This window comes from Saimiri boliviensis, chromosome 8 (genome assembly GCF_048565385.1).
Source record: "Saimiri boliviensis isolate mSaiBol1 chromosome 8, mSaiBol1.pri, whole genome shotgun sequence".
In the NCBI taxonomy this organism is placed as follows: domain Eukaryota; kingdom Metazoa; phylum Chordata; class Mammalia; order Primates; family Cebidae; genus Saimiri; species Saimiri boliviensis.
Window position 1 is genome coordinate 91945652 of NC_133456.1, and position 72089 is coordinate 92017740.

The window sequence follows — 72089 nt, forward strand, 5'->3', positions numbered from 1 at the left end:
GGCCTCAGTTTCTCCATCTGCAAAACAAGGGTATTGAATTGAATGGTCAATAAAGGTTCCTCCAACTTTTGTTTATCAATATGCCTTGATGAGACATATCAGGTTGGGGGCACCCATTTGGTGAGTGAGAAAAGCAGAACTCAATTTGTATGTCATTGTCAAGGGTGTGACTTACCCAGGGTTCACAATGATAGTTAAATACCTAGACATACTCATCCAAGAAGGACTCCCAATTGTTGGTTGAATTTTCCCCCCGCTGTCCCTAACTCCAATACCTCAGAATGTGACTATAATTAGAGACAGGGTTTATTTTAGGGAAGAATCAAGTTAAAATGAGGTCATTAGGGTGGACCCTAATACAATATGACTAGTGTCCATGTAAGAAGAGGAAATAGGGCCAGGTGCAGTGCCTCATGCATGTAATTCCAGCACTTTGGGAGGCTGAGGCAGGCGGATCACCTGAGGTCAGGAGTTTGAGACCAGCCTGGCCAACATGGTGAAACCCTGTCTCTACTAAAAATACAAAAATTAGCCAGGTGTGGTGGCGAGTGCCTGTAATCCCAGCTACTCGGGAGGCTGAGGCAGGAGAATCACTTGAACCTGGGAGATGGAGGTTGCAGTGAGCTGAGATCACACCATTGGACTGACTCCAGCCTAGGCAACAAGAGAGAAACTTTGTTTCCAAAAGAAAAAAAAAAGAGAGGAAATAGGACACAGACGCACAGAAGGAAGTTCATGTGAAGACATAAGGGGAAGACGTCCATATATAAGCCAAGAAGAACCTCAGAGGAGACTAACCCTGCCAACATTTTGCCTTGGACTTCTAGTCTCGAGGACTGTGAGGAAATTGATTCCTGTTGTTTAAGCCACTCCATCTGTAGTACTTTGTTATGGCAGCCCCAGCAAATAAATACAAGGACTGTGCTGTCTAAGGAAGAATATCAATGCTATTGTGGTGGGGAAGAATAGCCAGAAAAAAATTGGTAAGAGAAAAGTGTTTGCAAGGCTGCTCCCAAAATTTTGTTTCCTAAGTGCTCAGTCCTTGGGTCAGGAGTTGGACATACATTTACTCTTTATTTAGAAGTGGGGGAGAAAACAATTGAGAAGTTACCTGGGGCCAGGTACTGTCTTAGGCCCTTGGCATGCAGTAGTGAATAAGGCAAATGTCTTTTAGTGGTGAATAAAATCAGCAGCCATGACAGTTGCTAAGAACGAAATAACAGCCTGATATGAGAAGGTGTGACAGGCAAACCTAACTTAATCTGGGCTCTTTGAAGTCCTTGTCTAAGAAGCTCCAAGTAAAGAGTGAGGATTAAGCAGGGAAAAAAAGGGGGAGGCCTTTCAGTGAGAGGATCTGTGTGAATGTGAGAAGTTATGACCAAGGTTTTGAAAAGCAGCCTACTGGAAATGCAATACAGAGAACAAGAAGCAGGGACATGGATGTATAAGCCGGTAAGTTAGAAAAGACAAATAGCTTATACTTTTCATGGAGGTAGAGAAAAGACTAGGGTTGGAATGGAAATGTACAACCCGGATGTCTCTTTCCAGATTCCCTGGGGGACTGGCCAGGACAACTTAAAAAGAAAACTTTAGGATCCTCAGGGTCCAGACCTCTCTGCCTTCACTCTTCCACATCCAGCTTTGAGTTTTCTTCACTCCCCAGAATGGATGTTGCCTATAGAGAAGAGAACCCAAATGAGAGAAGTGTTAGGAGTAATTGCAGAAATTCTGAACAGCTTTGCTTAGAGAAAATGAAAAAGGAGAGGGAAAAGGAGAGACTCTTTCCTAAGAGGACAGTTTATAAAAGCTCTTCTTTCAGCAAACTTTGAGTTATACTTTGTCTGCTCCCACCAGGATCTCGTGTTCCAGAGCTTTTAGGGAGAGAGATTGATGTCTACCACTCTGCCTCTAAGTAGTATTTTCTGACTACACCATCTCCACTGTTTGACATTTCCACAGTGGCTGCATGGCTTTCTTTCCCTTCCTCTTCTGGTGTCCATTCCTCTTTCCCAAACTTTTCCCTAAACCTGACCTTTCGGAGTTGTACTACAAGAGGAAGATTGTATGTTAATTCCTCGTAATCATCTCAAGATTTGCTGGGATGGAAAAAGATGGCTGTACTCTTTTGAATAAGGCTTCTGGAATTTGAGGAACTGTGAAAGTGTACCCACTGATCTATAAAGAATAGGTACTCATCTGCATGGTTACCAAATCTGCTGAGAGTTGTTATGTGTCCAGAAAATATAAGCTGTTGTGTTGTGTGTTCAGAATAGTACCTTGTGGAGCTAAACATAAATCCAAACAATCCCAGATCATTACAAGTGGCTCAGCCCAGGCAAGATGTCCTGGGTTGTATGATTTCTACAAACTTGGAATGAAGTTAAGGGAAATTTTCCTAGGTCTCAATATGGAAGAAAAAAAGGAAAGCAAATTTAAGAAATGCAATCTGTTCCCCTGAATCAACCAAATGCCAGCTTGCTCTCAGCAACAGTCCAAAAGTCTATTACCAGACAAAACAAACTATAACCAGGGAGATGAATGCATTTTTTTAATAGCAAAAACGTATTATTCACTCCAAAGTCAAAGTCGTGAATGACTTCGTTCATTCAACAAACCTCTATTGACTTTTGGATTGTCCAGTGTTTTTCATTGTTTACAGAATACTCATAGTTTATGTAGTTAATGGGAAGCTAACTAAAACTTGTAATTCTGGGGAAATGAATTGAAATTAAGTTTTTTGTGAGATGGGCAATTATTTCTCCAGAGAGAGACCAATAATTCAGAGGAGGTGCTGATGGAATCTGCCTGGGGCAAATCTAATGATCAAAACAGTAAGAAGTATGGTGTCCACCCATATACTTGTTAAGAACACAATTGGGGAAAAGAACCTTCTCTATCAATCTCTTCTTGCTGTCAGGAATTTCTATGATCAGAAGTCAATCCAGTTAAAACCCCAAGGAAAATCCCATAGGAATAGAATCTAGATTCAGAAGTATTTTGCATTGTTATGCTACAATGTCTTTCACCTGTTTTACTTTTGGAAACAAAGGGAGGGGTGCAATTTGTGAGTTTGGGGGTACATGTTTCCAAGTACAGATTGTTCTTTATTACTATTTCTAGTCTAAGGCCTTGTTTGTTATACACACACACACACACACACACACACCCAAAAAAGATCAGAATTGTATCTAAGCAAGCGAACTAGAAATATTGTATTTAGTGGGCAGAGGACAAGCTGAACAGAGGATTCATTTGTGCTTTGAAACACCACATAATCAGTTTTAATTTTCCAAACAAGCACTTTCTATTTTCTTGACACCACAGACACCAAAGAAAACCTGTACTAAGTGCAGGCCACTGACTGGGATAGTCTTTAGCAATTAGGAGAATCTCACATGCTTGTGTCTTACATATTACCACAGCTGAGGTTCCACACTGAGGCCCCCAGGCTTGGAAGGTTTATCAAATCGCTCTTGCAAGCTTCTCTTATCTCACCAGGAAGGAACTCCCTGCAGTGATTATGTGAAATGGCTTAAAAAAATTAAACTGGGAATAAAGCTACATCTGGGGACCATCGACTCCTTATACAACCCAGCCTCTCCCCCTCACCTCTGCACAAAAACTTGCTATAGTTTTTCTCCTACTTTAGCTTCCAGTGTAGTTTCTCTGTATTTTTAGGAGCCCCTTCCCGTTTATCGGAAGGCCTCCAGAATCCCCAAGTCCTCCGAGAAGGCTTCTTCCACATCCTTAGAAAGCCTGTAATCACGGCAATTTATTCGCCGCCTAGGGTACCCTCCCTCTGGACTCCTGCTTGTGAAGCCTCAGCTCATCTTTTCATTCTGAGCTTAAGTAGTGAGATCTGAAGTTTGAGCTCCCCAATCCGACCAGAGCTCTTCTTCCCTATGCTGTCATGCCATTTCATATTCTCAGTGTAGTCATCATACTGGATGGTCCTTCATGGGGATGTCTATCTTCCTCTGTGACTACACCCTGGAGAGCAAGCAGGGCCAGGGTAAGCTCAGCTTTATGTCCCTGGTGCTTGACATGGAAGAAGCAAAATGCTTCCAAAAGCACTTATTCCATTACCGAATATCCATGTGATAGATGGTTATACAGCCTTAATACCATGCTTTCCAAGATAGTTTAATAATATAAAAATATGCTAACATTTTGCTGATAGAAAAGTGTACAAAGCCATATAAACCATGATTCTAATTCTATACTCATAAAGGTATGTATTTTTATAATTATACGTATATATACATATATATGAATGTATACACAGAAAAAAAGGACAAGAAGGAACTGTACCAAACTCTTATCTGGTTTTAAGTTGTAGAATTATAGGCTATTTTTAATAAATATTTTTCTCTAGATTCTCTATAGTAAACATACACTACTGTTAGAAGAAAAAATACAATTTTTAAATGAGTTGCAAACACAAACCATCTTATGATGACAGCGACACCTCTAAGCCAGTTAGAATAAAATTTGGTAAAATCAGGTGCTGCTGATGATAAGTGGGTGGTGCTCTGATAAGTGGGAAAATAAGACGAAAGCGTGTATTTTGGTTAATATTCACAGTGGCCTTCTTTTCATAGTTTCTTCAGTAGCACAGGAGATACTTAAACCAGTCTGTCTTTTAGAAGATTTTAAGTAATATATTTTTAAATTAAGGGCTATTGAGATTAGAAAGATATAGGATTAGACATAAAGCACGTGACTAACAGTTCTCCAGGGAGTTTTTTCCTCCTAGCACCCACAGCCCCCAGAATGATCTATAGGAAAGCTGAGATTACTTACAGTATTAGAATACATCTTTGCTCTAGATAATGTGGTATAGCTTTAAAAAGTAGACGAGATAAATGATTAAAATGGGAGACTAGCCTTAATAGTTAAAAAAGAAAAAGGGTAAGGTAGCATTTTCTTTCTTATCTAAGTCTGTGGCATTAAATGCCACATTAACAAACCTTCTGTGGGGACGTTCCTTGCCAGATGATGACACCTGCTCTTTTCTTTGTTTCCCATTCTCAGAAAGAACTAAATCCATTAGGGCAGTAAGATGGCCAGCTGGTACTCTTGAGTGCCTCTTCAGCCAGAAAATAGCTTTGTGGTTAGTCTTGGGCCTCGGAGTCTAACAGCCGAGGTTGCTTGGCTTCATCACTTATAGGTGATGAAGTGAGGCTCAGTTTCTCTATGTGAAAAATGGCGACATGAATACCTACTTTACAAAGTTATTGAGGATTCCACAAGGCATTATAGGCCAAGAGCTCAGCACAGCATCCAAAGCATAACAAGTGCTCAAAATATGGCCATATTTGGGACCTACCTTTATTCCCACCCACTCTTATTTTGACTTATTGCTTGACTAGTTGGTTTTTTTTGTTTTTTTTTTCTTTTGTGGCTTCAGTTTCTTCCAGTTCATTGTATGGATTTGTTGTCACAACCATGGAAAAGTTGTCCTTTACTTTTTCCTCTCTGGCTTGTGATTTCTGTATCCTGATCTCAGGTTTGAGTCTTAAATTAAACCCTCCCTTTACTCCTTAGTTCCTGATTCAAATGCCAAATATTTTGGGGTTATATGTTCTCTATTCCTGACCTAGATTTAGTCTGTGGGCCATTATACAGTTCGAAAACTACTGGTTTTAGTCATATAGTCCTGATTTGAGTCTTAGTTGTTTCTTACTGGCTGTGAGATTTCAGGCCAGTTGGTTGGCTCTCTGAGGCTGAAGATACACTATTCTCTAACATAGGGACGACATGTGCAGCTGCAGGTGTTCAATGTACGTAATCTACGTGAAGTTCCGAGCAGTGGGCTAGAGGCACAGTAAATGCTTCTCCCCACTTTTCCTTCTTTAAGTCACAGCTATAAAAATGGAGTCCTGTGTGCTCCAATTACATGGTTTTCCTTTTCCTCAAGACCACTGTCTTCTGTTTGTATGAATGAGACATGCTAATATGCAGACTGGTACATTAAAATGCTACCTTATTAATTCAGGATAAACCCCCCTTATTAGGAATTCATGATCATTCTGTCTACAGCCCAGGCTGAAATTTACTTTGTCAACTAATCTTACAGGAGGGAGACAGGGAGGCCAAGGTAGAAAGGAGAGGCATGATCTGACCCACTTTGTGAGTAGGACTACTTTATGAGGTGCATGATACTGGATTTGCTTCATATTTAATATGTAACTGACATAATGGGCTGTCAGGAGGGAAATTGCATATTGCCACTTTAATGTCTTATGGTGTCCATATAAACTTGAGAGGGGGACGAGATGATTTCCTAAACATATCCACAAACCCCGTAATTTGATAATTATCCAAGATCAATTGTGTCTGACTGTTTCCTGTGTTTTCAGGAATTTCAGATACCCTTACAAACTGCTCAGTTTATATGAACTTCACATTTCCCTATTTAAGCTCTGAAGCTAAACACTTGAGTTTGTCATTAATTTTATAAAAGCTTTCCATGGTTTCCTGCTAAGAAAAGAAAGCGTTTGGTGTTTTCTCCACAAAAATCTATACACTATACATTTAACAATTTTAGGAGTGTGTTAACAGAGAATAGTATGGAGGAGTTCAAGATTAAAATTAAAATTCAGCCTTATATAAGTATAGTTTTGGAATGTACTTCAGATTCCCAGTATATATGCTTTCTTAAAGAAGAAAAGATAAATATATTTGAAGACATAAAGCCTTCGATGTCATCTCCCGCCATCAAGTCTCATAGGAATTCTTTAATATGGGAAACTTATTTAGTTCTGTTTACCTGTTCTGGGCAATGTTGAACCAGCAGATATAAAAATCATTAGTTCCCTCAGCATCTCCTTATTTTTACTAAAGAAACTGGTATCAGTGCATATGGGGGAATCGGGGCAGGGGCAGGACAACTATCCACACTAGATTAGACTAAGTCCTGCAGAAATGCCAGGCCCAAATTATTCTAGACCTCCAGATGGTGATTCTGAATCACCAATCTTTAAAGAAACAATTTTTTCCCTCCAAGCTAATCCCTTTTGAATAATAATAATAAAAAAGACTATTTGCAAGCAAGGTGAGAGTGAAAGAACTGAGGTAAAGAAAGCATTTTCAGTTGTACTTAGAATACATCAGAAGTAGTTACATTTCCCTTTTCAATAAATAGGAAGGGAGAAAGTATGGTTTTTCCCAGCAAAGTGTTGGAGATATAAAATGCTTCCCCCCACCCCATCAATGGTAAAAACAGTAATAAACAAAAGAAAATGCCTTGGAAAATGAATACAGAGATAGAAAGCAAACACCAAGTAAAGGGTTGACTATGGTGTCTTAGCAAACAAATGAATGATTGAATAAATAGAAACCACATGAGAGAAAATATGCACTCTAATATTGTTTGCAAAAAAAAAGAAATGATTCCTTTTTGCTGAATGAGAAACACTGACAATTAAACATTGCATTTGTTTTTATATACATGGCATCAATTCAATTTTTCATTAATTAAATGAGCAAGTTAGGGAATGCCTGTTTTAAGAAACTGTTCCAAAAATAACCTTGAAAAATCAGGTTATAGATACACTATATGCCCTGAGGGCAGAAGAAAGCAAAAGGGAAAATAAGAAATTAGAAAGTGACCTATAATAACCACCTCACTGTTAAAGGTGATATCACATTCATTATCAGTCAGGACCTGGTTTGATATCTAATTTCACTGGCTGTCTAATTTATCAGATTAAATTAAATACAAATGAGAAAATACTTGGCCAAGGAAAAAAGTACTCTATCATTTTGCTTTCTGTCAGCTGAAAATCAACTCATTAGCACAGACATACTGGAAAAGTAAGCTCCAGTATTTTGCTGAAGAAACATGTAAAACGGATTCTTTTCCCCCAAATTGGGCTGGCAAAAGATATTGTTGATGAAAAATTTTGGATTTCCCGGTGCTTGCTTTATCTTCAGAATGGAGAAATGGCTGAGGTTTTCCCCATCATTTATTGCACCAGTATTTAAGTGCTCATTCTGTGTAAGTTCAAATATGTGCTTTATGGGTGGAATGAAGTCTCTCAGATTTGCAACTGCAGGCTCTTGAGGGTCTAATGCATCAGTGCCCTCCCTTTTCATGGTTCACAGATCAACAGGAAAGTTGTAACATGGTCCACTACTCTCTGCAGACATTTGAAGACAGTTCCTCAACGGGAAACACACCAAATTTGCATTCAGTGCAGCTCCAATTCTCTGTGTTTCCCATACATCCTTGGCACTACTAATAGAGACACCTTCTGATCTGCCCTGTGCTAAAATTTATCCTGAGTAAATGGGAACTTAAGGATGTACTGCGTTTTTGAAGCAGGGGCACCAGACGTTATTCAGAACTATAAAAGAGGGGCCCTGCACAGGAACTTAAAAGGCTGCTGGGCCTAGAACAATAGATGGAGTGCAGAGCGCTGAAGCAACAGGAGTCTGACCTGGGTAAGCTGCAAGACCTCCCTGGGCCCAGGTTTTTCTCACCAATAAATGAAGGCTTTGGCAAGGAATGCTTTGAGCTCAGGTACTTCTTACTGTTCTCTTGCAGCTCATTTATTTCAAGATCTGAAATTCTGTTTGCCAAGACCCCTTATGAGTGGGAAGAAAGTGACAATTTTTTTTTTAAAGTGATTCACAAAACCAGAATATTGCCAAAGGAAAAATATCCATCAGCCTACATTACCTGGATTTTCTTTCTGCCAACTTCTCTTTGCTTTTGCTTGTCTGGCACCTGACTGATGGAATGGTGTGTTTGAAAGAACCTTTCCTTATTTCTTTGACTTATCAATCTGAATTTTCAAATGGGTTCTTCTTTACCTATACTTTTAAATCCCATTCCTCTATCCTTTGTGGAACTGGTCTTCTACCTAAACCTAGTTCCATCTGCTCTAAATGTTACACACGTGTCCTCTGTAATCTTGAAACAATTCTCCAAAACTGTCTATACATATTTGGATGAAAAATGTCAACTGTTCAGAAGCTTTGTTTTCTATGAATCATTTACTCGTCTCAGCAGATATCGCCAAACAGATATAGACTAATATGGGTCGAAGCGTAGAGACAACTGTTAAAAAGAAACAACATGTAATACATTTTGGGACACTCCATAGATATTTTTGAACTTTGATGAAAAATGTGGATACTACAAAAGAAAATCAGGTTTTAACAAAACTCTTACAGAAAAGGAACTGTATACCCAATATAGTCATATATATATATATATATATATATATATATATATATATATACACGCGCACACACACACACACACACACACACACATTATGTGTATGTGACAGGTTGGGATGTGTGAGTATATATATTGGCAAATATATGTGTATATATATTGACCTTTACACATGTGATACAATATACTGTTTTTTCTTCATGTGAACTACCCTCCCACTGCCCAATAGGTGTTAGTCAGTACTATTTAAAATACAGAAATCCTGTTGATTAAAATATCTTAATTAAAATAGACATTTCTTACCTTAGAAAAAGAATTAAAACTTTTTAGGGCCTAGCTTTAAAAAGCAACATGCTACATCTGATTTATTTTGGTGGTGGTTTTTATGGATGTGAAAAATATTACCACTGCAACTGGCAAGAACTGTAAATGATACGTTATTGCAAGTGTTCTAAAAACCAGAATAAAACTAATTTATTATAGTTCTGTCTTCATTATACACCATGTGTTGGTGAGTTAAACACAACAAAATTGTCTTTTCTTTTAAAAGTGTCTACTAAAGATAAAAAGAATAAGATAACAATTAACATGTAGTTTGTTACATTAAAAAATCTGATATACATATTTCTATTGCCTGTTAGCTTGTTCTAAGCCTCTTTAACTATTACATAAAAAAGGAAAGAAAAAGGAAATTCATTGTTTAAAGGCAAACATTCAATTCAGTTGATACAACATTACAGTACAGTCAACTAACATCATTCAATGAAGGTAACAAGTCTAGCCTTAGCTTCTTGAGTTAAGAGTCTGTAGACCAGATTGCTACAAAAGTTTCAATGCTGCTTCAAAACTGTATGTTAGCTTTTTGGAGGACAAGGTACTTTCTACTGATGGCTTCAGAAGGGGTCATGCTACTGGTAAAAGCACAGGGGAACCCCAACCTGTCATTAATCATTTTATTGAGCACTGTAGTTAGAACAGCATTATTGAGTTTAGCACAACAACTAAAATAAAATAATAATATAATAATAATCATAATAATGATAAGAATAAAAACCAAACACCAACTGGAAGCCTAGAGTCGCTGCCAGCTGTGTCAAACCCTTGCGATACGCTATACTAAAAAAATTTGAAATATCCACCCGTCCTCTCCACTCTGCCACAAACTAGCAAAGTCAAAAATACAAAAGTCTTCAACTTGTTACTTTTGCAGAATAAAGCAAAAACGTCTTTGTGCTCCTTACTACCAGAAGCAAAATATCCTCTGAGTTACCACATGTAATAGCTTCTGGATGTGTCAACCTGGGTTGGCTTGGTGTCTGCAGAACCATCTTTGTCTTTCTCGCTGTCACCTTCCCAGAGGTTAATGAGTGGTGGGTACAGCTCATTTAGTGGGATTGAAGAGGTTTTTTGCATATACTTTTTTAATGAGTGGTGGTAGTTTTTTCTCTTAAATCTTTTGGCAAAGTACACAGCAATGGACGCAAGGCTAATGACAGCAAACATGGACCCCATAACTGCAGCAAGGGCTGTACTGGTTTCTTGATCAGAGATGTCCAGTGCGAAGGCGGCATTTTTGGTTGTGACATTTACGCATGACTTTTGAGTCTGCTGATGAATATTGGACACTGTGAGACATACTTCATAATCTGTGGAAGGCTGTAGATGTGTTAGGTTGTATTCATGAACATCTACTGGGACCCTGGCAGTATATGTTATATGGGGGTTATCAATCTTCATGGTGGCAGATGACCATTTTAAGTTTGACGTCATGACATTAGAATTAACTTTCCAGGAAACTAAGATGGAATGGGATTCTGTCTGCTTGACATATATTTTTAGCACCTGGGTACCATCCAGAAGGGTCCCATTAACCTTAATTGTTGCCACCCGAGTGTCTGCCCCTTGGACATTCTGGGCAACACAGGTGTATCTTCCTGAGTCTTCAATTTGTATGTTAGATATTTCCAAGGTGCCTTCGCTACTTAGCTTGTATTTATCTGAAAGGGTTTCCACAGTTATCTTATTTCCAATGGGAGTGACCCAGTAAATTTCAGGTTCTGGCTCAGCCATAGCCCGACAGTCTAGAAAAACCGTTGTGCCAATATCCATGTTTAAACGATTTGGGAAGGTGTCATGAGATATCATTGGGAGGCACTGTTCGCTCGAATCCTGGATTAAAACTTCCTTCACCTGATGCCCTTTATATTCGGGCGGCATGGCACAGAACATGGATAAGGGCTCCATGAAGCGGATGTTGGTTTTGTTGGAGTTAATCCAGTGGATCACACAGTCACACCTCAAGGGATTGCTGTGGATACTGATCTCACGCAGATTGGGGAGGGATTCAACTGTCTTTTGGTAAATGGCATTCAAGGCATTGTTGTTCAACATCAAGCTTTCCAGAGCAGGGACACTTCGGAAAGCCAAGCGGTGGATGTAAGAGAGTTTAGGGTTATTGGTGGCTTCCAGCTTTGTGAGTTCAGGCAAGTTATCCAGGGCATAGCGATCGACAGAAACAAGTTCTCCCATATTGTTGATTCCCAGTTCTTTTAACCGAAGCATATTTTTGAAGTCTCCTTCTTGGATTTTGTGAATGGGGTTTTTGTTGAGGTCTAAGAATTTCAAATTTGGAACTTTTTGCAGGGCAAGTTGAGGGACTTTTACCAGTTTGTTATCATAAAAAGATAGGCTCTCAAGGCTATCCAGGCCCACCAAAGCATTTCCAGGAATATCGGTGAGATACATTCCTGCCAAAACTAAGCTTCTCAAATTTGCAAGGGGTTTGAAGTTCATATCCAGAATTCCAATCACAGGATTTTCTCCAATCATGAGAATTTCCAGATTGGGTGTAGAATCAAACCAGCGACTATCAATAACTTTCAATTTGTTGGAGTTCAGGTGGAGCCTTAAAAGATTTTTTAAGCCTGCAAAAGCATTAGCAGAAATAGTGCTAATTTGGTTGTGGTTGATGTAGAGTTCTTGAAGGTTGCTGAGGTCTTGTAGACAGTAATCAGTCATCTCTGTAATCTGATTTTCCTCCAAATGCAGAGTTGTGAGCTGGGTTAGGTTTGCCAGCCCGACCTCCTTAATGTTAGTAAAGTTGTTTTGGGAAAAATCTAGCTCAGTCAAGTTGAAAAGCTGCTGCAGCTCATCCACAGTCTTTGCAATGTTATTGCTCTGTAAGAGAAGCACTTGTGTGTCACTAGAGAGGTTACTGGGAATCCTTGTTAAGCGGAGGTCATTGCAATCCACAGTGGTGGCTTCTCTGTAAGTTGACTGTGGGGTAAACCAGGGACGAATTTCACATACGCAAAGTTGTGGACACTCACTATTCTGTATGGAAGACACAGTTAATGAAGTCATTAGCAGGCCTAGCACCAATTGGCAAGCTGCTACAATAAAGCTCATCCTAGCCATGCTGGCTTGCTGAGCAAGCTCAACTCCTGACACCCCTAAGTTTTAACAAAATGTGAACACTATATTGTGATATGTAGGGCAGCGAGCAGAAAATGTAAACATTCAAGCAAAGTCTTGGTTGAGCTGTGTAGAATTCCAGTCCAAAGGGATGGTTTTGGGGAGATTTCAAAGGCAGAAAGCAATGTGGAGTCTTTTAACTATGTCTCTCAATTCCAGGCATGTGTACAGGGCTGTGGCATGAGTCACTTCAGCCAAATCGAAGTCTGGAGATGTGCCTGAAAATTAGATTAGGACAGATGTTATGCTTATTCCATAAACTTTCTACATTATAGCCTTTCTTTTGTTTACTAAAAAAGGCACAGTCACTCGCAAATCTAGGATCGGAAACATTCAAAATTCATTCAAAATAACTAAACAGGCATTTAAATTGTAGGACATTCTTACTACATCCCACTTATTATACTAAACCTAGTTTTAGAGCTCCTTCACTTTTACAATTAAATTGAGACTCCATGCATACTATTAGTCATATATGGCTGCATACATTTCTATGTATGCACACGTACAGTCACTAAACATGCACTCACACACACAAATTCACACACTCATACACACTTACTATGAATAGTAAGAGCCTACAGATGTCGTTTCTTTAAAAATAAAGATGTCTTTAGAAACTACATATATTTATAGCTCCAAAAACTTAAAAAGTTCATGCTTAGTAAACGCAAAACATGAAAGATATTTTAATACTCAAAGCTAATTTTTAGTTATTTACATTTTAGTTAATACCTCAATTGTCTCCAGGAATTCTTTCTTTTCTAAAAGTTACATTCTATAGATATATTCAGCCAATGCTTTTCTAACTCAATTATTCTTACTCAAAAAGTTAATTTAATATTCTACAAGGTGGATGAAAACATAAAAAACATGCTTGAAAGGTGCCAGTAATAAAAGATTACATATTATATTATTCCATATACAAAGTATCCAAAATAGAACAACCTGTAGCGACAAGAAGTAATTTAGTAGTTACCTACGGCCAAGGGGATGGGGGGCACAGTGGGAGGGGTGCTAAAGGCTACGAAGTACCTTTTTGGAATGATGAAAACGTCCTAAAGATTGTGGTGATGGTTGCACAATTCTGTGAATATTCTAAAAACTCTTGACTCAAACATTTTAATGAGGAAATTATGTGAATTATATTTTGATAAAGCTATTATTTTTAAAGTTAATTTAACATAACTAAAAAAGGAAAACATCACTTTTTCCTATAGTTGAATAGCCACATCAGATCTTGACTGAATAACAAAAGGACTTCATTCCGTCATACCACTAGTCTCCATTAAAAACACAAACATACACAATAGATGTATTTGTATCTCACATAGATGATTCCATTAATCTCATGAGAATGTCACTCATCGCGTAATAGCTGTTGACCATGAACCTGTTTATACAACCTCCTGAAGCCTCAAGTGTCTTCAGCTATACAATGGGATTGCTCATACAAGTAGAGTTCTCACAGGATTATTGAGAAAATAAAAGGAATCTAGGTAAATTTCTTAGTGTAGTAGCTAACTCACATTATATGCTCACAAAAATTAATATTTGTTATTCATCATCTTATGTCTCTAATCCATTTTAGTTTTATCTAAATAGTGGTTGTCAGAGGACAAGTGAAAGAAAGCAAGCTAAGGAAACCGGTTTTTATTAACCATCATCAATTGGTTTCAATAAAGTCCTCTGAGGTCAGATATGTACTACTCACCTGCTTATAAAGATAATATTAGTAGTTAATGGTTCTATTTTTCTACATTCCAATCAGGTGTAAAAAGCCATTATGGATCCAGTGTCTGTCTTGGTTTCCCAAACTCGGCCATTTACTTGCTGAAGTATTCAAAGCAGAGTTATGTGTTTCCTGGTATTTGTCTTGCTGTAGTGCACTTGAGTCTTGAGCACTGAAGGAACTTCAGTGACTAGTGTTTTCTTTAACTTTCTAAGATTACTATAAGGAGCTAATAAAATAGAGTGTATGTATTTAAACCCAGTGCTCAATACATAGCAAGCTCTGAATTCATGCTAGCTGCTATTGGTAACCCTTTCACTTTGTAAAACAGTTATCTTTGTGACTAAGAAGTATAAGAATATAAGTAGCCAGTACTATACATTTGGCATTCTTCCTCCTCCCCATCTCCAAGTCTGGTTACTTTATGATATATTATGTAGTCTTGTGCCACCACAGGGAAATTTTGGCCATTGGTGGGTCACATATACAATGGTAGTCCCATAAGATTATATTAACAGTACCATATTTTTACTATACTTTTATGTTTCAATTCACAAATACTTGTGTTATAATTACCTACTGACTTCAGGAAAGTAACATGCTATACAGGTTTCCAGCCTAGGAGCAATAATGTATATGATACAGGCTACCTATATCATATAGGATGCATACCACCTAAATTTATGTAAGTACACTCTATGACATTCACACAATGATTGAATCACCTAATGACACAGTTCCCAGATCATATCTCTATCATTAAGTGACATGCTTGTATTTGTAAAACTTTTCAATATTATAAAACTAGCTGACTCTGGCTTTTATCTGGAAATTCTATAAAATAAAAACATACTGGCCAGGCACAGTGGCTCATGCCTGAAATCCCAGCATTTTGGAAGGCAGAGGTGGGCAGATCACAAGGTGAGGAGTTCAAGACTAGCCTGACCAACATGGTGAAACCCTGTCTCTACGAAAAATACAAAAATTATCTGGGCATGGTGGCGCATGCCTGTAATCCCAGCTACTGAGGAGGCTGAGACAGAAAAATCTCTTGAACCCAGGAGACGGGGGTTGCAGTGAGCCAAGATCATGCCACTGTACTGCAGCCTGGGTGACAGAATGAGACTCGATCTCAAAAAAAAAAAAAAAAAAAAAAAAAGAAAGAAAGAAAGAAAGAAAGAAAGAAAGAAAACTTACCGCAGAGAATAACGTTTTTATTATTAACACCGCAAATTTATTTCACTCTTGTTTCTGTTTAGAGTAATCCTGAAACAGGTGCAATGGCCACAAATCAACTGTTAAGAAAACTTATGCCACAGGTTATTTCTCAATCATAACTCAAAGTAGAAAACTGAAAGAATAAACCTACCTTTCAAAACTAAGATAGAATTTCAACTAGTTTTTATGTTTTGATTGAATGTAAGGAAATGTACCAAGAAGTATCAAAGTTGTATGACAGACTTCCAAAACAATCTATTAGTATTACAAACTTGCCTTTATGGGGCTATAGTTTGAACATTATTATAGCTAATACCCACATTTTAGTTTAAATTATATGATTTGAGATAATTGTGTTGAAATGTTCAATTTTTTCTTTGACATATATACATACCTTTTCCAACCAACCAACCAACCAACCAACCACAGAAACCCAGAATGCTAGATAGCAGATCAAACACAGAGAAAAGACTTTTTTTTTCTCCTACATTCTGTAAGAATGTATGTATAAGAATTTCCTCTCCACATCCTACAAGACATTCCTTTGGCAGCAAGGAAGGAAACTTCTTTAGCACAAAAGGAGGTGTTTAAGATATTTCTATTTGTATTTAATTCTGAGTTCTCTTTAGCAAGTTTCACCAGACAAATTTTTGAACATTATACGCAAAACAACTTCATAGAGTCCTTAAACCAGTTTAAATGTTTACAATGTAGGGCATTTCCCAGGAGCTACTCACTAAGAGTGTTTAAAAGTAAATCTATTATCATAAGAAAATACAGACCATTATTACTAATGCATATTGATGCAAAACTTCCCAACAAAATGTAGCAAAACAAGCTCAAAAGTAAAGATAATATGTTATGAGCAAGTTGGATTTATACTGGAAATGCGAGGAAGGTTCCATATGTGAAAACCAATCAGTATAATATACTACATTAACAGAATGAAGAAGTAAAAACACATGATCATCTCAATTGATGCACAAAGCTATTTGAAAAAATTCAATACTTTCATGATAAAAACACTCAACAAATCAGGAATGGAAGGAAAATGCCTAAACGTAATAAAAGTCACATATCAAAAGCCCAGTTAAAATCATAATCAATAGTGTAAAACTGAAGTTTCTCCTCTAAGAATGGGAATGAGCAAAGAATGCCTATTCTTGCCATTTCTATTCAACATAGTACTGGAAGCCCTAGTGACAGCAATCAGACAAGAAAAATAAATAAAAGGCATTCAAATGGAATAGAAATAAAATTATGTGTTCCCAGATTACATAATCTTATATATAGAAAATCCTAAAGATTCCACCTAAAAAACTGCTAAATCTAATTAATGATGTCAGCAAATTTGCAGGATACAAAATTAACACACAAATGAGTTGTATTTCCATAAACTAAGAATAACTAATCTGAAAAGGAAATTAAGAAAACAATATTTACAAAAGTATCAGAAATAATGCACTGCTTAGGAATAAACTTAACTGAGAAGGCAAAAGACTTGTACAATGAAAATTATAGAAAATAACCAAAATAAATCAAGGATGATAGAAAAAAATGGTGAAACATCCCATGTTTATATACTGGAAAATTTAATGTTGTTATAATGTCTATAACATCCAAAACAATCTACAGAATGAATGCAATCTCTATTAAAATCTCAATGGTAATTTCTACAGGAAAAAAAATTCTAAAACTCATATGAAATCAAGGGATTTTAAATTGCCAAAGTCATCTTGAAAAAGATCATTAGATATTTGTATCCCATGTGAGTGCTCACCAATGGGTGACCTCAGCAGAGAATTTTATTAATCAAGTGGATAGGATAACCCATTCTGTGGTCATCACTCAGCTGCTTTCCCCAGCCATGATTCTGTCACTCAGTGGGCCCCATGAGCAAAGTGGCCATGGTGGCAGGAATGGAGGTTATGCATGGACTCAGCAACATGGACTTCTGCTCATCAAGGCTGACCTGGCTCCAGCACTGCTGAGTGCCCAATTTGCCAGCAGCAGAGACCAACACTGGGCCCTCGATAAGGCACCATTCCTTGGGATGATCAGCCAGCTATCTGGCGGCAGGTTGATTATATTGAAACTCTTCCATCATGGAAAGAGCAGAGGTTTGTCTTCACTGGAATAGACCCTTACTCTGGATATCAGTTTGCCTATCCTGCACTCAATGATTGTGCCAAGACTATTATCAGTGGACTCATGGAATGCCTTATCCACGTCATAGTATTCCATTCAGCATTGCCTCTGACCAAGGCACTCACTTTACAGCTAAGGAAGTGTGGCAGCGGGCCCATCCTTACCATGTTTCCCATCAACCTGAAGCAGTTGGATTGATAGAACAGTGGAATGGCCTTTTGAAGTCACAATTACAACACCAACTAGGTGACAATATTTTGGAGGGCTGGGGCAAAGTTCTCCAGAAGGCTGTGTATGCTCTGAATCAGCATCCAGTATATGGTACTGTTTCTTCCATAGCTAGGATTCACGGGTCTAGGAATTAAGGGGTAGAAGTGTCGCCACTCATCATCACCCCTAGTGATCCACTAGCAGTAATTTTGCTTCCTGTTCCCACATTACGTTCTGCTCTCCTAGAGGTCTTAGTTCCAGAGGGAGGAACGCTACCACCAGGATACACAACAACGATTCCATTAAGCTGGAAGTTAAGATTGCCACCTGGACACTTTGGGCTTTTACTGCCTTTAAGTCAACAGGCTAAGAAGGGAGTTACTGTGTTAGGTGGGTGACTGACCTGGGCTATCAAGATGAAGTCAGTCTACTACTACAGAATGTAGGTAAGGAGGAGTATGCATGGAACACAGGAGATCCATTGGGCATCTCTTCATATTACCATGCCCTGTGATTAAGGTCAGTGGGAAACTGTAACAGCCCAATCCATACAGGACTACAAATTGTCCAGACCCTCCAGAAATGAAGGTTTGAGTCACTCCAGGAAAAAGCAAACAAACAAACAAACCCACAACCTGCTGAGGTGCTTGCTAAAGGCAAAAGGAATACAGAATGTGTAATACAAGAAGATAGTCATCAATACCAGCTATGACCATGTGACCAGCTGCAGAAACAAGGACTGTAACTGTCATGAGAATTTCCTCCTTGGTAAAAACATGTTTGTGCATGCATACATTTAAACTAAGAAAATACCATTTTACTTCCTGTTCCTTATCATGTGACATAAGATTTATTGACTTCATATCAGCATTTAAGTATTATTAACTTTATGTAACAGTATTTGGCTTGGGGATTGGTATGTTTCCAGTTCTAGGAAGGATAGTTGTATGTTAGGTATAATTATGACCTCATCATTATCTTTATTTGAAGATAATATATAATCTCAGGAGATGTGTATGGGTTCAAGTTGGTAAGGGGTGGACTTGTGATGGTTAATCCTGAGTATCAACCTGATTGGATTGAGGGATACAAAGTATGTATCCCTGGGTGTGTCTGTGTAGGTGCTGCCAAAAGAGATTAACATTTGAGTCAGTGGGCTGGGGAAGGCAGACCCATTCTTAATCTGGTGGACACAATCTAATCAGCTTCCAGCAAATATAAAGTACGCAGAAAGGTGAAAAAGAGAGACAGGCCTAGCGTCCCAGCCTACATCTTTCTCCAGTGCTGGATGCTTCCTGCCCTCAAATATCAGACTTGCAAGTTCTTTAGTTTTGGGACTCGGATTGGCTGTCCTTGCTCCTTAGCTTGGAGACAGCCTATTGTGGGACCTTGTGATCATTAAGTTCTTAATAAACTCCCCTTTATATATATAATGGTCACATTTATTAATGGGATATGTATGTATATATGGTGTGTGTGATATATATATGTGTGTGTGTGTGTGTATATGTGTATCCTATTCTGTCCCTCTAAGAGAACCTGACTAATACACTGGAAAAACATCCAGCACATAGTGAGTCGTCAAATACTTATTTTTGAACCTCTTCAAACCTGTCATATTTGCTATTAAATTTTATGTTCATCTTGTTATTGGGAGTTAATGAATAATCTCTTTAAGGACCTTGAGCATGGAAGATGCTTGATAAAGAGTCATTATCATTATTATTTGTCATTTCCATTACATTTTCAACAAGTATCATTGGAATTAATAGTGTTAGAAATCCAGAGATCAAATATTGCATTAGCACTAAATTGAATCCCTATCCAGGCAAATTATAAAATACAATCTCCAACCTGGAAATTATCACCATCTCATAGATAGTATAGTCACAGCAAGGAACTAAAATTTCAATCCCCAAATGAAAAAAATGCCTTCTGAGGGCATGTGCTTTTATGTATCCTTTCTAGATTGGCCAAATTCATAACATGTAGATAATATTTTAAAAAAATCATTCTTTCAGCTCTTTCTCATGCTCCAAATAGATACAGGGCTAATGCAGCATTCAAATTTGCTTCTTTTCTTTTAGGAATGGTTTGAATAGTGGGGCAATGGGATTTTTGTTCAAGCAAGATTTCCTTCTGTCCCTACATGTTTAAAAAATAGATTGCCTCAACACAAACATTTCCTGTAGCTACTCCATGGGGCAAGGTGGACCCAAATGCCACTGTGTGGAATGACCTCACAGAAGGATCCTCCTGTCCCTGAAAGCCACTCTGCCTTCTACTACAAGTCCCAGAACAGATTGTGATACTTAACAACAACTTTCAGCTGTCTGAAACAAGAGTATAACTTAGAGTTAAGAATGTGGCTTCTGGAGAGACAGACTTGGTTTCAAATTCAGCTCTGTGACCTTGGGTAAGTTATTAAAACTTTCTAAGTCTCAGTTTCCTCTTTTAGAAAATGGAGAATATAAAACCTGCTTAGCAAGGGTTGTGAGAGAATTAGAGTAAAAGTTTAAATGTAAAGCCTTTGGCAGAGGGCCTGGCACATGGCAAGTCCCCAGTAGATGTTAGCTACTATTATTTACAGGATTGATGTCTCCTATTGAATCTGAGTCCTTTTCATAATATGAAAGTAAGATGTGGATAGCTCAAATCAGTAGAGGATGCCTTTTGTGGTGTGATCAAGTACAAGTTCTGTACCCTAAATAATGTAGATAGCCAAGACAGGTTGGGCCAAAGAGAGAAACTACTGTAAATTCTTTATTGAGGGTACATTTTATTCCTCTTGGGAAGGAAAGAGGGCCTTACACATACATTCTGAATGCTGAATCTGCACAGACTATTTTTAAAGACATTAATTTCTTAGACTTTTGTCTGGCCCCTGACCTGGACTCTTAGATTTCTTTCTCCAACTATTTTCCAAAATTATGTTCCTGGTTCACACATTATCCAAAGCCAAACACTCTGTAATATGTGTTAGTGATCACAGATGGAGGGTCCCTATGGAAGGAAGAGCTATAATAGTTTCCATACTGCATTAAGGAAACAATAAAGTATATCCCCTTGCAAGGACATAACAGAGCTTCCTGAGGCTCTTTTGCATAAGGAACTCTTCCTAAAAGCCCACATTATTCATCAGCAAGCAGTGTGACTGCACATCTCAGTGGGGCAGGCAACAGAACAAGGATGTCTGCCAGGAAAGGAATCCTTAATTTTGGCTTCACCACAAACTTTCTGGATGAGCTTGAACAGGTCATGTAACTTTGTATCCAATTTTATTTATCCTACCTTAAGTAGTCATAGCGTCCTAGGCCTAAGTGAACCTCAGGAAGTCATCAACCCATTCCTCTGGTGTCATGAAAAAAACTTTACTTCCAACCATTTTCAGAGACGCAATGCTTCCTCCCTCCCTTTCTCTTCCTTTCTTCCCTTCTTTTTTCCTTCCTCCTGTGTTATTAAATTGTTTTCAAGGGATGGAGTTTGACTGTGGCAGGGATCTCAAACTTAATGCTTTCTAGGTCCAGGCAGGTGTAGGGGGTTAAGTCTGAAACAGTGAGAAGTATTAGTCATGCAGAAGGCTGGAGTACATGAATTCCAAAAGGCATCCCAATGTGTTTTAGCTGTTCAGGCCAAACAGAAACTGTCTGCTTTCGGAGGTCCTTTATAGCTCATGGCCACTTTGTAACCTCTGAATTATGTAAGTATAAAAATAGGACCTATAATGCTGAGGTAAAAGGACTATGTAACTAGGGGATTTGATATAAATTTTCATATTATTGGCACATACTCCATATGTGAAAATCTAGAATCACAAACTGAGTTTATTATGGTGTGACTCTCTGCTCAGAAGAAAACTACTTTGGTGCTTTTTTAAGAAGCATTACATTTCCAAAAATTCATTTTACACTCCTTTCTTTCAGAAGACCTACTTTAAAAGGTACTCAAAACCTTAGAGGTCCCCTAAGTGATCCAAATTGACCCAGTTAATTGCCAAGGGAACAAAATAAAACCCAAATGCCTTGCTCCCAAATTCAGTGTTTCCTAATCTGATCATGTTAAACTTCTGAGGTGGTTTTACTGGCTCCCAGAGAAAATTAGATTGTCCTCCCCCAATTTTATTTTCCTTTTCTCCTTGTTCTTGTATGTTATTACTATTAATTGAGACAAAAATTCTCTGGTGTGCTTGGGTGATATAAATGTACTAGTGTACAAAGAAGGGAATGGATACAAGTGATCTTTTGATTCTCCCTCATTTTCCTTCCTCTTTCAGGCGAGGGCAAATCCATCACACTGCAGGTGCAGTCTCAGCCAACATCTCTGGGAAAAGCCCAAAGGCGCAGCTGGCCTCCAAGTCGAGCATAAAAGCTGGGGTCACAATTCATTCAGCTCCTAAGAGGAACTGGGCATGGATGGCACTTTAGCCCTTTCAGGAGGGTTGGCCAGGCATGGGAAGCAGGGTAGGCTGGACTGGATGGACTTGAGAGTTACAACAGAAAATGTAAAAAGCAAAAGAAAAATGAAAAGCCAATGCCAGCTGGCATGAATCCAAACCCAGGAAGGTGTCTTGGGATAGACGGGAAGGGTGTCTATGAAAGGGCCCTAGGGAATAACATTGACGTCAGAGTCTGACTTGACTTCAACTGATCAAAGGCAAACAGGGTAGCCTCCCTGTGAAATTCACAGAAGCACGAACTGAAAGGTAGAGATGGCGTTAGAGATCACCTGATACATCTACAATAACCTCTCATTTTGCAGAGGACACCCAGGAGGTGAGGTCGTATATTTGGAGGCCAAGCTCCAGCCTCCAAGCATCCTGTCATGTACTCTAGGTAGACAACCCCACATTGTCTCACTTTGTCTAGGGTTAAATTCAGATTCTTTACCACAAGGGCAGGGTCTACAACGCTTTGAATGACATTAGTCTTTAGTGCTCCGTTAATCAACCATTTATAAGTAGCATAGGAAAATGTCACTCAATTTAGGGATCGTTCAGTGGCTGGTTTTCTTTAATAAACTCTATTTTGACTTTTGCTTTAGGTAGTTGTGGCGGGGGAGGGTTGTGTAGCTAGCTTAATCAATCACACTGATGGCAAACTTATTCCAAAATATTAGTCAGGTCAAATAATGTTCATTGATTTTTTTTAACATGGCAGTAAATTGATCATAATGTTGATGTGTGCTGTATAAGCACAGCCAAATTACATGTATAATTTGTAAAATGCATAAGTTAAACTTTTCTTAATTGGTGATAGAACATGTCCTGCAGAGTTGTGAGGGCACACAAATTCAAATGAGGCTGGGTGCGGTGGCTCACACCTGTAATCCTAGCACTCTGAGAGACTGAAGTGGGTGGATCATACGGTCAGGAGTTTGAGTCCAGCCTGGCCAACATGGTGAAACCCTGTCTCTACTAAAGATACAAAAAATTAGCTGGGCATGGTGACATGTGCCTGTAGTCCCAGCTACTCAGGAGGCTGAGGCAGGAGAATTGCTTGAACCTAGGAGGTGGAGGTTGCAGTGAGCCACTCTAGCCTGGGCAACATGCCACTGCACTCTAGCCTGGGCAACAGGGTGAGACTCGATCTCAAAAAAAAAAAAAAAAAAAATCAAATGAAAGAAGTGCATAGAAGATTTTTTAAATAACTAGGATTTGGAGTTGGGCATTCAAGATAGGAAAGCCCTTGTGAATAATATGAATGAAACTAACTATACTAGTAAGCTTACTTAAAAACACACACACACACACACACACACAACTATGTACTAATTACCACACTGATTTAAATCACTACACTTGACTTTGTAAAGAATAGGGATGATATGGTATGGTCATCCTTATTCGTTGCAAAGAAGTCAACTCATTTGTTCCAAGTGAGCTAATAAGTCATGAACATAGGGAACATGCCTTTATGCTGTCGGCCTCTGAGTCCTATCTGGTTCTCAGGCAGTTTGAGAAGCAGCATGGTACAGGGGCTGGAGCACTGGACCAAGAGTTAGGGAACCCAAGTCCTTACCTCTGGTCTTGCCTCCAGCTCAGTGCCTGTTAGTTAGTCACCTTTCCTGCTTCTCAATGATGAGGTTGGGCTGAAATTAGGGCTCCAGTTCCAAGATATTGGGTATTTGATGCTTTGTTTAAGTTTCTATTCTTAAACACACCATGTAAGCAGCACTTCTTGGTTGGGAGCAAAATAAGTGATCCCAGATTTTAAAGAGAAGCTGTGTTTAGCTTTAAAAAAAAATTTAAAAAGAAAGGCACAGTCTCAAGAGGCAGGTAGAGCAGGGTCCATATCCTGATACTACCTATGCCGCCTGGGACATACGATTCCACCTCTCTAGGCCCTGGCTTCCCCCTCTTTTTGAAGGGCATAGTTACATCTACTTCATTTGGATGATCTGAAGATTAAATGAGAGAACATGTCTCATGCAGTGGATCACAGCAGGATCTCAACAAATTTTCTTTGGTGTCAACTTAGACAATTAGGGTCAGGTGCTGAAAACCTAAGTTAATATTTACTCTTCCAATAAGAAAATTAATGTATTTCAGAAGTGTATAGTAGAAAAACCAAAGAAGGCTAGGTTAAAAACAGGAGGAAAAGTTCCAGATAATTTCCAGATAAAATTAATGTATTTCCTGAAATATATTAATTTTCATCTAGAAATTATCTGGAACTTTTCCTTCTGTTTTTAACCTAACTTTCTTTTTCTTTTCTTTTTTTTTTTTTTTTTACTTTTTTTTTACAACATCCCCAGGAGCTAGGTACTATTATTGTCCCCTTTTTGCACGGAGGAAGTAGACAGATAAAGATGTTAAATAACCTGCTCAAGATACACACCTAGAAAATGGTGAAGGAAGGAATCAAATGGAATCATCTTGTTTCAAAGCCTTTACTCTAAGTATCACCTCCCACATGCCACACAAGCATCCTAAAGAATCCCCAGTTTTGAATGAAATAAAGTATCAACAATATAGACTGGCTTCCTGGGAGCATTTATAGCTCTTGAAGGCAACAGATTTTCCCCAAATGATTTGAGCCCAACCAATCACAGTGAAGAACCTGGGGTAGTTCATCTGTTCACCGAACAGCTGGGGTGCCACAGAAACTCTCTCTATCCCTTGGGTAAGGATTCTAGAGTAGATTTCTAGAATACTAGAAAAAGTTTAAAGCAAAGATAGTTTACATTGAATTTGAGGTGAGAATAAAGCAGGTCCTGGATTTGAAATTAATTTCACTATTATATACAGGTGCACAAACAAGTGTTCTCCCACAGACAAGAGTAGGAAGGACTCAGGAAGGCTCAACTTGCAAACTCCCCAGTATGGAGTGGCTGCCTTCAAAATACAATCCTTCCTTTCCCAGCTCAATTCCAGTATGTATTTTCAAGTGACTGCCTTCAAAATCCAATCATTCTCTTCCCAGCTCATTTCTAGTATGTATTTTCAAAGGCCATTGTCATTTTTGAAGGTAAGAAAAAACTCACACATTTATTATAATGAGACAAATGCTAATTAAATATTTGCATTCTAGTTATTAGGATTTCAGTTCTGCAGTTTAATGGTGAGCTTCTTTAAAGAATTCTCCTTTGTTATCTCTCTACACTAAGATAGGTTGAATGATACCTGAAACATTTCCATGTTCTTAATTGTCTTGGAAAAAAGTGTTTCAAACAAGTTAAATCCTTCGCCAAAGAAATACAAAAAATAAAACAAGAGATAAGCATCTACCAAAACATTTATATATCCATCTCAGTCATTCGAGATGCAAGGATGTAAATAATAAGCTAAAGGAATTATCTGCTAGCTCAAGAAAGACAGGAAACACCCTTTCCAAATAATGAATTATTTTCTAACCGTGAATACACCTCATTTTTTACATCTTAATGTTAATTGCAGGGTAGTTTTGACTGAGTAGGAGTTGTAAGAGTAACAGCAGTTAGTACTTACTAAGCTCTTATTATGTAACATGTACTGCACTGAATCCTTTACATAAACTATTTCATGGAATGGTCACAAGCCTATGAGATGAATGCTATCATGTTCTTATTTTTATGGGTGGTGGAATGGAGACTCAGAAAAATAAAATGAACTACCCAAGGTCTTAGAACCAGTATAGTAGAGTGGTTGAGGTTCTATGTGAATCAAGGTATCTGATGCCAGAACCCAAATCACATCCCTTTTTTATCCCAATCCGTCTGGACAGGGAGAATCCTTGTCAATATTTAGTATGCCAGTATAAGAGTGTTCATCTCATGGAACGAGGAACCTGTTTCTGTCTTGTTCACTCTGAGTCATTCCAAGGTCAGGCACTGAGTCTGGCAACTACATAGTGGGTACTCAATAAATAAATCAAACAGCTAGCTGAATCAATTCAAATGTGCTTTCCGGGTATACAAATACAACAACAGGTTTAGACTTGCAAATACTCACAGCCCCAGTGGGTCTCTGCTACATTTTGTGCTTAAGAAAACCTTGTAATTTAGCACAAATTCATCCTACAATTTGTGATAAAGAAAAACCTGCTCCGTGATCCATCCTTTTCTCTAGACTCTGATGAAATCTAGTGTCTGGAAAAATGCAGAAGAGATCCAATAGGTACAAACTGAATCACACTCATTTAATTAAAAAAAAAATACATTGAGTGTTTACTGTGTCACAGGGTCAGGTAGATCAGACCCTGCCTTTATAAAGCTTCTAATCTTAAGGGGTATGAATAAGACAAGTACACAAGTGACTCTCTCTCTCTCTCTCTCTCTCTCTATATATATATATATATATATATATATATATATATATATATATATATATATAAGGTACATGTCAAAGGGAGTAATACAGGGATAGGCGGATCTTTGGGAAGGAGGAATGGGAGTTGCCAATCTGTGTTTGCTCTATTAGCACTATCTAATCCAATTTCCTGCAAGGGCAGAAATACTCTGTCTGCACTCTCCAGCATAGTACCTCCTGAGTGGCTACTGATCATGTGAAATGTAGCTGGTGGGAATGAGAAATGGAATTTTTACATTTTATTTCAATTGACTGGAATTACATTTAAATAGCCAGATGTAACCAGTGGCTACCACACTAGGCAGCACAGTCCAAGATCTCCAAACTTAGTTGTTCATTCATCTGGAGATCTTTTTAAGAATGCACATTTTCATACCTCATGGAGATTCTGATTAAGTAAGTCTGGGATGGGGTCGGGGAATATCTGTATATTTTTAAAAGCACCAGAGTCTCGTCATGAAGAGCATGTTTAAAAGACTCCAGCCTTATTATGTCTCTGCCCTGCCACCACTCACAGGCACAGAGGATCCAGCAGGCATGTCAGCTGGGGCTTGGTAACTGCAAAGATACAGATAGCTGTGGCTTGCTCTAAGCCACAGTGTTTCGTTCTTTTAGTCATTCATCATAGTGTTCTCAGAGGTGACTCAAACTCTTGAAGTCCAAGGTTATGTTTTTTTCATCCTGGTAGGTACTGCACTTAACACCATGACTAGTCTGCAAGTGTTCAATGAAACAACCAGAGTACATCACAAAATATATTCAGACCATTCTTCATTTGTTGGACTTCTCTTGCTATACCAGAGAGAACAAAGGCTGTCTGAAACAGGTGTATGGACTCATAAATTTCACATAATTTGAATCCAGAAGGAAATATTTAAGAATTCTTTTTGCCTAAACTCTTAGGATGAAGCAAGCAAAGGTTTTCATCAGAACACAGCTCCTCTTTTCAAGTATCAGAATACACCATTGTTCTCCCTACTTACTGTTTTCAAAAATAATAACTCAAGAGTTTACATAGAAAATAACTTAAACAAAAAATGTTTAGCCCTATATGAAATGCCATGAGTCCCACCATATTCCCTAAAGAAAAAGCTGAATGAAACTTTTTAGAAATTAAGAGCTTTTGATGGCAAATTTGCTAGACAGGGCCTAGTAGAATGCTAGCCATAGATGGGGTTACTGGACAATGATTGCTGAATGAACAAATAAGCCTTTTTAGGTGATACCAATTTGTTTTGTACTTTACACATTTTAGTTACTTCTCATTAAAAATATGTGTCATTTCCAGATCAGATTCTTGGACCACATAATTACAGAAGATATAAAGTAAAAGTAATTCTAAAAGCTATCAGGGCAGATTAATATTATTGTGGGAAAGGTAGATATGTTTTGGAGAACTCAGGAAATTATGTCTAGATTTTTCAAAAAGAACAACAACAAAAAAACGAGGATGGGAAAACAGGATCCCTGAGAAGGCAGCTCTTCAGAATATGACCAAAAACATAGGCTTTGGAGTCAAGAGATTAAAATCCAGCTCCACGCATGTGACTTTTCTAGTCTCCGTGTCTTCCTTTGAGAGTAGTGTCAGCATCCTTGCTTCTTGTGATTGTTAAAATGATGAAATGAGTTAATATGCACAAAATGCCTACATCACTTACCGTGAGTCCATCTCATGATCTGGGTCGAAGTGCTTGTTAGTTACAGACTGTGGACTCAAAAACAGAGATGTTGAATCCCAATCCCAAGAACCTCAGAATGTGGCCTTTTTTTGAAAATAGGGTCATTGCAGATACAGTTGGTTTAGATGAGGTCATACTGGAGTGGGCTAGCCCCTAATCCAATATGACTGGTATCCTTAAAAGAAGAGGGAAAGTGATGTGAAGACAAGGACACACAGCAGAAACGCCATATGACAATGAAGGCAGAGATTGGAGTTCCACAGCTGTAAACCAAGGAATGTCAAAGTTTGCCAGCAAACAGCCGGAGCGAAGAGGCAAGGACTCACTCTCCTACAGGTTTAAGAGGGAGCATGACCCTATTGACACTCTGATGGTTTCGTCTTGGACTTCCTACCTGCAGAACTGTGAAATAATGAATTTCTGTTGTTTTGAGCCACCCAGTTTGTGGTGCTTTGCCCGGACAGACCTAGTAAACCAAAGAAGTGTAATATTTTTAAGTAGTTCATATTGGGCTGAGCACAGTGGCTCACACCTGTAATCCCAGTGCTTTGGGAACCTGAGGCAGGAGGATTGCTTGAGCCCAGTAGTTCAAGACCAGCCTAGCAACACAGTGAGATCCCATCCCTACAAAAAATAAAAAAATTAGCTAGGCATGGTGTCTTGTGCCTACAGTCCTAGCTACTTAGGAGGCTAAAGTAGGAGATTGCCAGGAATTCAAGGCTGCAAGTGAGCTGTGATCACACCACTGCACTCCAGCCTGGGCAAAACAGTGGGACTCGTGTCTCTAAAAGAAAAAAAAAAAAAAGTAAAGTAGTTAACATGTGTATTAACTACCTTCTAAATTATTTTTATATCAATGCTTATTTTATCAAATACTTAGGGTCCTGACTTTCCTTACCCTGCCTCTCCCCATTGCATTCTTAGTACACATAATTGATTATGAAAAGAGTTTGCTTTCTACTGTTGCCTGTAAATCCTACAGACAGGGAGACTTTAAAAGCTGTAGTGAGCTCTGTGATCTTTGTAATTTCTTCTAGGACACAGCAGGCTAAACTTACAGCTATTCATGAACTACCTTTGCTTTGTGCCCAAATCATTTTCCTCCCATGTTTTGAAAAGTCACACAGCAGATACAGTTAGAAGAATCTTGAGCCTTTAGTCTTTCACAGCCCTTTTAAACCCAAGATTCTATGACAGGCAAAGAAAGTAGGACAGGGGAAAACATTTTTTTTTTTTCATTTAAATCATTTGTAAGATCAAGAAAGTTTCTGTTTGTTTTTCTTTTTAAGAAATGGACTATCTGCATAGCTGGAATCACAAAGTAGCAATTTAACATTATTGAATTGAGAAACTGACAGAAGGCCGGCACAGAACAAAACATCAGCCAACAACTGGGCTATTTTTATTGCTCCTTTATAGCAGCAGCAAGTGTAATGATATAAAAACTACCGTGAAATCAATTAATTTTAGTCTTTTACAGATTTCAATTCTCTTCCTGTAATATGTCTATATGAAGTAATTGCTTTGTAATTAGCAGCGTGATTAAATGTTAAGTAAATGCTAAATCTTTACTTTGGCAGCCTTAATATGCCTGGAAGGCCCAGTTTCATTACTTCTGTTTAAGTATTTCACAGTACAGTGCTGGGTATTCTCACTTTAGACAGATTTGACCATGTCCTGTTAATAAATGTTGCATAAGGAACTGGTTGCTACAGTGGTTCCAGATTGTACATTCAACACTACACATATACACCAGTGAAAAAATAGACTCGTCACTGTGGGCACTAAAAGTGCCAATATGTAGGTGGCTAATACTGAGCCATGGATTTTTGGATGCTGACCAAGTCAAGCAATTCCATTAGACTATATCAGATTTGCTTTTGCTCCCAGACTGAATTAAAGTTTAGTTTGTAATTGTGAGAATAATTCTCTCCTCCTCAAGAAAATGGCTAACATTTATTCCAGAACATTGACTGCATTTTTCCATGAGCTCTGCACTATCTTTTGTTATATTTTTTAAACCAATAGTAATCTGTACTAATTATCTGACATTTTCACATTTTTATTAAAAAAAATCTAACATCCAATGTCCTTAAGATGGGGGCCTTTAGCTCTGATCTAGTGATATTTCTCTAAAGAACCTGACTGCTTAGGATTTGCTAATTAGAAGACAAAGTGCTGTTTAAACTTTAGACTGAGAAAATGTCAAGAACATGCCCCTTCCACATTAAAATGTTCCTTTAAAATTTGAAGACAGATGTACAGAAGTGTGCATACATTTAACGTAAAAGTTCCTGCTAGTTAAGATTAAAGACAGCAGTGTTTGGGTCAATGACAGTACTTGTCCTTTAACTTGATAGTACCCAACCACACTGAATGCCATCTTTTTACACAAGCAAAGTAAAGCCATCTGTCGCTGAACTCTTAAACTTTGTTTCAAATTTCTTTTCTAAATTATTTTTTATGATGATTTCTAATAAAGATTTAAAGAACTAGACTTTTCAATCAGTGCAAGAAAATGAAGTAGCGGTGTGCCTGCCGGTTGAAACCTCTCTGCTGAAGGAAGGCTTGGGGACCACAGTGGCTCTCTAAGGAAGTGGTCATAGGGAAGGTGTACAGAATACAAAACAGAAACTGTGGAAGGTGCTTTACCTACGTTCTTAGAACACTGGGACAGAATATCAGTTTTCCAGGTTTTCCAGCTTATAAATGGCAGGTGGTGGGGTTTCTCAGCCTCCATAATCATGTAGGCCAATTCCTATAATAAATCTCTCTGTTGGATCTTATCAATCATCCATCTGCCCATCCTATTCATTCTCTTTGTTTGGTGAATCATGACTAACTAATTCCAGTGATGTCACAATTCCCACAGTTATAGGTAAAGCAGCTGAGGTTAAAGCCAAGTTTTTTGCACACGGCCCTTTCCGTGAATTCACCTACCTCAACTGTCTTATTGGACCCCAAGAGTACACTGCAGCTTTCTTTTAGACACATAAAAGAAAATTAACTTGTAGAGTGAAACCTTGGTTAACTAGATCATTAGGGCTCAGGGAATTTGCAAATTTAATTTTCTGTTTGGCTGAAGGTTTCCTAGAAAGCTTTTACAGTTTCAAATTATAATACCTATATTTTTGCCTTTGATAAAATATGTGTTTTTACTAAGACATAGTTTTCTTCAAGGCCTTAGTAATAAACTCATATTGGAATTTTTTGTTTCTTAATTGAAAGCCCTGGTTAAATTATTTTCTTCCAATCTTCTCTTTTCTTCTAACAGTGGACTGAGGGTGGAGGGGAATCTAGTTAATTAGGATTTCTGCTAATCAGGTTTTTAAATTGTTTTGGTAAATTAAAATCAGGTGAAAATTACCTCCCTGAATTTGAAATAGTTTATTGTTATAGATTTTCCTTGATGCCAATGTGTTCCCCTATCTTAGTATGCATTTTAAACTAATGGTCCAGTACTCAAAGTGCTCAGATCGTTGATGACCTGGACACTATAAATCCACTAGTGCACATTAGTGGATAGTTCTTAATTGTACAGTTTAGGCCTTGTGTAATCAAATAGTTCAAAGGAATAGCTGAGAACATTTTAATGTTCTTTTAAATATATTCTTCATTTTAATGCATTATAAATCATAGTGCATTCTATTGTATCTCTTCAACTAATATGTTTATTAAATTAAAAGTAAAAATAATTTTAGTTGAATATCAACATTGTCTTTCATAACCATTAAAATATAAAAGAATCCAATGCTATTATAAAATCATATTTATTGGTTTACCTCCTAGTTTTCTAATAGAAATTGTAGTTGCATTTTGATCTTTAAATACAGAAATTGTTCAAATGAAGCAAAATTAAAGTTATCTCTTAGACTAAGAAAGGGTTATTTCTTAATAAAATACATTTTAGAGTAAATTGCAGTGCAATTTTACATGTCTAGGATGAACCTGTGCCTTAAAAATTCCTGTAGAGTTTTTGCTTTAAGGGAACATAGTTTAAACTATAGAACATTCAAATGGTTATAATAGTGAGGAAATATATTTTAATGGTGGTTTATTATTACTTCAAATTATATTTAATTGAGGATAATGAAGACATAATTTAAAAACAAGACCAGAAAATGAGAATTATTTTATTAGAGAATTAAGCAGCATTAAGTAGTATGCTTCAGCAACTTAGCATAAAATGTAAGCAAGTTAGTTAGTTTATCTCACTTCAGGGTTTTCAAGTCTCAAAAATCCAACTAGTACCTATGTTGGCACTCACCAAAAAATTCTGGGTACACAAATATTACCATCAACACGTGGCTGGTAGTTAGGTTTTTGTACCATTCCAAATGCCCACAGGAGTGATAGAAATGAATGGGAATAGTTTATTGAGCAACTCTTCTGCATAAGGCACTGAGGGCAGTGGCAGGGGAGGCGGGGGAGCTGTGGAGCATCCCAGGTGGAGGGGAAGTTGTTCACAAAGCATTGGTATTCTGAGCCAGTTGTGAGCATTTCTTTCCAAATCTGAGTTCAGATATATCACATTGGTATCTTAAAATTGGTCATAAAAATGAGGGCTTATCTTTTTGGAGAGCCAGTTGTTAAACATTTACAGGAATACCACTGGTATAAAGGTGCCAAAGCAGCAGACTTGGAATAGGGGACAGAAAAGAAATGCTTTCATTTTGAATGGAATTTTGGTTATGCCACAACAGCAACGGAAATCAAGACAGAAAGGTAGGATGGTGCCTAGATACGGAGGGCCTTTACACTTCACTAGAGTTTTCTCTAATTTCACATCTTTGTCAGAGACTTAGAAGAAAACAGATGGTACATTCAAAAGGGAATGAATAAAGAAAGGTTTTAAAAAGGGACCATTTATAAGATGTCTTACTCTATTCCTGTCACTACAATAAAATACCTGAGACTGAGTAATTTATAAAGAACATGAATTTATTTTCTCATAGTTCTGAAGGCTGGGAAGTCCAAAAGTCAATGTACCAGGAGATCTGGTGTCTGGTGAGGGCTGCTCTCTGCTTTGAAGATGTTGCCTTCTTTCTGTGTCTTCACTTGGGACAAGGGGACAGAGACAAAACTGAGGCTATGTCCTCACATCCTCACATGGCAGAGGAGACTGACAGACAAAAGGACACTAAAGAACTCTCTTCAATCTCTTTTATAAGAGCATAATCCACTCAAGGGGGCAGAGCCCTTCCCAAAAGGCCCTACCTCTTAATACCACCACCTTGGGGTTTAAGTTCCAATATACAAATATGGAGGGACACATACGTTCAAACAATAGCCTGAGGGATGGGTAAGTTTAAAGTCAATTCACAAAAGAGGGGCAAGCAACCATGAGTGAGATACTGCAGGATGAAGAACCCAACAAGAAGCCAGCTGGCAAGGGACTCACTTATGGGTGCAGTCCATATCCATCTGATTCCCAGGGTACAAAGCAAAGTGGGAAGGGTATTGGGCAGAACTGCAGGGATATCAAGCACAATACTGTAGCCAGGGGGAACCATTTAATGCCTCTTTACAGGGGAACTATGGGATAATTTCTGTAATTCAGAAAGATGAATCCACTAGCTGCATGTAAGACAGACTGAGAGGAGGCACACTAGATATGGGGAAACTGGTTAAGAAGAACTTAAGTAACTTTAGTAAGCTAAAAGAGAGGCAATGAGGGCTGGAATTGGAGTGGTGTTGATAGGAAAAAGAAGTACCATATTTAAAAGACACTAGGGAACTGTAACTAGAGACAGCTCTGTTGGATACTGCAGTTGACTAGATGTGCAGACGGGGGAGGGACGACTTAAAAATAATGCCAACACTGAGCCTGGGTAATGTGACAATAGCAGTTCTCAAAACAAGATGGGGCTAGCAAGGGCAGGAACTCATTTTGGGAGTGGGATGAGTCTCCATTTGAATGATTAGAAGAGGGTGGGAAAAGAGAGGCTGGAGTACTTCTCCTCCTGGTTCCCTCCCTGCTAAGCCAATAGGCAGGGGCTTTGTTCCTCTGCTGACAGAACATTCTCTCTCCTCTTGTATAGCCACAGTTCACTCTGCATCCTGGAAACCACTTCTTCCTCTTGCTCCTTCAGTGACGTTGTGATTTTCAGGATGAAAATATCCAGCAGGCATTTGGAAATATAGGACTGGAGTTTGGAAGTCAGGTTATGGAGAGAAACTTGGGAGTTTTTCTCATAATGATCTAGTAAGTAGAAGACTTAAGATCTCAAGGGGCATAGAAAAGTAGTTTAGTAATAAAAGGGTGCAGGGGAGCCCAAGATTGACTGTCATAAGGCATGTAATAAAGGATAACGCAGCATCTTGCTGAAAAATGACCAACTCTACCCCCAGTATCTCTTCTTCATACGTATTTGTTAATAGTTTCTAAATTTAGTTATAAGTTAATACAAAGATGGAACTAAAACAAATTGTTACAGGGGCAAAATGCTAACTCAGTGTTGAAATGATCTTATGTTATAAGCCATGATAATTAAGATTAGGCAGAAAAGTACATCTCTCTACTATAGATAAATCAATAACAACTAAGTGTTATGGTCATTAGAGCCCCAGTGAAATTACTCAACATCTAAAGCTTGTGGAGGATCTTGTCCCCTGCCAGTCACCTCTGTTCATGTGAATGCCAGCCAGATGTGGCTAAGTGCATTTTACACAATGAGTTCATGAATGAGAATGATAGTACATGCACAGAGCATTTGCATGCCAAGCAAGAGAAATGTTTTAACTATCACCAAACTACTATAAAAATCTATTATCTGTGGACAGCACAGGTGATGTGTTGTCAATTAGCAAGTGTCTTAATCAGTGGTTCATCTACAATGAAAGGAAAATGTAGTATAGGGAAGAAAAGGCAATGAAGAGCAGAAAATAAAACAAAGTAAGCTAATTTACTAGTCACTATGTGCCATGTTCACATGTATTATATCTTCCCATTCTCACAAACCTGTGATGCTACATTTTTTTTTTTTACAACCAAGATTCAGAGAAGTTAATCAGCATGCTCAAGGCCACACAGAAATGGAGGAGAAACTTTCTCCCTGATGTGCCTGACTTGTCATATGCCAGTCCACACATGTAAGACACTGGCATGTCACCCAACCAGCCAAGACTCCATAGAATTGCTCACTCAATTTCCCTCTCCACCAGTTCAAGCATTCTGTCATGGTGACACACCTCTTCAGTACAGGATGCAGTCTCTTCCTTTGCTGAACTTTGTACAAGTTCTGCCTTCTCTGAACTCCAAGTGCACTTTGGAAGTAGGCATAAAAGAAGGTCCCGATTTATTCTATTCTAAGCCACACTGGTCTTCCCTCTGCTGATCAAGCATACCAAAGTCCTTCTCACCTCTAGGCTTTGGCTTACAAAGCTCTTCCCTCTCCATATCTTTTGCCTGGCTAACTCTCCCTTGACCTTCAGATTTTGGCTTAAATGCCACTTGTTTGGGGAGGTCTTCTCTTAGAAGGCTTTATGTTAAATTCTCCTGGCCTCATGTACTTCTTTTTCACTGGACTAATACAGCCATCATTTTACACTTACTTGGGTGATAATTGGATTACTGCTTTTACCTCACATCAGACAGCAAGCTCCACATGGGAAAGGAGCACAAATCATCTGTTTTGCTCTCCACTATATTCCTACCTTATAGAAAAAGATCTGCACACAATGGGGCTAGGGATATCTGCCATATGATTGCAGTGAATGACTGTCATGTTCTAAGAATTGTACCAAGTGCCTTCCCATATATTCTCATAGCAGCCCTATGGGTAAACATTATTCTTTCATTCTGCAGATGAGTTGTTTGGGGTTAATAAATGGAGTCTTTTAACCAATACGGAGCACAGCTATTACATGACAGAGTTGAGCTTCAAACCTGTCTGGTCTGAGCTCCTCTTTTTTTGCTTTGTTGCAGAATTCCTACAGATGATCACTTAATTATTTTGATTTGCTTCTATTCACTGTATCTCACCAATGAGTCTGGAAGCTCATTTGGACAGAAATAACACAATGTCCATTTTCTTCAACCCTCGTATCACCTTTCCAATAGTACTCGATATTCTACCTACATTTAATGAATACTTTTTGATTAACAACACTTCCTTGGCAATATCGCAAAAAGCGTTCCCAAATGAGTTCAACTTTCTATAATAACCTCTCTAAAGCAGTAACATAGTAATATCTCTGAGTATAATACAGGTTTATCAACTACTCATTTTCTACCAAAATAAAAAGGAAATAACTTTGTAAAAATTATTTTAAAGAAGCAGTGTGGCAAATTGAAATAGACATATGACACAGAAATCTCTTTCCTCTTTCAATGACTGAATATTCACTAAGTACATTTTTCTATGTGCTATATGCTTTCATAGGTGCCAGGGACCTAAGACTCAGTCATAGTCTTTTCCCTTAAGGAGCTGTTTGGTGGTGGTGGTATTACAGAATGTAAATAAATGTTCCTAAATTAAGATAATACATGCTAGACTTGAGTGAGGACAAGGAGATGAGGGAAAATCAAGGACAGTGTGACTAACTCAGTCTGGAGGAAAACCAGAATTACTGTTCCTACACATGCTTCTTACTAGCTGTAAGATACTGGGCAAGATTCTTGTCTCGGGTTTTTTCCTACATCTTTAAAATGGGGATAATACACAACTCCCAGAGTTGATAGGTGTTCCTCTCAGCACAGTCAGAAAACTCCATTTATTGGCCTGCAAGGGTACCCAGGTGACTAGCTGTGTGGTACTGGCTTTCCCCCAGAGCTAAGAGTAAGAGTATCTACAATTACCTATAAATATGATCACAGCAATTGGGAAGCAGTGATAATGAGGATTATACAAGACAATGAATATGGAGTTCTCTGCAATTGTTATTTCCATTTCACAAAGAATTCAAAGAATATCAGGTTAATGGTATTCTCAACTCTTCCCTTTATGTGCAAGTGAAAATCAGCTAGCTGAAACAGAGGAGGTGTCAGAGAGAATGACTCATAGCAACTGGCCTCTGTGGGTTCACCAGAAATCTCTCTAAGGGCCACACCTGATTTGGCTTGACTGGTGACTTTCTCTTTTTCTTTTCTTTCCTTTATTTTATTTTATTTTATTTTATTTTAGAGACAACATCTTGCTTTGTCACCCAGGCTAGAGTGCCATGGTGCAATCAGGGATCATTGCTGCCTGGACCTCCTGGGTTCAGGTGACCCTCCCTCCTCAGCCTCCCAAGTAATTGGGACTACAGATGTGCACCACCATGCTCAGTATGCCTCGTGACTTTCTCTTGCTTCCAGAAAGATCTGTGGTTAAACTGCACTGTTCTAGTCTGGTCCTAACCAGGAGCTTTGTGGTTTGGTCAAAACACAAGATGATGATGTTGTGTGATGATGATGATATTAAGAATTAACAATAACAATGGTAGCTACATTGCCTACGAACCACTTCCAAGATGCTCAGCATTATTCTAAGAGTTTTACGTAGCCAACAACTTTCATATCACAATGGATGCAGAGAGATGAAGCTTTTCAGTTTGTTCATTAAAATGTCTTAAATTCAGCTCCTCTTGGTGGAATGATAGCGCTGAACCTAACCTATTCTTTTTAGTTAGAAAATGTGATTCAATGAATTGCTATTTAGGGGCATTATAATATTTTCAGAGAGAAGAGAGAGTTGGATACAGAAGAGAATCTAGAAACAAACAAAAAAGGCTCCAATATATTCACCTGTTTGCCAGTTCTTTCAAAGCACATGAGTGGAATCCCAATTTCCCATGTCTGGACAAATATAAAGTACTATAGGTGTCCACCACAAAAAAGGTGACAACCATGTGAACTACTGACTTCGTAAAATATCTAGTCTGAATCTTCCTGTTCCTTAAAATCTCTCCACTTGCCTTGGAATTAGCATCCTCAGACTGCAGACCTTCTAGCAGTTAGAAATGTCAGATGTGAACATAATAATACCACTTCTACTCATTGCTATTGTATACTAAGTATGTACCTTGGAACAGGAACTGTGCTAAGAACTTTATATGCATGTTCTCATTTAACGATTCTTTGAGGCAGGTTCTATTATTTCCATTTTGCAGATGTAGATACTGAGTTTCCATGAAATCACCATAGATCAGAGCTGAGAAGCAGTTTTGAAACGAATTCTTCCCAAATCTAGGACATGCCTCGTTACCCACTCTTTCTCCTGCTTTGGGCTGCACATCCTGTAGCACTATGGCAATGACTGACACATTGCTCTGATGCTTCACTTGCATGTCAGAAGGATACCTTAAAGCAAAACAATCTTTAGAAGTGAATCTCAAGTAGTAGTTTTTGATATTACTAGCAGTTTGAAGCTCATAAAAATCATTCACTACTTTTCATGGGCGGGCATGGGGGCTCACACCTATAATCCCAGCACTTTGGAAGGCTGAGGTGGGTAGATCTCTTGAGGTCAGGAGTTTGAGACCAGTATGGCTAACATAATGAAACCCCATCTCTACTAAAAATACAAAAATTAGTTGGGCATGGTGGCACACACCTGTAGTCCCAGCTACTTAGGAGGTACAAGACTCGCTTGAACCCAAGAGGCGGAGGTTGCAGTGAGCTGAGACAGAGCTATTGCACTCCAGCCTGGGCAACAACAGCAAAACTCCACCTCAAAAGAAAAAAAATTTACAAAATTAGCTGGGCATAATGGCAGGCACCTATGGTCCCAGATATTCAGAAGGCTGACACACAATAATCGCTTGAACCCTGGAGGCAGAGGCTGCAGTGAACCAATATCGCGCCACTGAACTCCAGCCTGGGCGACAGAAACAAGGCTCCATATTAAAAAAAAGATCATGCAGTACTATTCATTAGAGTCAGCAACCTACTTATTTTGGCAAATATTGGCAGTAATTTTTTTTCAAAATTAATCACTTCACCTATCTTTTCCCTGTGTAACAGAAAGATGCTTTTGAATTTTTAGAAATCTTCTAAATTTAGACAATGATGATATAACTTAATAGGCAGTGAGACGGTAATGGTTAGGAGAATGCAATCTGTAACTGTGCATTCTCATCCATTTAAAATGATTTAAAGAGGGTTTATAAATATGTTCTGTTAATAACTGTAATATCTTAAAAGATAAGTCAATGATTGGCTAAATAAACATACCAAACTAGATTTCAAAATTAAAAGTAGTTAAAAAAGTGATTGTAGATAGACCTTAACATGGAATTATATAATATTTTGAGCAGAATGGGCTAAGAGAGCTAACGTAGTCTCGTCCTCTTCTTTTATAGCTGCAATTAAAGAGGAAGAAGCATAGCCAAACACTTTAAGAGTACAGGTTTAGAGTCACACAGACCCAAGTTCAGTCCCTGCTTCTCTAATGACCAGCTCTCCTTCTGTCATTCCCAAGTCACAAAGGCAATTCTTGAAAATGCCCTGCCTGGAAAGCAGGAATGCCATAACCTGAGAATTCAAATAAAGGATTCTCTCCTCTAAAACAGATGTGTATCTATTCATTCAGTTGGCAAATATTTATTACATACACACTAGTTGTTTGACCTTGGGCAAGTTACTTAGTTGTGGTCTGCCTTATTTTCCTGAGCTATAAGGTGGGTGCCTACATTACAGAATTGTTGCAAGGATTAAAAGGAGCTAATCCACATAAGGTGTTGGTGATGGCTCCCAACACATTGGAAAGGCACAGTGTAGGATATCATTGTTCTACTGCTACTACTATATACTATGCTGGGAAAAATGGTGGGTTATGGGGATAGAATTTGGAACTCCTATGTAATATTTTCCTCCCAATCACTAAAGCATCTTATTTGCATAGAACTAATCTCTCACTCCAGTGCTCAATCCTGGTCGTGAAGCCATTTGGGAACTTCAGCAGAAATCCAATTTGACATTGTGAATGAATACATGAAGAGAAAACTATTCCACCAGAATTTGCCCACGTATTTTGTGCTTTGCCTTCAGATGGCTTTAAGTGACCTACGTTTTTCAAGTGGCCTCCTGGTGAAAAAGGATGAGTTTCTGAGTATGTGAGGAGGCTGGCTATGTACCTGTATAACACAGCAAAACTAACTGGTCCTTTGCAGGGGTTAGGCCTTACATGTAGTCCTCACTGCACAGAACCATAGTGAGCTGGAATAACAATCTGGAAAAAGACAGTCATTGCTATTCCACTGTCCTCATGGTTCTCTGACGGTCTGATGAGTTCATATAGATTCCACGTATGTCCTGGAAACTCTCCAGATATGGCTGAAGTCTGACCTAACTCTGATATTGGAAACCACAGAGAATGAAAAGAACCTTGAGTAGTCATGTGGCTTCTCAGTCTTACTTCTCATAGAAAATCTTACACTCTCCCAGAGAAACCAGAACTCAGTATACTTTTAAGACCTTGAAGGAAGGTTCTCTCCAAAACTCATTTTGATATGCAAGTCTTTCTAAACAAACAACAAACAAACCTGTATGAAATCTGTCTCCCCTGCTCTATATGTATGACGTGTGTGCATGTATGTGTGCATATCTGTATACATTGGTCATTATTCTGATATGAAAGTTAAAATGCTCCTACTAAAGAAAAAACAAAAGTCAACAAAAAGAGAAAATGATACCACTATAACATATTTTCTAGGCAGAACATCCTCTATTCTTCCCACATGTTCTGGGTTATGCCATTTTCCATCTCATTTTCTAACTGTAGCTGTACTCTCTTATGAACCTTTCTTCCCAGGCTGTCACAAGTATTTTTTTTTTTTTAAGTGGCTAAGGTCAGCTTAAGATAAGCCATTAGGGAGAGGGTGTGGTTAATCCTTAGGTGTAGGGGAAACCCAGCTTAAGTTTCCCTGCTTGATACTTTTTAATTGATGCATCACAGGTCCTTGCTTTCTTTGGTAACCCAAGAGCTAGAATACTGAGTCACTGTCATATTTTTACCTGTTTGGACTCTACAGTCCAGGAAGCAGCTACCATCTGAGTGGAAGACAGTAGGTCTAAGATAGGCAGGGAGTCTCAGGTCTCGTCCCACCTCTCTCTTTCCCTAGATGCGTGACCCTAGACAAATTCACCTAGTGTTAGGAAGGGGAGCCTTGCAAGACTTTTTTTTTTTTTACAGATAAACTTGATCCGGTGACTTGTCCACAGTCACAATGAACCTCTCCGTGACTCTGGTCCCTCAGTTATTGGGGAAAAGGAGAAAGAACAATCATATTTGGCATTTCAGGATGTTACAGGTCAAAGGAGACACATATTTAAGGATTCAGCGAAGTTTAAAGCTCTAGAATATGAGGCAGTGTTAGCTTTGTTAGCCCAGCTGCATCTTCTCTTCATGCAGCTTCTGCTGTCCTATGTTTGTTGCTATCGACTTTCTGTTTCCAGCCTCCTCTCCTGTTTACTCAAGACACACTGAATTCTGACCAAGTGCTGCAAGGAATTAACAACTTCATCTCCAGTTTAAAGTTCTCGACAAACTTAAGGAGTCTACCCTCTCTCAAGTAACCATCCAACCCACTTATGTTCAATGAGGCTAGATCGAAAATCGTCTCCTGCTGAGCACTTGTGTGGCAGGTGAAAGCCTGTTGTGTGAATTAACCTGTATGTTTCTTAAAGCCTCTGCTGGCAGCTGACATCTGAATTACGGCTGCTGCTTCTGTGTGTCTGTAGCCTGCACTGTTGCCATCATAGCACACCATGCTGCACTTGTCAGTCTCCTTTCTATAACCCCAACTAAACTGAAGCTCACTGAGGGCAGAGGCAGGATCCTTGGCACTACTGACATTTGGACCAGATAATTCTTTGTTATGGGGGCTGTCCTGTGCTGTGCATTTTAGGCTATTTAGCAGCATCCCTGGCTTCTACACATAAGATGCCAGTATACCACCCTTGTCCTCACCCTCGCTTGTGACTGCAACTGACCAAAAAGGTCTCCACATATTGCCAAATGTCCCCTCAGAGGCAAAAATCACCCTTGCTTGAAATCCTCTGTGCAGAGTGCCTTTTTCGTACAGAGCACTCAATATTTGTAGGAGAATGCATAGGTTGATGGAAACAAAGTGCTCCAATGTACAAGCTGCAGAGACATCAAGTTAATTTCTTCTGGTTTTATTGCCTTCTGTAATGCCTGGCATACAGCAGGTGCTCAGTATATACTTGTGGGGTGAACAAATGTTTAATGATTGTAAACGGCTTCCTGTACTCCTGGTAAATTTTTTCCCCTCAAGAGGGCCCACGTGAGGTGGTGAGGAACTGTCAATGATAGGGAGAGAAAATTTTAAAAAGAACAGCAAAATCTCTTAGCTATGGGATTAGGGACCAGAAACATCACCTTGCAGAAAGGTGGGGCTATACCCAGACCATTAGCTCTCTACTTAATTCAAGCACTTAGGGCAGAAATCAAATTATTTGTACTGGTAATATTTAAATCATTTACCAGTGTTCCTGGGTCCTTTAGTGCACAACTCTCATAGGGCCGTGAAGTACCAGGAGGGTTACAGGACATCCAGAAGGTCAGATATTGAGTCATTGCTGGGAATTGAGCCTGCACCTTTCTGATTCTCTGTACAGTACTTGATTACACTGATTATTATGGATGAAAATTAAGACATCACTATTGTGAAATAACAGTGCAGGTTAATGATATTCTTTATGGCCATGCTAACTTTTTTTTTCTAGAGGGGAAAATTATAGGCATGAAACCAATTAAGCTACCTTTCTTTTTTTTAAAGCTTTTTAAGTTTTTCTAAATGATGATTCTCGCTGTGGCTTCCTGCTTTATAGTGCAAACTCATTTTTTGTTTCCTCGGTCTTACTGAGATAGATACTAATATTGGTGCTGTCCACTGTCCCCCCACAAATTGAATATGACTATGCTAATATGTTATCTCACAAAGGGCAGTCATAAATAGGAAGAGCAAATATTTTGAAATGAATATTCAATGGACATTCTCCTGAAGAGGGTAGGCATCGCTGGAAATGCCTCCCTTGAAAATCTTTTTCCAAAATTGCCCTTTCCCGGACACCACTGCAGGATGGCTCTCTTCCCTGGGTTGAAATGGTGGCTCCAGAATACAATGGCAGACTAATTTGTGTGTTCCCCAAACTTTAAATAGTTGTCCTTTACTCCCAGGTCTGCAAAATATTTGCCACAGAAACCTTTCACATAGAAGGATGTCATGTCACATGTATATTGTTAATGTAACTATGGTAACCCAAAAATGCCACCAATGTGTATGTTTCATACACAAATGAGGGGACAGCTGTGGAGTCAACATGTCTGTCAGTGGTATAATAGATGTGAGCTACGACAGCCTGGGTTGGAAAATTACAATTCATTTATATTAATCAGAGCTTTCAAATAACACTCAACCTCTGAGCAATAAAGAGTGTAAATGGAAAGCAATAAGCCACTCTAAAAGCAGTTTCACTCTACAGATTTTAAAACTAGTGTCTTAAGCTGATATAGCAGCATCTTTAGAAGGTACTCTGAAGGCAGAGTGGACAAGAACTTCGGAATGTATTATTCCAAGTTCACTCCTGGCTTCTGTGCATCTCAGGGATGATTTTCAGTTCATTAGGTACAATGGTTCCATATAAGTTAAATGTTTAATTTTGGTACTGGAAGCATGGCTTACATCAGGAGTCCCCAAACTACGGCTCGCGGGCTGCGGCCCTCTGAGGCCATTTATCCGGCCCCCGCCCACCGCACTTCAGGACAGGGCACCTCTTTCATTGGGGGTCAGTGAGAGGAACACAGTATGTGGTGGCCCTCCAACGGTCTGAGGGACAGTGAACTGGCTCCCTGTGTAAAAAGTTTGGGGACACCTGGCTTACATAAACACTTTGGTAATCTCACTGATTATGGCAGTTAGTCCTTGCAGCCTTATTCTCGCAACTCTATTATGTTACACATGACAAAAGTGAGGGTTGGTATGGAGTTGCTATGGTCACTGATCCAAGATCATCCAGCTATGACTGGATAATAGCTTGTTAACCAACCAATCAACTGATAAAACTGTTAATAAAGCTCAACATTTGCCTAGAGCTTTGAAAACATTCAAAAAGTAAAAAATATAATAGTAGTAAGCTTGCATATTGTTTCTTTTAAAAAACGGTAACATAAAATAGTATATATTTTAATTATACTTCACAGTTCTACAGGGTGCCTGTAAAGTCTGGAAACTTTTATCATCTTATCATGGATCATAATGCAATGTCAATAAACCATTTATCATGCATTTGTCTGTATTTCAAAACTTGGAAAGCTACTTTCTGTAATCTATAAAGAAGGTGAATGGTAATATGCTAAAACAAAAAATTAAAAAGCAAACTTCACTTGAAAAGACTTGTAGAATAAATAGATCCCTTCGTCACTAAAGTATTGAATTTTACAGGTATGGTTTAACTTTTTTCTCTATTCTGTACTTTGAGCCAAAACCAGAGAGAATATATGTTTTTCTGACTTCATCTATATAATTATAATTTCATCCTGAATTAAATATTAATCAGAGCTCTATTCATGAGGTAAAGATACTTTCATTGTTCTCAGAAACATATGATTCTAAATGATCATATGATTCTAAAATGAAATTTGCTTTATCTCCAGAGTAGCTTAACCCAAAATAGATGTTCAACATAATTTTTAAAAATTAAATACAGTGTCTGAATAACCTGACATTAGGGCTGAAATGAATCATTCAGAGAACTATTATTTTGTAACTTAAAAATAAAATTTAAGTAAGCATTGTGAAAGTCTCATAAAAATGACAGACATCTGCATCCTATAATTTACCATATTTTATTTATGACTTATGGCCTACTTATGGTGGTATAAAAAGCCCACCATTCTGACTATTTATCATCATTATTTATATTCCACTGGCTTGAGAAGTAGCAATATAACTCTGTAGAAACAGATTTTCTTTAGTACTGAGTATATTCCCATGAGTGTCACTGCTTTAGAATATGTGGTAATAGCTCTAGCAGTTCAGGTCAAGAAGGTGGCCTTAGCACGGACTGACCAGAGAGAGAACAATGGTTGAGTTTTCCTTGCTTTTTTCAGAATTTCAGACATTAAACAGTGCTAGCTGAGGTTATTTTTTAGAACCACAGTCTGCAGGTGGATCTGGTCTTGAGATATTTAGCAGAATGATCCTTTTCTAATAATTAAACACTTTATTACTTTTATTCACCAAGAAATGTGTTCTAATCTTTTCTTTCATGACACTAGCAGACTAAAGATTACACACAGGGAGGTTAATTGCCAAAGATTAGGTTTCACAAATGTGAGGGTCATTTTTAAGTTACCAGTTTTCAAAAATATACAGATGATAACTTTACAACAAACCACTTTATAGTGTAATTTAGAAATTTACCACTTTATAGTGTAATTTATAGTGTAATTTAGAATTTAGAAGTTTAAGTTACCCTTCAACTCTTATCAGGGAGACAGAATCCCAGGTGTGAAGAGTCAAATTAAGAGTTTATTACAATAATTTGTTACTTTCTGACTTCCGTATAGCTCTAAGACAGAAAAGGCAAACTTGGCTATCACATTTTCTTACTTAAATTTGATTCAATTCACTTTTCCCCTCCTGGGAAAATATTGCCTTATGTATTAAAAGGCACTGAACCGGCAAAAAGTAACTTAAGGGAACATGTAAAATAGCAGACTAACATCTGTTGTCTACCCCTCCCCGCAAACACTGAGCTCTCCAAAACAATGTTGTCTTTTTTTCTGGTGGGGGTGGGGAGTGTTGTATTTTAATGTCCCTTTCAGTGACTATATAGAATACAGAGGCAAATGCTGTTCAGTGAATAGGTTCTTTTTCCCTTCAACAGTGTTTGAGGTTGACAAAAGAAGAGGCCGCTGGGGCTGGTTAGTCCTAGGTATTAATATAATCGCCTGCCTCACGTTTGGCCTTTTGTTCGGCTGTCACACAACGCCAAGAGGTGAACAGTGCAGTGTGGTCACCCGGCTAACGTTAGACACGACAGAAAGGCCCTTGCTCCAGAGTCTATTGCATGACTGCCTCCCTATTCACTGTTCTGTAACCTGAAAACTACCTGGGTAACGGGGTGGGACACCTGCATCACCTGCAGTTCTACAAGTTTGGCACCTTAAGAACCGAAATGACTTTGACTAGACAGTGGACATTCTCATGAAATCTTCATGTCAGTCAATGACAGTGATCTTCTCTCATGAATAGCTCTGACGATGAGGACCAAATCTGAGCAAGAGTCAAATTATTAAAACTCAAGAAGTTGAGGGGTCAATTCAGAAATCACTTCAAGCCGCCAGAAGTGGATTAAAGTTACTGTTAGCCTCACATAAACCTTTTCCTAACTGGCTCACAATATCCAACTTGAATATTGCACGAATATATACAGCCAGGTAAAGAGCAAGCAGCACTTTGAGCTTTCAATACAATAGCACTTAAAGAATTTGGCTCTTGAATAAAGGTGTCAGCAAGCCATGGAATTCCCAAACAGAACAACTCACACTGCTTCTTTATTCTATTTTCTTAAGGTCTATTGTTAAGTGAAGACTCCTTGTCTTTTCAAATTCCTTCATGTGAATGGATGAGGCCAGACATCTGCCAGGATCCGCTCACATTTGCATGCAAATCAGAGGCTTCAGGACACATATGGCCCTGGAGCCAATAACACTTTTACTCTAGATTTATACTGATCAAAGTGCCTTCCTGAACTTTCCACTCCTCCAGCCCTAGCTTTTACAAATGAAGTAATGAGTCTATTCCGCTAATATTACTTGGACTGTCATGGCAAAACAATACAAAACATGTTGTCTTTTAGAAAATCCTATACGCAAAAGCCGGAGTCGGCAGTACCTGTTCTCTCACTCAATTAGAATTCCACTCTTCCTTTACGATTTAGGTTTGGGAATGAAAATACTTACGGCGGGATGGGATTTAGACTCTTAGCCTTTGCCTTTGAGGTTCAAGTGCTTCAAAACCATTTGCACCCCAGTCGGTCATTCACTCACGGCCAGGATCTGTTCTTGGCGTTGGGGCTACAGCGGTGAACATGGCAGTCAAGGTCCCCTTCTCCTGGAGCAGACATCACCCCGAATCGCCCGGTCCGCGTATCCGCGCGGGCTCCCCCCGGAACCGTCCCGGGAAGAGCGGCCTTCCCGCTGCTGGACTTTTCCCCCCAACCCCGGCCAGCCAGACAGGGACTCCCTGGGCGCGACGCGGGCGCCACGGGAGGCGGGGAAGCGCCGAGTCGGCGGCTGCCCACACCCCTCTCCACACAGCACAAAGGACACTCGCTGGCAAACTTTCCTCGCTTCTGACCCAGGTCGAGCCGAGAACTCAGCGCCGGCTCGGTTCCTTGCGGGGATGAGGCTTCCCTAACATTTTGGGCTGTGTGGCAAGCGTCCTGAGGCTGCCACTCCTTCCGGGCTCAAAGCTCACAAGCTGAGGTGTATCCCCGCGTGGACCGCCGATAGTTGGGTAGATTCCTCCCAAGGCTCTGACTTAGGTACATTCAATGCCTTGTCAATTATGTCCTTCGCCCCTTACCAAGGCCATCGCCAAGACACCCTTTTTCTTTTCTCTCCCCATAATCCGCCACCTTCCTTTCCCTCCTCTTGGCCCTCTTTCCAACTCCCTGAGCTGGCTCCCTTTCCGCGCTTTCCTCCAGCCCCAGCTGCCTTCCCCAGTTCACATCCCGGTAGCCCTCCTCCCTCCCAATCCTGGGCACCACCCTCCCCTGGTCGGCCCCTGAAATCCAGCGGGCTTGTCTCCAGTCACTGCCTTTTGCCTGTTTCTATCCGGCCTTCCTTCCCAACTGTCGCTCTCCCACACCCTGGTTTTTTCTTTTTGGTGGGGGGAAACGGGGAGACGGGGCACTATATTCCCGTTTCCTCACTTCGTCATTTTCCCCAGCTCCATGAGCCGCGCCCCCCTGGTCCCCCTTAGGCCCGCGATCTTACCCTGTGGTTCCCCAGACCCTGTAGAGTCCCCCACGCCACCAAGTTTGCCTCGACTTCCCCTCATTGCCTCCCACACCTCCCGCCACGGCCCGGCTGGCCAGGGCACTTACCCCAAGGCCCAGCTGGTGGGGGTGTCGGGGTGCGCACGGACCCGGCACCAGTGGCGGCGGCGGCGGCAGCAGCAGCAGCAGCAGGAGGAGGAGGAGGAGAACGACGACGAGGAGGAGGAGGAGGACGAGGAGGAGGAGGAGAAGGAGGAGGAGGAGGAGGAGGAGGAGGAGGAGGAGGAGGACGGGCTGAGCGGCGCCTCCTTCCCAGCCCGCAGCGCGCACTGGCTCCTCGGGGGACCCCCGGCAGAGTACCAAGACAGGAGGCGAGGCGGCGACACAAGCAACAGCTGCTGCACGGGGCTGGGCTCAGTCGGCTCTTGGAGGCCAGGGCAGGGTCAGGCAGTATTGGGAAAGAGGGTCGGAGAAGTGGGGTGCAGAGGGCGGGGCAGCGAGCGGCCAGGTCCAGAGGAAGGCGCCCCAGGCGCCTAGGGATGCCGGTTCGCGGTGGCTATCGCCCGGGCTGAAGCCGCCTGCTCCTCTCCCCGCCCGGCGGGCGCTTGCAGCCGCGGGCGCACGGGCCTTGCCTCGCTCCCCGGCTCGTTGCCGGCGCCCTCGGTGCGCCCCGCTTTGTGCTCCCCGCAGCCGGCGTGCACCTGGTGTAAGCAAAGGCGGTCAGCTGATGGGCCGCGCGCGGATTGGCTGCTCCGCGGTCTCCTCCCCTCCCGCCCGACCCCCTTCCCGGACTCCCCCTCCCGTCCCCGTCCCCGCCCCCGCCCCCGGCGTAGCCCCGTGCTGGGCACCATCTGTAGCCCGCCCAACAAAGGCGCAGCGTTGCGGGCCTCGGGGGGTCGGGCCGCGCTGCGCCGCCAGCGTTGCTGGTGCAGGAAGCAGCCGGCCGCCGCTTGTTGTCTAGGGGACAGCAGGCTGCGGCTGGGTAGGGAGGCGAGGCGCACTGCTGTTTCTTAGCAAAGGACAGACCAAGAGGAAAAAAACGTCCGTGCTAGGAGGCCAGCTAGGCACAATGGGGCCACATCTCTGTGCAACGCAGAACTTGGGCTCCGGGGCTGAGAAGCAGACACAGTTCGGCCCAGGATTGTGACAGCCAAGTTTCCGGGTGAAATCCGACCCTGAGTCTTAAAATATAGGGCGCATCCTCGGGCTCTGTGCGCGCGCTCAGGGGCGTCCTCCGCGGACCTGGCCCGGCCGGTGCCCTTGCTGCGGGAAGGAGGATTCAGACGCTTACCTCAGTGGCGAAGCCGCTCCCCATTCGAGGAGGCTTTCTGAAAACGTTTCTGAAACTTTGAAATTATAGCTTTGTGATTAGTTAGGTGTAAAAGTTGTGTTTCAATAGGCGGCGGAGGACTGAGAACGCAGTCTTAAGTGGAGGGTTGGGAGGGAATGGGTCTTCGGAAACTGCACGTGAACCGGCGTCTCAATTTCAAAGTTGCCAGCAAGCACAGAGCAGGGCTCCAGAGAAGCCTTGGCACTCTTTACTGGGGGAATCTGCTTTAAGCGAAAGCATCATTAGACCCTCAGTACTGAATCACTTGGGGCAAAGGATTGTGGTGACATTTCATTATGATGTCTAAGCTTAAAACTTCTGGAGAATTTGGAAGGATATATTACTAGAGAATAATCTTTTGGATTCTTCTAAGCCACGGGATAAATTCAATGTCAGTAATCATATTCTTGATCCTTCTAACATTTCTTGGCGTTTCGCATAGGTCTGATAGACGTTTGATGTCCTTATGTGTTCACATACTTTGTTATCCTGAAATTGTGTCATGTAGTCATCAATGGTCACATTGTGTTTTAGAAGGCTATAAGAAAAGATGATCTTAGCACTTGGGCTAGAATATCGTGCAGACCAGAGGAACAGCTAGAGAAAAAGGCCCACTGCTGTCTACAAATGAGTAAGATTTAAGATCTTTCAAAGCAAGTTGAGTCTAGACCCTTATCCAAGTTTTGTAACATGATTCTGTCTCTTTCCCCCCTTTTCATGCAGATTATCCATGGAGTTAGCATGGAGTTTGTCTGACAGAAAGTGGCCTCTGGTAGAAGCACAGAACTTGAATGGTCAGGGAAAGATAGAATGGAGGTTTCTTAGGGAGTCTCCATTAGGTTTCCAGCCTGTCTTCCTGGGAGTGGAAGATAGATGAGGTTTTGCCCTTCAAGGAGGAGCTTTGCAGAGAGGTCTTAGAGGAGCATTTGGAGCAACTAATGATGGTGACAGTTGCTCCTAGGAGGCAAAATCTAGAGCAGTCTCCAGGTTTTGGAAGAGATTTTGTGAGAATGGTATGAGTCAGGGACCAATGTATGAATTTTGAAACCAGGCCAACGCTGTTTTAAATCCCAGCTCTATAATTTATGAGCTGTGTCCCTATGGGTAAGTCACTTTATCTCTTTAAGCCTTCATTTCCTTGGCTCTAAAGTAGGGTTAATAACAGTACTTATCCCAAAGGATTATGATGGTTAAGTGGGAGTAAGCACATCAAATGCTTAGGACAGTGCTTAGTATACAGTAAGCCTTCAATGACAGTTGTAAACTCTAGGCATTATTAGGCAGGTATTGAAGACTAAAAGAAGACATCAGTTCAGACAGGTGGGCCGATGATTCCACATGTGACAGAATATCTCAAAGGCACTAGCTGTTCCAGTGGAGGAAATGGACTCTGTCTCCCCACTGTTCAATTCATTTATTTTTAAATTAGCCTGTCATTTATTTAAACTAATTTCCCTCTTCCCCAAAGCGAGAGTGAGAAAGGCAGCTTTGCCTGTTTCTACTTGACCACTGCATGCATTTGGTTCCAGACAGAGAGAGCATTATCATTAGGAAGACATGTGTGTCGGGGATGGGGGAAGGAATTTGGGTGAGAGGATGGGGCTTGCTATGCACAGAAGAGGACAGATGAGCATGGCAATTATAAAAGAGTCTGAAATTTGGTGCAATTATTAGAAATTTGCTCAGTTGCCTAAATTGGTAATTGGTTCAAATTTTAGAAATTACAGTTTTTTAACTCTGCAAAGGGGTTTCGAGACTATCTTGTTAACTGATATTTAAAAACTCCTTGTCACTGGGATGGATGAAGAGGAAACACCAAGTCAGTGTACCAACATAACGAAACCAAATCTCTTACTTGCTTCTTGCTTAAAGAGCTCAAATCCCTCTGAATTACTCCTAGTCAGCTCACACAGTCCTGGGATCCTGAATGTATTAGTTAGTAAAAAAGCACTTAATGTTTATTTATTAAGGTATGGTAGAAGACCTTGGAATCTTTGAAGGAGAACGAAATTGGAGACAAGAGTCCAAGAGTTCCCAAGAGAGCAAAGTCTTACGGTTGATGTAAAGAGTTCTTGCCCCTAGATTGGCTGGGTTGAGACACTACAAACCCCTCTGGATTCCTTCACTAGCCCCTCGAGGTTCTTTAGCTGTGGTTTGAAGGAACTTTATAATTGTATTAGCCTAATTGTACTGATCTATGTGGTAAATGAGGGGAAAAAAAAACTTCAGAGGATAATCATATTTGAATAAACTTTAAAAGAACATCTGTATTTTGAAAAGATAATTATCATATGCCACTTAAATGCAATTTTTCAAAGTTGAAAATATGTCTTTCTCTAACTGAAATATTAATAGAGTATCAGGAGTTAGAGTTCTTTTCAATTTCTGAACTAAGATTATAGTTTTAAAACAACTACCACCAAGTTCTTAGAGGGTGATGACTGCAACTTAAAATTATGTGACTCTTGTATCATTGTTAACTTTCATACCAAATGTATTGTTACTCTAAGAATTTTTGACGAGTGGGTTTACTATATATACGTAGTTCCTGTTCTAGTTTTGTTTTCTTTTTTATTTTTTACTGTGCATAAAATATCCCAACACAAAAAAGGCATTAATTGACGTTTCTGTAATTAAAACTAGTTTTGCATTTAAGATTAAAAACTTGACCTGGAACTAAAGTGACCAAGCGTCTTAGTTTGCCTGGGAACTTCCAGGTTTTAGTCCTAAAAGTCTCAACATCTCAGATAACTCCTTAGTCTTGGGTAAACCCAGAAGGGGGTGGTTCTAAATGAAACTAACATTAATAGGTTTTTGATGCTTTTACAATTTTAGTCGAGTTGCAACTTTGCAAATAAACTGAATAATGTTTTATTCCTGACTGAATAAAGGGTTCTGTTTCCACTTGTAGAACTTAGTTGTTGCAGAGATATTGACAGTCATTGTATTGGTCCATTTTCACACTGCTATGAAGAAATATCTAAGACTGGGTAATTTATAAAGAAAAAGAGGTTTAATAGACTCATAGTTTTAATGGCTACGGAGGCCTCACAATCATGGCAGAAGGCAAAGGAAGAACAAAGGCACGCTTTATCTGGCAGCAGGCAAGAGAGTATGTGCAGAAGAACTACCCCTTATAAAACCTTCAGTTCTTACTTGAGACTGATTCACTATCATGAGAATAGCACAGGGAAAAAAAATCCACCTTCATGATTTAATTACCTCCCATTGGGTCCCTCCCACAATACATGGGGATTATGGGAGCTACAATTCAAGATAAGATTTAGATGGGGACACAGCCAAACCATATCAGTCATCAAATCCAACTTTCTTATTTCTTAGATAAAGAAACTAAGTCCTAGAAGAGGGACTCTGCCAGTCTGTTTACAGAGCCTACATGAAAAGCTAGATCATATACTCTTTGGAGAGAGATGACATGACCAACTCCTAGTCCAGGGCCTATACCATGTAATGGATACTTGGTAAACTTTTTAAAAATAAATGAATCAGTTAATAAATGAATGTTTTTATGTAATTCGATCACATTATTTCATGAGTATTTTCCTCGTATCAATTAAAAAGTCTTTGAAGCTATAATGCTTAATGTCTGCATAATTCCACCAATGTTTTGTTGGTGAGAAATGAGGACTTTCTGAATTATTTGTTACCACATATAATAAACATACTTGTTTAAAAATGTGATTTTGGTTATTGATCTATAGACATAAACTACACTTTGGATTATCAAGTAACATATACAACTTTTTCTATTTTCCTTACTGTTTACCTTTAGCGAGCCAAAATTACTAAAAAATAAAAGAATATTTGGTTGCTTTTGAGACAGAAGAATTTTAGAATTTTCTTTGCTTTTAATTATTTGCTCTCCATTGTGATTTCTCTTTTGTCTGTATAACAATAGTTAACATAAAATAACTCTGGGCCAAGTACCACACCTAGTCATGTTTTTTGTATTGAGAGAGATAGTCTAGTGTAACAATTAAGAGTCAGATCTCTTGTTGGGGTCCCTAGGTTTACCTTCCAGCCCAACACATTGTGTGAATTTCAGCAAGTTATTTAAGCTCTCTGTGCCTGTAATAGTACCTGTATTATGGAGTTTTGTGAGGATTAAAGAAGTGGTATGCAACAAACCCATGTAACAAACCTGCACACATACTCCCTGAGTCTAAAACAAAAGTTGAAAGAATAGTAATAAAAAAACAAGCTCAGCATCACTAATCATTAGGGAAATGCAAATCAAAACTAAAAGGAAGTACTACCTCCTACCCGTTGGGATAGCTATGATACAAAACAAAAACAAACAAAAGAAACACCAGTGTTGGTGAGGATGTGGATAAATTGGAACCTGATATGGTTTGCATTTGCATATGCACCCAAATCTCATGTCAAATTGTAATCCCTAATGTTGGAGGTGGGGCCTGGTGGGAGGTAATTGGATCATGGTAGTGGCTCCTTCCTGAATGGTTTAGCACTGTCTCCCTAGAGCTGTTCTTGTGATAGAGTTCTCATGAGATCTGGTTGTTTAAAAGTATGTAGCACCTCCCTCATATCTCTCTTTCTCCTTCTCTGGCCATGTAAGACATGCCTGCTTCCCCTTGGCCTTCTGCCATGATTGAAAGTTTCCTCAGGCCTCCCGAGCCATGCTTCCTGTACAGCCTTGCAGAACCGTGAGCCAATTAAACCTCTTTTCTTTATGAATTACTCAGTCTCAGGTATTTCTTTACAGCAGTGTGAGAACAGACTAATACAGAATGCTGGTGCACTATGGATGGGACTATAAAATGATACAGCCACAGTAGAAAACAGTATGAGAGTTCCTCAGAAAATTAAAACTAAAATTACCATATGACCGAGCAATTTTACTTTATGTGCCCAAAAAAAACTGAAAGCAGGGTCTCAAAGAATTATTTGTACACCCACATGCATAGCAGCATGATTCGCAATAACTAAAACATGGGAGCAACCCAAATACCTATTGTGGGATGACTATATAAACAAAATGTGGTATGTACATATGTATTAGTCTGCTTTCATGCTGCTGATAAAGACATACATACCTGGGACTGGGTAATTTATAAAGAAAAAGAGGGTTAATAGACTCACAGTTCCACGTGGCTGGGGAGACCTCACAATCATGGTGGAAAGTGAAAGGTATGTCTTACATGGCAGCAGACAAGAGAGAACTGAGAACTAAGTGAAAGGGGATTTCCCTTATAAAACCATGAAGTCTCATGAGACTTACTCACTACCATGAGAACAGTATGGGGAAACTGCCCCCATGATTCATTTATCTCCCATTGGGTCCCTCCCACAACATATTGGAATTATGGGAGCTACAATTCAAGATGAGATTTGTGTGGGGACAAAGTCACATGATATCAACATACCATGCAATATTATTCAACTTTAAAAAGGAAAGAAATTCTGACATACCCTACAACATGAATATGAAATGAGGACGTTGTGTTAACTGGAATAAGTTAGTCACAAAAACACACATTCTGTATGATTGCACTTATATGAGATATTTGAAGTCAAAATCACACAGAAAGTAGAATAGTGGTTGCCAAGGGATGCAGAGAGTGGGGAATTGAGAGTTATTATTTAATAGGTGTAGAGTTTCAGTTTTGTAAGATGAAAAGAGTTTTGGAGATGGATAGTAGTGATAGTTGCTTAACCTTAGGAAAGTGCTTAGTAACACTGAACTGTACGCTTAAAATGGTTAAGATGGTAAATTTTATGTTTATATATTCTATAACAAGTGGGAAAAAAAAGGTGTGGATGTGCCTAGCATATAGCAAGCACTCACTAATATTAATGTATTAGTTAATATAATTGTCACTGGGAACAAATAAACCAAAGACCATCACTGGCTTAAATAAGGCAAATTTATTTCATACTCAAGTAATAGAGTGTGTTTCTGGGTCCAGTGGCCTCTACCTGGTCAGTCCAGTCCCAGGTGACTTCCACTTTTTGGTTCTTCCTTCTCAATGGCTGTAGGCTTTCTTTCCATTTGCTCAGAGGATAGGGAGAGAAAGAGATGAAATGATCATAGGAACGTTCTATGGGCCAGCCTAAGAAATGGCTCATATTACTATTGGTGAGAACTGTTACATAGCTACGTCTAATAGCAAGGGAAGCTGGGGAATGTAGGCTAGGTATGTGCCTAGAAAGTAGAGGAAGAAATTGTGTAACATTTTACAGTCTGTGTTAGCAATACAGTAACATATATTAGAAATACAGTCATCTCTCCTTCTGTTGGCTGTTATCTTACTTAGTCTTCATAACAAGTCTAGTAAGAGAAGAGAGAAAATGACTAGTTCAGGGACATCCTGTAAGTAGGAGGGCATCATTACAGCAAACAAAATGTGTATAGAACTAGAGCAGGGCTTTCAAGTCCTCTGTTTAAAACTATTCTTGGTTGACTGCTATTCTAATTACCATCAACATAGTGCCTTCTCAAAATTCCCGGAGACTTCAAGCAGCGAGAGGAAGACTGTCAGCCACCTCGCCAGAAGCATATACTCCTTATTCTTTCAGTACCATCTTTCTTCTTTCAGTAACCATAAAACTTTAAGGAAGTTCAGAATTGTTGCTCACAAGAAAGTGCTTAGAGACTACTGCACTGGAATTCAGTGTCCCTATTATCATAAATGTAATATCCACACTTACTTTTAGTCCTGGGGGCCTATGAGGCTATAAAAGAAATATTGGCAGTTAGAGGAGACACAGTTGGCTTATACACATTTTGCAGAAACACTGAAGCCCACAGAATTTCCTCTACATTTCATTTTGTACCTTCTTTGTCAAGTTTATCTCCATTTTGCCTGCACTTTATTTTATTTTTTTAATAGAGAACTCTCATACTTGTTATCTCTGAGTATGTTAACAGACTCTTGAGTAAAACATTGCCCTTATTGCATTCTCATGGATAACTGAGTATTCACTTACTGGACCAATCATCTGTTAAAAACCATACTTTCTTGAATTCAGTTCACATTGTACTCTTGAGTCTGTACCGCTTTGCTCGAAGTTTGCATCAAGACTAGCTATCTTTTGGAAAGGAGACTGAGTTTTTGAGTTTTGTAGCCTTGGAGAAAGAAGGCTGCAGATAATGGTGATTTATCTAGTTACTAGAAGCAAGGTCATATTGTAATTCAGTTCTATTAGGACCAGAGGGTTTGGGAGCTATAGAGAGCCTCAGAGATGATCTGGCTCAACCCTTTCATTTTACAGATGAGTAAACTGAAGTCTCAAGAAGACCAACATTTCTATTTACTTCAGTGCATTTGGGAAATTTGAATGAATTTAAATCCTTACCCAAGGTCCACTGCTGGTTAACAAGAGAGTTGGACTAAAATCTAGTTTTCCTGATTTTTTCTTATATTAGTGTAACTTTAATTAGGATCTTCAGGCCTCCCAGAAGTTCATGGGATATACTCTTAAGAGTCTGTTACTTTGTTATATATGAACCCCAAAGCACAGAAAACAAAAGCAAAAGTATACTTATGGGACTACATCAAACTAAAAAGCTTTTGCACAGCCAAGGAAATAATCAACAGAATGAACAGACAGCCTATAGAATGGGAAAATATGTATGTCTGATACATACTGTACATCTGATAATGGGTTAATATCCAAAATATATAAATAACTTAATTCAAAATATAAAAAATTAATTCAAAATATATAAAATAATCCAATTACAAAATAAGCAAAATATCTGAATAGACATTTCTCAATATGTACAAGTGGCCAAAAGGTATATGTAGATTTTTAAAATGCTCAAAATCACAAATTATTACAGAATTGAAAATCAAAATCATAATGAGCTATCACTTCACGCCTGCTATAGTAGCTATTATCAAAAAGATGAAAGATAAGTTTTAGGAAGATTGTGGAGTAAAGCAAACCCCTGCACATTGGTATATAAGTTGGTTTGGAATTGACAACCCAAATATGTTAATTGTACTATATATATGTATGCATATATATATATATATATATATATATAGAGAGAGAGAGAGAGAGAGAGAGAGAGAATACCCAAATATGTTAATTGTACTATATATATGTATGTATGTATATATATGTATATATATATATATATATATATATATATATATATAGAGAGAGAGAGAGAGAGAGAGGAGAGTGTTATCTCTAGAGTCCTGAACCAAAGTCAGAAGATATGAGTGTGTCATTTGCCAGCCGTGTACCTCTCAATGTGTCACTGACAGGCTCTCAGTTTTCACATGCTCCCTGAGAAGTCAGAGTAAAAACATCCATCTGGCCTGCCTCCTCAATTTCCAGATCAAATCAAACTGTTCAGGGAAGTACTTTGCAAATGGCGGAATGTGTAGACCATTTCTTCATGATGCTGGGATAGTGGAAGGCTCTGTGAGCGGTGGGCTTCCAGAATGGGGTTCCCACAGACTGTGGCAGGCTGTGCCATGCGTATAATGTCTAATGTAGACTGCACCATCCAAATGCACCTGCTCCCTTTCACTACAGAGTCAGGGAAGAAAACAAAACTGCCAGCACACCTTGGAACAAATGACTAAATGCCCTCCAGACATTTCAGAGTCCTCTGCCTTTCATACTTCAGTTTTTCCTGAAGGAATCTGGAGCTGGAAAGCAGGAAGCAATTTACCATGGAATTTTTTTCCATCACAGGGAAGATTTAGTTTTAATAATAATAGTAATAATAATAGCTAATTAAGTATGAACTGTGTGCCAGGCATGGTGCAATTTCTGCATGAATTCTATGTAATTCTTAGAATAATCCCAAGAGACAGATGCTGTTTATTACTCTCATTTTCTCCAGATGAGGCCATTGAGACCTTAATGAAGTTAGATCACGTGCCCGGGATCACCAGGCTGATACCAGAGCTCATGCTCTCAAGTCTGATGTGATCTATAGTCCCAGATTCTATCTATACCATAATACCAGAATCTGAAAGGCCTGCACTGTTTTGATCATATCAACACTGATATTATGCCTACCGGGGGGAAAGATTCTAAATTCCAAAAACAAAATGGACTGAAGTAGTGTCCAAGGAGCTGTCCTCAGATATATTAATTCTTTCTAAAATGAGGAACATAAGGAATACTGCTCACATTTCATCAGTATATTCACAAAATAGTATTTGAAAGTAAATAGGGTATTTGAAAATTTTTCATGTGTAAAAGGTAATGAAATTTCCATTTGTGATACTGGAGCTTTTTGACTGGGGCACAGGGAGGGCCAGCCATGGACCACGTGGTTGAATCTTAAGGGTAGGACAGTTATATGGGATGTGGCTTGCCAGATCACTTCCTGGAATGTCTCCTGGTGAGCCTCTAATGAGAACTGGATTCTATACTCAGTCTTAACACTCATCACTTTCCATCTCTGACCCTGTAAGTTCTTTATGTATAAAATGAGACCACTGAAAGTGTCTGTGATATTCATACTTTCTTTCCCCCACAGAACTCTTTGGTTAAATTAAATCATAAGGAAACACCATATCAGGCCAGTTGTGGTGGCTCATGCCAGTAATCTCAGCACTTTGGGAGGCTGAGGCAGGTGGATCACTTGAGGTCAGGAGTTCAAGACTGGACTGGCCAACATGGTGAAACCTTGTCTCTACTTACAAATACAAAAAGTAGCTGAGCATGGTGGCATGCACCTGTAATCCCAGCTGATGGGGTGGCTGAGGCAGGAGAATTGCTTGAACCTGGGAGACAGAGGTTGCAGTGAGCCGAGATTGTGCCACTGCACTCCAGCTTGGGCAAGAGAGTGAGACTCCATCTCAAAAGAAAGAAAGAAACAGACAAACATATGAAGACATAATAGCAAATGTATCCAGGTTCTTGGTCACAACAACTAAATCTACTCTAATTGGGAAGATATTTACTAAAAGGTGCGAGTTAGTCTTCAGGGTCTCTGGAAGGACTAGAGAATGTGAATGTTGCCCAGCCAGGAAAAAGCCCCCAGAGAAAACCCCCTGACATCCCATGTGCCTATTCTGGTAGAATCAATGTTGTCATTCTTGTCCATCAGTCAATACCTATCACACTATGGTCTAGTCTGGTCAGAAACTCTGCACACCTCTCCCAAATGGTACTGCCATTGTCCTTGCCAGAAGATCTAAGCCCCTAGCCGTAGCTGTCATTTTATGTAGCTCACTGTGCCTCTGTGCTGCTTGACTAAACCCAGGCCCAGTGCAGAACAGGAAGCCAGCTAGAAGCCAGGACTGGGTGGGCCTGTCCATGTCATCTTCACTCATTAAGATGGCCAGAGCAGGAGCCCCTATTCAGCTTTCTCTTGTCACTGTTCCTTGGGGATGATGGTGCCTTGCTGGCTGGTCATGCACTGAACAGGTTCCCAAAGCTTTGCAGATCAAGTCAGATAATGACCAAACTAGATTATTTTTAAGATTCTCTCCACTGCTAAAATTCCTTGATTCTATGTATTCCAAGGTTAAATTAAAGTAGAAGTGTTTAAACAAGTACTTTCCTGTAAGAATATTATACCCAAGGAGTATGGCTTTGTGTACATTTACATTTTAGTTGATTTCTTCAATTAGGTATCAGTATAAGATTACCCATTTTACATAAAACGAAAGGGAGTGTAAAGGAGAAAAAAAGAAACCTCTGACAAAGGTCTTCTATGGGATTTCTTTTCAGAAGAGCAGATTTGGGGCCTTTCAAGAGAAGCATTTTTAAGTTGAGAGTACTCGCAGATAGGAAAACTGCCTGCAGTGTTTAAGTTCAAATTTACAAGCCCTGGCACAGAGCTCCAAAAGTCAAAAGAAGCAGTGGACAAACTTAAACTACCGTAAATTACAGAGGTCTGTTTATATAATCTTTTGGCTCTTTAAAGTCTCTCAATTACCAGAAAATAACTGTTATCAAAGTACCCCGAAGACATCAGATATCGATGAGGTGGTGCCTTATTAGGTATAACATGTCCATCACTGTATGATAACTTGGGATACACCATGTCATTGTTCCCAAGAGCTTGCGCTCTGGGTTTATTCCCTTGACTTTTGGAAACATTAGTTAACGAATCCATTAGATGGGAATTATAATAGTAACTGCATCACATTGCAAGAATTAAATGGTACAAAGTATGTTAAATTAATAGCACATTTATTGAGACAATAGATGTTTTGTCTAGACTTTGGACCTTTGGGGGCCCAAATGGGGCCTAAATGGTGTTAGCAGTTGAGCAGTGACTTGGGGAGCCTGCTGCTGGGGAGGGGAAAAGCAAGAGATGTGATATTCATAAATGTGCCATCAACCACAAGTCCTCTATCATCACCAAGACATAGGGACAGAGGCTCCCTCGGAGTCTCCCTTAACTCCAAGATTGCCCTTGTTGTTTATTACTGTAGTAGTCTGTTTTCAAGCTGCTGATAAAGACATACCAGAGACTGGGCAATTTACAAAAGCAAGAGGTTTAATTGGACTGGCAGTTCCATGTGGCTGGGGAGTCCTCACAATCACAGAAGGCAAAGAGCAGCCAGTCACATCTGATGTGAATAGTGGCAGGCAAAAAGAGAGCTTGTGCAGGGAAACTCTTGTTTTTAAAACCATCAGATCTTGTGAGACTTATTCACTGTCATGAGAACAGGGGAAAGACCTGCCCCCAGAATTTAATCGCCTCCCACCGGCTTCCTCTCACAACATGTAGGAATTGTGGGAGTTACAATTCAAATTGAGATTTGGGTGGGGGCACAGCGAAACCATATCAATTATGCACTGCTTTCATCTATATGTGACTCAGTAGACATCAACAAACATCAGCTACATGTAAACATGATGGCCTATGAACTGGAGACTAGACAAACATGACACTAATTCAGCAAATATTTGTTGAGTTTCTACTGTGTTCCAAGCCACTGGTTTTTTTTTTTTTTTTTTTTGACTCTGAGCTTTAACAGGGCCTGAGAGGATCATATGGGGACTGAGGTGGGGACACGAGGAATGATGTTAAAAAGGAGATATTAGGGTTGACTCTGCCCTATGTATGTTGGGAAACCACAGAGAGCATGAGTAACCATCCCAGTTTGCCTGGGACTGAGAGGTTGTCTAGATGTAAAACAGTTCTTTTTAAAGCTGGAATTGAATGCTTTCCCAGGATGTGGTATTTTCATGCTAAAGCCAGGGAGGTTCTGCTAAATTGGGATAAATTGGTCATGTTAACGGGTTTTACATCCCCTGTTGGACAGCCTCTCTACCTTTGAGGAATTTAATTCCCTGCATTCAAAATGAAAATCTTTGATCTGGGATGCAGTGGTGATGTAGTACAGAGAGGTCCGGAGTGAAATTTCGGAGAGCAGCTCAGACCCTGGCTCTCGTTCTTGCTATTGTGATGACTCTTGGCAAATTGATTACCTCTCTGAACTTCAGCTGTCTCATCCATACAAGCAGAAATACCCAGCTTCTGAGCATCTGAACAGGTTACATGAGATAGTACGTATACGGGTGCCTTGCACAGAGAGGAAGTGCCTTCATGTTTTAAGTTTCTTTGGAATAAGAAAACATGCCACATTGGCTTAGAGATAAGAAGTTTCATATACACACGCTTGTCTGCATTAGCCTTTCTTCATTCATGCTTCATGTATTGCCCTGGTAATGCTATTTAAATGTTTCAGTTGGGTGTGTTCCAAGTTACTAACAAAATTGTAAACTCCCCAAGTGCAAGTGTTATCTTGTCATGTATTGGCTATCTCCTAAAAGCTTCTAGAAATTAGTGTAGTCAAATTTTGGGAACACAAATTGCTGAGATTGGTTTGTCATGCCCTTAGAATAAAATATGCAGCTAATACTTAGCTTTTGATCTGCATTTTATACTGCAAGCCTACCACCATGAATGTTAATGTTATATATATGTAAGAGGAGCCAGCTCAGAGCATATCCTCTTGAAGGCTTTATCCTACCTAAATTATTGCATTTTAATCCCTTTATCTGTGTGATTTCCTTGCCATGTGCAAATGCAAGGGCAGTGAAAGGTGGTAGAGACAGGACAGGTGTATACCTTGCCATGCTAAGTAGGCAGAAATCCTTCTGTGCCCATGAGCCGGAGAAAACATGGTTGAAATGTCAAAGCTAATTGTGGGGCCTGGAGTTTATAAGCAGCAACAAGCAGCCACATGCAACCCCACATTAGCCAAATGGAGAAAAACTTTGTAATTTCGAATTTTCTGTTAACATAATGGGTTAGTCAGTCTGCTTATTTGGGAAACTCTGAAGGGCTTTCTTTAAAAGTACCTAGGGGAGAAATGTCACTCGTTAGCAGTGAGCTTGACTCTTCCCATATTAATTCCTCTTCTCTCCTTTTCCTCCCTCCCTCCTTCTCTTTCACACCAAGTGGTTTCTGTGATTGATTTTAAGCCAAATGTTCATCCAGCAACCTTGGCATATGTTGTTGTGTGATGGCTGTGCTGGTCTTCACATTAGGTCTGTCCTCTGAATGACTGAATCAGCTCTTATGGCAAAAGGTATTGTTGGTTCTGAGTGATGGTTCAGCACTGATGGTTCACAGTTGTTGGGATCATCTCCTAAACCAGGCTGGAGAAATCTGCTAAAATCACTTAACTAGAAACATCCTCTTCTGCTGCTTGAAGGATGTTTCTGGGTTTGTACCATAGATTTTAAGAGGTGATTTCAGTGTTTTATTTTTAGGGTAGCAGAAAGGAGGTGGGCTTTAGCTGAATATTGCCAAAAGAGCTAATATGACCTTGGGCTTCATTAAAAGAAGTATTGTGCTTAAAACAAGGGAGGAGAGGTTTTACTGAACATGAGCCAGCTGTCTTTAATTTATTCATTTATTCAACTAAAATACATGACACTTATTCTGTGAAAGTCACTGTGCTGTGAGAGATACAAAAATGACAAGTAGCACAGCCAGACAGATGTAAATTGTATTAAATGAGAGTTCTTTGAGGGGACTGCTGCTTCTCTAGCTTAGCTCATGGAACTGCAAGATTCTTTTCTCCAGCAGTCACAAACCCAGATGTCTGCAGGGGGCTGGCAGATAAGTGAGTCAAGTGGCCTGGTAGGGACTGCACCAAATTTCAGAGGACGTGCCCTGTCTAAAGCGGGCAGTCGCTATTCAGTTCTATTCAATTGCCATCTTCGAAGACTGTGGGTCTGGCTTTGCTGAGAGAAAATGGGAATCCAAAATTTGTGTGAAATAGTCCATTTAAAAATGTCAAGATAGCAGCTAAGTCAAATTTATTTATTTATTTATTTTGAGGCAGAGTCTTGCTTTATTGCCCAGGCTGGAGTGCAGTGGTGCCATCTTGGCTCACCGCAACCTTCACCTCCCGGGTTCAAGCAGTTCTCCAGCCTCAGCCTCCTGAGTAGCTGGGACTACAGGCACGTGCCGCCACACCTGGACAATTTTTTGTATTTTTAGTAGGGATGAGGTTTCACTGTGTTAGCCAAGGTGGCCTTGATCTCCTGACCTCATGAGACACCTGTCTCGGCCTCCCAAAATGCTGGGATTACAGGCGTGAGCCTCTACACCCGACCTACCTAAGTTAAATTTTTAAAAGCTGTGTAGAATAAATCAAATGTTTTTGGGCTACATTCTGCCCATGGGCTTCTCATTTGTAAAGTGTTCTAATAAGTAGTGTTCACCTAGTCGAGGTGTATTTGTCAATAGTTAGAGGGGTCCTTTGAGATTTCATATAAATAATTGATTTGTGTATGTAAGAGTTAATATTGAATGTCAACTTGATTGGATTGAAGGATTCAAAGTATTGTTCCTGAGTGAGTCCGGGAGAGTGTTGCTGAAGGAGATTAACATTTGAGTCAGTGGACTGGGAGAGGCAGACCTACCCTCAGTCTTGGTGGGTGCCATCTAATCAGCTGCCAATGAAGCTAGAATAAAAGCAGGCAGGAGAAGATGGAAGAGCAGACTTGCTGACTCTTTGCCTTCATCTCTTGCCTTTATCTTTTATTGCCTTCTTTCCTCTCTTCCCTTCATCCTTCTCCCATGCTGGATGCTTCCTGCCCTGGAACATCAGACTCCAAAATCTTCAGCCTTTGGACTTTTGAATTTCTACCAGCGTTTTGCCAGGGGCTCTCGGGACTTTGGCCACAGACTGAAGGCTGCACTGTCGCCTTCCCTAATTTTGAGGTTTTGAGACTCGGACTGATCCACCAGTGACTTCCTTGCTTTTCAACTTGAAGATGGTCTATCATGGGACTTTACCTTGTGATTGTGAGAGTGAATTCTCCTAATAAACTCCACTTTATATATACATATACCCTATTACTTCTGCCCCTTGAGAGAACCCTAATACAGTGTAGATTACCTGGACTTATTAATGAGAATGACTCTGTTTACTTAATGTAACAGATAAAAACAAATGAGTGGCACCCATGATATTAATATAATTTTGGTGGAGAGTGAGAGGAGTTGGTTCTCCACTCAAAATGGAAAGTTTTAGCATCTTCTACTGCACATGACCTGGGAGCATTTTGCACTTCCACTGGGAAAAAGTAAGGGGAATAAAAACCCCTGGATTCTACTTGCTAACTTGAGAGTGACTAAATCAATTTATCTGGAGGTTCCCCAGGGTGGATTCAGAGTGTACTTGGGCCAGATTCTCTGCTGATGCTTTGAACTTATGTCTACAGCATCACCTCCAACACAAGAGGGCTTGTCTGCTGTGTGTCCTGGCCAAAGAAATGCACGTGCTCAATCACCAGATAGTGGCTCTTGAGTAACTCCTGAAATTACCCAGCTGGAATATCTATTCCTTTTGGACCACAAATTTCATCTCTTTACCTGCTGCCTGTATCATGCTGAAGACGGACATGTCCCAACTAAACCATATAGGTGGACTAGCCACATCAACAAGAGAAGCAATGGTCCGTTTTCTCACTGGTTATTAACTATGCACATTAAAAATTAAATAACAATTCTGGTCATGGTTACTACTCTATACTGTAGGGTGGAATAGAGAAGGTAGAGGGTAAATATTTCAGTTGCATTTTAAAAAATGTTTATTTTATTTTTTAATTGAAAGTAGACAAAAGTGGACAAAAACCGTAACTACCATTGCACCAACCTAATAATTGTACATATTCATGGGGTACATAGTAATGTTTTGGTACTTACAGTGATCAGATCAGGGTTATTAGCATATCCATTATCTCAAACATTTATCATTTCTTTGTTACTGTATTAGTTGGTTCTTACACTGCTATGAAGAAATATCTGAGAATGGGTAATTTATAAAGGAAAGAAGCTTGATTGACTCACAGATCTTTATGGCTGGGGAGGCCTCAGGAAGCTTACAGTCATAACAAAGACAAAGGAGAAGCAGGCACCTCCTTCACAGCGCAGCAGAATGAAGTGAGTGCAAGCAGGGGCAATGCCAGATGCTTATAATACCATCAGATCTGGTGAGACTCACCTACTACCACGAAAACAGCATGGGGGAAACCACCCCCATGATGCAATGACCTCCACATGGTCCTGCCCTTGACACATGAGGATTTACAATTTAAGATAAGATTTTAGATGGGAACACAGCCAAACCATATCATTTGTGTTGGGAACTGTTGCATTTTTTTAAAAGTAAAATGAATGGCTTAATGGTTGACATTAGCAATGTGAGGTGATCACTCAATAGTTGTGAAGAAGTGAAGATGTGACTGATAAATTTGTTCAGATTTGCCTTTCCTAGACTGAGGAAGCTAGAATTCAAGCAGAACGTGTGACCTACACAAAAACTGAAATTAATTTATTTTCTCCAGATTCACCTAGATTAGGCTGTCTGTCCCACACTGGTGTAGATAAGACATGATTAATATGCTTTGGGAGGGGCTGGAAGATTGAGGAACACATTTTACACTTGGACACAAGAGAAACAATGGAAGCACCATTAGTTGTTGAGTTTTTTAATCTTTTTATTTTCTTCATAAATAATTTATTTTTAACATTTTCTACATAATAAACAGAAGAGTAAATTATGTATCACATAATGATTTTTGTGTCACAAATTTATAGTGATTGATGTACTTTTGACACATCTATCACATTTTCAAGATTTTTAATTTTCTTTCAATGGGGAGTTGAAGTTTTTGTACCTTCTTTCTGTATGTTTATGCAAGGCGTGTTTTCCAAACTCTTTTTTTGCATGGTTTCTGTGCACTAAGGACTTTATAAAAATAAAATCTTTCTTCATCTCAACAATATCATGAGGTAGATATTGTTATCTTACTTCACTTTGCAAGAGCTGAAGCTTAGGGTAAATAAGAAATGCTTAAAATTTTGCAGTTAACAATTGAAGAGCCAGAATTTGAACCCAGTTCTGTCTTATTCTCATAATAACTTTATTGCCAGCTATGAAATATCCATGAGACTTGTTTACACCTCAGATAAATCACTTTTATATTAACTTCTACTGAGAATATAAACTGAGGCCAGATATTTTTAGCAAATGCGTTTAAACTGGGGATGCGATTAACGCTTAGGAGGTGAAGAGATGGCACAAGACCCAGGTTTCCATTAAATTTGAAATTAAATGGAAATACAGTTGATACCTGTGTCTTTAGGCCAATTAGCTGCTATAACTAAGTAGAAATTACCCTCTTTCTTGTGGAAATAAGCCAGCTGGAGGTAGATTATGAAGATCTAGCTTGTGATTTGAAAAAAAAATCCATTCCAGGAGACTGGGCTCATAGGACTCTTAGGCAAGTCATTTAGATTTGATCTCATCAAAGGAAGGTAAGGTTAGGAGTACTGATACTTTATTTTTGTTCTGACAGACATAAAAATCCTATATGTAATTCCCAAGGAGTCTGTATAGCAGAGATACATGCAAACACTGCATCCCTAAATCTCCTTTGCACCATTGCCGTGGGCAAGACTCAGGAGCCACACGAGCTTCAGAGAGAGCATGAGAGTCAAGAAGGGTGAGAGATTCATGTATGTGGTGAGAGGAGAAATAAGATTCACAGGTGGACTGAGTTGAGTAACAGACATGGGTTGAAACTTATCATTGGGGCTAATATGAAAGATTTTTTGGTTTGTAATTTTTAGATAACGTGATGCCTTCTGTTTTAGGCAGCATTAAAATGATCTTGTGCCACAGTGACTATGTCAGAATGTCATTGACTCTGTCTTTGATGCACTCTGATGGGCTTGCCTCTCTATTTTCCACTTATATCCATCTTTCCCAACTTCTGGATACCTGATCAAATAAAATGTCAGATCAGGTCTGAATCACAGTGTCATGCTTGGAAAGAACCTTCAAGGTCATGCACTTCAGCAGTTTCCAAATCTCATACCTGGGCTGCTTTTTCAACCTGCACATTCTTGTATTGTACTTCTCAGAGTTTTTTTTTTTAAATTTGTTTGCTATAGAACCCCAAAAACTGCAATTAAAAAACTATTCCCAAGGTTTTTGTCAACCACTCTGCTTTGAGAAATCTAGATTAAATTCACCTGCTTCCATCCCACTTGATCCTATGCCTGCTACTCAATTCAGTCCACCTGTGAATCTGACCGCCCCTCTTATCAGGTACTCTTAAATCTCTCACCCCTCTCTCCACCAGCCAGGTCAGTCTAGGGATGGTGTTGGTGACGGGGATGGAAGCTCACAGGTACGGAGTGCTTACGAATTGTCAGTCACTAAACCAAGGGCTTTACCTATATTTATCCCACTTACCATATGTAGCAATCTCAAGAGACACATAAGATTATTACCCTTGTTTTCCTTTGAGTCATTGAATTTGCTGCAAATACACTCTTTTCTAGGTTTCTCCTCAGGTGTTTCTCCGTTTGTGAGGCACTCCTGCCTCCTCTATGGTCTTATTGATGTGCCTCACCTTTGTGCTTCTGCAATGTTTGTGCTGACTTCTGTTCTTCCATATATTATTGGGATGACAACACATTTAACAGCTAAGGGTATGGAGTTACTCTGCCAGTTCCTGGCAGTGTGGCTCCAGGCAAGATAAACTTGCTCTGCCTTTTTTTTTTTTTTCATTGTAAAATGAAGATTTAAAATAGCACCTGTGTTAGGTCTGATGTGAGGACCAGGGCACGAATGCATGTTAAACACTTAGATCTGGGAAGAGAATAAATGTCCCACAAATGTTACCTATTATCTTATGACACCACATTTTAACTGTCCATTTACTTGTCTTTCTCCTTTCACAGGCTATAAGCATGTTGAAGGCAGAGACTATACCTTGTTCAGTCTTCTATCCCAAGTATCTACTGCAAGACCAAGTAAACCGTAAGTGCTCAATAATTGGTGATTCTTCATGTCAGCCTTATCTGTAAAAAGGTTCAGAATAAAACATTTTAAAGACCTGCATCCCACACACTTATATATTTCTCTGAACATTTACAACAATTCTAAATGATACAACTCTGCTGTACATTAATAATACTAATTTATCTTATTGTGATTTAATCACATGGCCCTATGCATTTACCCACTGCTTTGCCTTCCAGACAAACCTATCTTGCTTGCTTGTTTGTATCTTGCTTGCTTGTTTCTCTTGCTCTCTTTGTGGCACTGGGAAAATCATTGAACCTCTTGGATCTTCATTTTCTTCGTCTATAAAACTGAAATGATATAATGCATCTTCCTTGCAGAACAGTAAAAGGATTAGCAGTGTTGTATGAAGGACGTGTTGTACAGTGACTGGGATGGAAAAGATGCCCAGGAAGAGGTACATATGCTTTCTGTTGCATGGAAGGAGTTCACCACAGATGTTTGTTAGTTTAGTTTTGGCCTCTGTTTAGTATAGTCATATACCTCAGAGATTTTGAGGGTCTGGTTTCAGACTACTACAATAAAGAGAATATTACAATAAAGAAAGTCACACATTTTTTTGGTTTCCTAGTGCATATAAAAATTATGTTTACACTATACCATAGTCTGTTGAGTGTGCAATAACATTATGTCTAAAAATGTACATACCTTAATTTAAAAATACTTTATTGCTAAAATATGCTAACAATCATCTGAGCCTTCCCCAAGTCATCATCTTTTTGCTGGTGGAGGATTTTGCCTCAATATTGATGGCTGCTGACTGATCAAGATGATGATTGCTGAAGGTTTATATGGCTGAGGTAGTTTCTTAAAATAAGACAATTAAGTTTGCTATATTGATGAACTCATCCTTTCATAAAATATTCCTCTGTATCATGTGATGCTGTTTGATAGCATACTCATATAATTTATTTCAAAATTGGAGTCAATCCTCTTCAACCCTGCTGTTTGTATGGTAAATGCACCTGATAGCATTAATGTAAGCACACCCTGAGAATGACGGTATGGCAGATGCACCTGAATGTGTGTTCTGAGCCAGGGAATCTGGGAGTGGCCAACCTGGAGATTCATTCCTTGCCTATGAGGATCATCTGAGTCCTTGTCCGAGCCTATGAAACATGGGCCATACAGGGGATTGAGATCCCGAGTTTTGGGTTAAATGGAGGTTTCCAGGTGGAGGTCGTTAAGGAGAGGGTGTTAAGTGAAAATGTGGTGTAAACTGCATGCTGTCTGGAAGCTGTTGTGGCCTTCCTGTCCAGCCCACCACCACTGGACATTTCTGTATGTTAGGCGGTTCTCCTCTCTAGCCCTCTGCTACTGAACTCCCTCAACTGTATTTCATCATCTAATAAACTCCACGTCTCATTTGCTGGCTCTAGGTGTTGTCTTTGGTTACTTGAACATGATGCCTTCCCTCTTGAGGTTAATAGGGGTTTGGCACAACACTATTGCTTTATAACTAAGTTTATGCAGTATTTTGAATGCTTTGTTGTCATTTCAGCAATGTGCACAGGATCTTCATTAGGATTACTAGGTGTAGATTCCATCTCAAGAAAATACTTTCTTGGCTCCTCTGTAAGAGGAAGCATGTCACCTGTTCCAGTTTTATCAGATTGTAGTAATTTAGTCACATCTTCAGGCTCCACTTCTAACTGTAGTTATCTTGCTATTTCTACCACATCTGCAGTTACTTCCTCTACTGATGTCTTGAACTCCTCAGAGTCATCCATAAGGGTTGGAATAAACTTCTTCCAAACTCCTATCAATCTTTTATTAGTAGGTGCAGTTTTCTCCTCTCATGAATCATAAATGCTTTTAATGGCATATAGAATGACAAATTTTTTTCAGACAGTATTCAATTTACTTTGTTCTGATCCATCAGAGGAATTGCAATCTATAGCCTTATGGAATGTATTTCTTAAATATTAAGACTTGAAAGTTGAAATTACTCCTTGACCCATGAGCTGAAGAATGAATGTTGTGTTAGCACCATGAAAACAACATTCATCTCTTTGTACATGTGTGTCAGAGCTCTTGGATGACCGCTTGCATTGTTAATGAGCAGTAGTATTTTGAAAGAAATCTTTTTTTCCTCAGCAGTGGGTCTCAACAATGGGCTTAAAATATTTAGTAAACTATGCTTTAAAGAGATGTGCTGTCATCCAGGCTCTGTTTTTCCATTTTGAGAGCACAGGCAGATTAGGTTTAGCATAATTCTTAAGGGCTCTAGGATTTCCAGAATGATCAATGAGCACTGGCTTCCACCTTAAGTTGCCAGCTGCATTTTAGTCTCTAACAAGTGAGTCGGCTTGTCTTTTGTAACTTCGAAGCCAGACATTTACTTCTCTCTAGCTATGAAATTCTCAGATAGCATCTTCTTCCAGCATAAGGTTCTTTGACCTACACTGACAATCTGTTGTTTAGCCACTTTCTTCAGTCTTAGCTAGATGTTCTGGATAACTTGCTGCAGCTTCTCCATCAGCACCTCCTGCTTCACCTTGCACTTGTATGTTATGGAGATGGCTTCATTGCTTAAACCTTATGAACCAACGTCTGCTAGCTCTAACCATTTCTTCTGCAGTTTTCTCACCTCTGTCAGCTTTCATAAAATTGCATAATTAGGGCCTTGCTCTGGATGAGGGTTTGGGTTAAGGGAATGTTGTGGCCAGCATGGTTTTCTTTTCTTTTCTTTCCTTCTGTCTTTCCTTATTTCCTTCTTTCTGTCCTTCCTTCTTTCTCTCTTTACTTCTTTCTTTGTCTCTCTCTCCCTTCCTTCCTTTCCTTTTTTATTTCCTTCTCTCTTTTTCTCTCTTTTTCCCTCTCTCTCTCTCTCTCTCTCTCTCTCTTTCTTCTGTTTTGCTTTCATTGTCCAAGCTGGAGTGCACTGATGCTATCTTGGCTCACTGGAACCTCCATCTCCCAGGTTTAAGTAATTCTCCTGCCTTAGCCTCCCAAGTAGCTGGGATTACAGGCTCCTGCCATCATGCCTGGCTAATTTTTTGTATTTTTAGTAGAGATGAGGTTTCATCATGTTGGCCAGGCTGGTCTTGAACTCC

At 39.6% G+C, this 72089-nt stretch overlaps 1 protein-coding gene across 3 annotated transcripts; it reads right to left on the reverse strand.

Moving 5' to 3' along the window:
* Nucleotides 1-10300: 10300 nt before the first annotated feature.
* On the reverse strand, nt 10301-49156 carry LRRN1 (leucine rich repeat neuronal 1). 3 transcript variants are annotated; one of them, XM_074404872.1, is made up of 3 exons: nt 48499-49156; nt 47351-47464; nt 10301-12882 (listed from the first exon to the last, which is right to left on the reverse strand). In XM_074404872.1, the coding sequence occupies exon 3, from the start codon at nt 12605-12607 to the stop codon at nt 10457-10459; it is 2151 nt and encodes a 716-aa protein (XP_074260973.1). In that variant the 5' UTR covers nt 12608-12882; nt 47351-47464; nt 48499-49156; the 3' UTR covers nt 10301-10456. The 3 variants fall into 3 exon arrangements, with proteins under 3 accessions (XP_074260973.1, XP_039334671.1, XP_003927180.1); XM_039478737.2 differs by lacking the exon at nt 47351-47464; XM_003927131.3 differs by lacking the exon at nt 48499-49156 and having other exon boundaries at nt 47351-48401.
* Nucleotides 49157-72089: the final 22933 nt, after the last annotated feature.

Coding starts and splice junctions, on each gene's coding strand:
- LRRN1 (XM_039478737.2), bottom strand. CDS start 12,607: ATGGCTAGGATGAGCTTTATTGTAGCAGCTTGCCAATTGGTGCTAGGC.